At 41.4% G+C, this 72089-nt stretch overlaps 1 protein-coding gene and 1 pseudogene across 1 annotated transcript; one reads left to right on the top strand and one right to left on the bottom strand.

The window, feature by feature from the left end:
* The window catches only part of LOC117703593 (uncharacterized), an 8151-nt pseudogene extending 1031 nt beyond the window's left edge, over positions 1-7120 (bottom strand).
* A 25606-nt stretch (positions 7121-32726) lies between these two features.
* On the top strand, positions 32727-44419 carry LOC143441115 (disks large homolog 5-like). Its single transcript, XM_076928210.1, has 4 exons — positions 32727-32982; positions 36735-36897; positions 38051-38182; positions 38869-44419. Exons 1-4 carry the CDS (start codon positions 32727-32729, stop codon positions 38981-38983), a joined length of 666 nt encoding a protein of 221 aa, XP_076784325.1. The 3' UTR covers positions 38984-44419.
* The last annotated feature ends 27670 nt before the right edge of the window (positions 44420-72089 follow it).

Below are 72089 nucleotides of genomic sequence, written 5' to 3'. Positions count from 1 at the left end.
TCCCATGAAATCCATGGGCACTGCTCTGGTCCTATAATCAGCAAGAGTGTGTTAAAGAAAATTACTCCACTGAACTATAAGGTGATGGTCATGATGAAACAGAACATACACCTGTATGTCTATGGGTTTTGTAGGGCACACTCTCAAACACACAAAATATACGTGTTCACACAATAAGAGCATGGTATATTGCAGTGATCAGTTTAGTTTCCCAGTTACGGCTAATATAAAAATTGCCCAGTATATTTTTCAGGTATAAAAATATCAAATCTTGAATGGGATAGGTACATAGTGGCATAGCATATGGACAATGCAGTCAATGATATGCTTTCCTCTCTTAAACCTAACTTGGAATCAGGCTTCTTGGCTTATTATTTAATCCGCCTTAGCAAGTTTCCAAGGCTGTGTAGAGTAGGCTTGTTTCCCAGCTAAGGATCATATGTTGGTGGTATATTAGCTTCTTGTTCTTCTTCACTGTTTCAGACTTGTCCCCAAGTAAACAACTTCTTCCAATAGGAGCTCCCTTTACCATAGCCTGACTGACTTGGTGTTCAAAGCTATGAGCCCAGAATAATAAGAATTCCCCATAACTAGGAAAAAATGTAAAACTTTTCCCCATCATTTGACTGTGTCAAGGATATTTTGAGTAAGATAAGGCTGACTAGTTGAAATGCCAAATGCTTGTTTGGATTATCTCACACTGAGCAATAGTCCATGGAAGGGCTGCACCAAATGGTGCATTTTCACTCTTTAGCTAATGGACATCTGGATAGTTTCTCCTTCAGGGCTGCTCTGCAGACCACTACAACTCTGATGTGCCCTATTTGCTCTGTGTACATCTACTACTTGTTCTAATTCGCTGGGTAAAAGGGGACTTCTTTTCCACTTTCTGAAAAAGGCTTCTCACAGACCTACCCGATTTTATACTACCAGACCTGTCTGAAGGTCCTCATTATTCTCAACCGCCATTGAGGCTGATTATAACTGAGAGGAAATTATTTTGAATACCAGTAGTTGCAGAATGCTACACAGATAACACACAGTGAGTGCTTTAGAGATCTTGAGCTTCAAGGGGCTCCTGAAACACCCCTGTTCTTGCACCACATCCCTGGGATTTCTGCTAGATGCAGATACAGCGCCAAGCAACTCAATCTCTCAAGGAATAAAATCCAAGACAGACTTGAAGGCAAACTTTTACTGAGCAGAAGTAGCTGGAAAGGAAATGGTAGCAAGCGATGAGGAAAACAACCTGGAATGCTAAGAAGACACAGTGAGCAACCTAACAATCCAGTGAGCCTTGACAATTCACCAAGAGCAGAAAAGAGACATAAACCCATGGATTTTATACAACAATCTTTCCCTTACCTCCATGTTCCATATTCCTTTGATTTGGTCAAAAGGACTTCAATGAGAATCAATAGTTTTGCCCCTAATCATTTGAAAATCTGACTTCACAAGAATATTTTGTGTCCTGTTTCTCTTGAGAGCTAGGTGGAGATGCAGAATAATTTGACTGCTGTATTTGATGTTTCATGGAAACAAACTGAAATCTCAGAGTGTTTTTCTCATTAAACTTGGCATCTCAAGACACACACAGCTGCATGTCTGAAGAAACACACTAACACCACACTAACACCACACACACACACACACACACACACACACACACACACACACAAACACCAAAAATCATAAGTGAGCAGAAAACAATGAGGAATCTGTCATGTTTGAAGAAAAGGTCATTTGTCTAGGCAAAGCAGATGTTTCAAGTGAGACCTACATCACTGCTATTCTTCCTAGAGAAATAAAAAGCCCCAAAGAAAAGTTTTCATGGTCAGAATGGGGGTGGGTATATATGCAGAAATTTTCTTTGAAGACTCAAATCTCTCAAAAGAAACCTCAGCTTGTGAGAATCTGTTCCCACATCCCTGCTCATCCAGCCAGCTTTAGACTGTGAGGCCAAACTGTGAGGCCCAGGAACAATGACATCTATAGCAGCACTCAGAGATAACAAGACTGACAAGCTGCTACTGAGGCCCTGTCACTGTGGATCAAGATCTATGAAGCCTGAAGAGACCAACCTGAGATAGAGGGAAAAGGGCAGAGGGAGAAGAAGAACAACATCTGCCAAAGGCAACAGTGAGATCCACTTACTTGTCATTTCCACTATGCTCTCATCCCTGAAAACTACCTCCTACCTGGAATCTCACATGATCCTTGTAAAGCAAATGAGATACAGGTCTTTTCTTCATCTTTCTAAGCCCTGTGATATGCTAAAGAAGGGCTCCACCTAGCACCCTTCAAACTTAGTGGCATGCAGTGGTGTGGTGTGTAGCCAACCCATCGCCCTTAAAAAATGCAGACTCAAGCAGAGCAAGAGCATTTGCTTTCCTTTTTTAATTTTTTAAATTTTTTATTTTATATTTTATTTACATTTCAGATGCCATCCCCTTTCCCCATTTCCTTTCCCTAGAAAACCCCTATCCCATGCCCCCTTTTGCTTTTGGCTTTTATAGGATTTTTTAAATGTTAATCAAAGGCTTAATAAGTTTTGTAATGTTCAATCAGAAGTGTAACCCAATACCCAATCTAGATATATGAACTATCTTTGACTGGTGGAGACACGTGAACATCTGACTCCATGCCCCCCATTCTCTCTCTTTCTCTCTCTCATCACCTAGCTTCTCCTCTCCTTCATCTTCTCCTCTCCTTACTCCATCTCTTCCTCTCGGTACTCCTTCCCCTTCTCCTCCTACATATTACCCTTCCTGCTAAAATAAAACTTTTCTCTCAAAATACAATTAGTGCATAATTATTCCTAATTGTACAGTGAGGTACAAGATAGTCCTAATACCCAGTCCATCATTTTGTTGAATAACCAGAACCTCTGTCATCTCTCCTAACTAAAACACTTAGTTTTGAATCTGGCTTTTTTCTTGGCTTTAGAATGAATGTCAGCTGAAAACCATCCACTCAGATCTTTTCTCTCAAAGTAAGAAGTTAAAGAAGAGCCAGTGTCCCTATTCCCTGGGCTTGGGGAATAAGGTGGTTGATATTGCTCTGCCTCTCTAGGGAAAAGTAGTGGTTTGGTTGGAACAGGGAGGATTAGCTACGACTGACTGCATAGCCATAACCTATTGGTAGCAATCTGTATAATTAATATCAAGATGAAGTTATAATTTCTTAAGTGGTACAAAACTTTGATTTCAAATTTAAGGATTTCATTGGCATGAGCTTCATAGTGATATAAAAGTGAGATGAATATTGATACTGTCATGGGCATTGTGCCTGTATAACACATTTAGGAATACAAGGCTTAGAACCAGTCCTTCTTTAACTTTTTAAACTGATTTGGGACGGTTAGCCTATGAGTTAAGGGACTATAGAAAATTCATGGTTTGAGTTTAATGTTAGGGTGTTTTCCATATTTTAGTTAGAAATAGCTGAGAGGAGTTAACAGACAACAGTCCAGGTTACCTTACATGGATAGTTTGTTTTCAAAACATCAGAAGTCCATAGAATTGACGTTACAAATATTTCTATATTAATGTTCATTTTGATTAGAGACATGTCTGCTCCTGACAGCTTCCTGTTGTGGATTCTAAGAAGAAATTGAGCATCCTTGGAGTTAATCTAGTTGTGCAGTGACAGCCACTAGGCAAGAATTGCCTCTTTACATCTACAGACAAATTACTGTCCAGAAAAGGACACACTTGCAGAAGTTGACTGATTATATCTGCCTAGACAGAGTAATCATCCCTTAATAATTCCGCATCACTAAGGTTTGTCAGATAACTCTGGGCCAGAAGGCTGAAGATTTGATGCTCTAAAGTTCGATAGTATAGGGGCTTTTCAGGTGTTCAGTGGTCTCTATAAATTGGCTAAGTTTTAGAAGCTATGCTTAGTCTTCCCATAATTTCAGTTAACTCAGTCATTCTGGACTTCTGACAGGGTTGAAGACCTATAGAGCATTTAGTTTCTAAACATGGAGTTTTTGAAAAAGGCTATGTCCACACAAAGCCTTGTAAATGATCACATAAATGATCACTTGGATGAGACATAGGTGAGGGCCTAGATAAGTTGGTGGACAGTGACACTGGTTTATCCATGTTTCTGGTTAGACATGAGGACACTCTGCCTCTGATGACTCATCCTACCTGCTGATGCTTGGCACCCGGGACATAGATGTTCTTGTTGGACTCCTCACAGAAACTCTTATCTTCTCCATAGGACACTTGTGGTTCACTCTGCTCCACCAGCAGATTTCTGTTCCCGCTCTGCAGCAATATCCTGACATTGTCTTTCAGTTGAGAACATTCTCTAAGGAGTTGGCAGTGCCTGGTGCTGAACCACAAACAAACAAAATGGTGATTCCCAGCCAGCTTCCATTTGCCTGTCACTCCTCCCAGTACCATCATCCCTGCAAGTGTCCTAGTCCCTAGACAGCCTCAGACTAGAGTCCCCAGTATACATATCAGCACCAAGTAGAGGCAGGTCTCATCCAGAGACCAGCAACATTCCCCCAGACTGAAATTACTTCTGTAAGGCCTGACAGCAAGTGGGTTTATGTCCATCAAGGAAGATGAAATGTTCCTCATGGGTGCTTATCTGTCCCTGGTACTAGAAAACCATCAGCAGGTAGAGGGCAATTCCCCTCTGACAGAGGAGAGAAGACCCAACAGGAATACACTCTTTCCATTTTTGTCATGGATCCCAGATCTTTAAATCTATTGTCAGAGCCATAGAAGTTCAGTGTTGCTTGATATTCCCATCGAGGTGAAAATATTTTCTATGTAGAGGATCCTGAATTTGGAAGAATAAAGACTGAAAGGTCTTACAAACTTATCCACTTCTACACTCTTCAGACTTAGGACACCTGAGTGCAAGAGGTACAAATCCATGACCCTTGCCTCAAGGCAGGGTTCCTTTTAAGAAACAGTTAGTATAGAACCAGAGCCCTTACTTTTGTTCAAAGTCCTAGAAGGACAGAAGCATTCCCTGTCTAGTGCTGGGGTCTCAGCTTTGTCAGTCACTCACCTGTAGGAATAGTTTTCTTCAATGAGGTCCTTGTATTTCTCCATGGCATCAATTACTGACTCTGTCATTTTCTGGATATTTATAATGGTCTTTTCGTGGTTTCTTTTAATGATGTTGAATTCAGTGTTCATCCTGTGTTAGGGCATGGCACACAGAGCAAATATTTCTGTAAGGGTCATGTGCAGAACAGCTGTATCCTGGACTACCCCAGCCAATAATATATGCCACATCCTTGCTCTTTGGACATGGGGCCTATTGGTGCTGATTAAACTTATAATCCTTGGCACAGGACAGCAGAGCCAGGGGACCAAATGGAGGGAGCAGACCTCCAAGAGCATCTCGTGTGAGCCTGAAGGAATACACTAGTTCTGTGAGAAGTTTCTCCTAGTCTCCGCCACAATCTTGGGCCCAATAGATTTTTCTGATGATTATTCTTTTATTTTTAAGGCAGGCCTCTCAATCCTTGGTTTCTATTGTTACATGAATTCTCAGAGGACAAGAAGAATATTTCCAGGGAGAGGCTTAATAACACTTCCTCCCCAGGAGATTCCTATGTGTCACCAGTGCAAACACAAAGAGCAAAGTACCCAGTTGAACAATTTGGTTGTCTACTGACTCAACACTATCCTGACCTGCAAACTGTGCATCTGACAAATCCTCAAACCCCATCAAAGGTCGCAGAGCCTCAGATCCTGAACAGCACAAACACAACTACATTCACACACATACACGCCAACCCACCCACAAACACAATTAGAATGCCAGCTAAATCCAGGGAGGTGCCATAGTCTCAGAGTATAAGGACCAAACTCAGAGGAAAGCAGTGATGACCTGCAGGCATTTCATTTACACACTGAGAGGCAGCAAATATGACCAAGTCCTTCCAGCTGTGGACAGAACCAATCAAACTCCAAGTACCTCAAGGTCAAGTATCCTACTTCACAACACCTGTCAGGGCTTTCTAACATGCATGATTAGAGGTGACACACTCCTTTGATGAGAGGAAATCTTGGGTTAATAGAGAGGGTACAATACAGTCAACAGGGGACTGAGCATAATTACTACCTGTAGTTCAAATCATTATAATTGTACAGGTTCAGCATTTGACTAATTTCTTCCTCCTCAAAGCTCATCTTCTTGATCTTCAATTTCAGTTCTTCCAATCTCGTCATCTTATTCCAGTTACTGATGGTGGAATTCTGGATTGATGTTTGCCTAGCAGAGTCTGGAGATGAATAAACACAAATGAATTTGCAGAGTGGATGGCCCAGGGGCAGCAGAGACAATTCTGAGTTTCAAAAAGAATGGTGAGGGAGAGGAAAAGCTAGAGACACGATGAATCCCAGAAGGAGCAGAAAAGCTATCTTTGAGCTGTTCTGCTCAGCTATATCCCTCTTCCCAACCACCATCATCATACATATGCCACACTCTCTATTACAGAGAGTATTATGCACTGAAATCCATAATATGCCTCAGACATACAGACTTAGGGATCATTGTCAGCTCATATCAGATGTGATGCAGGTAAATCCTGGAGTTCATATTGCTTAGCACCATCAAGGTCTAATCATGTGTGTTGAAACCCAAAGTGTCTGAGACCCCACACATGACCAGTGTAGCATCCTTCTCTGTTCTTGTCCTCAGAGACTCCTTTAACCTGTAGTAATCTAGACGATGAAGGGCTTCAACTCCTACCATGAACAGACACACTGTTAATCTCATAGTTCCTACTGATGGCATTCTTTGCCACTCAAAACGAAATTAAATAGCTCCCAGAAAAGTAGCTGCAGGCTTGTCAGTACCTGGCTCTCTGTCAAACTAATAATCAGAAATTCTTGACTCTTGTTCTACCATTGAGAAATCCCAAGGCTCCAGCTTGTAAGTCATACTCCTGGAAGGCCCAGGTCAAGCCTATTTCTTCCAGAAAGTTCCCCAACTCTACCCAGGACTCACTGTGCCTTCCCCAGAATGATTTCAGTCTTCCTTTGTTACAAGACAGGAGGCCAGTTTCTTTCTTACTGGGAGTGGTCTCTCCTTGATCACCATTCTCTTTCCGAAAAAGCCTAAGCAGCCTGGAAAACATGCCTGTTTGTGAACCCAAAAGGCACTGAAGAAATATCCCACAGGCAGTTGTTGTCACCACAACACAGTTGACATCACAGAATATTCTACTTCTTTCCTAGATACAAGAGAATGTCCAAGGAAGGCATTCCTGATGATGTCACTGGATACTGCCATGACCTACCTGCTAAATAGCTGTCCCCAGATTGTGCAGTTTCTGGGGTGCTCTTTCCTGGAGCCTCCCATATGACCCAGGGAATACCCTTTGGCAACTTCTCCATCCAAAGTTAGAGTTTTCTCTCTGCTTCATGACAAGTGAAGTGCTTCAGATGGAAAGAGTTGGTTAGGACCCTGACATGGGTACAGAAAAATTCTTTAGCACCCAAATCTCTAGAGACCATGAATGTGGGAAATTGTTCTCAATAATAAATATACCACCTGAGCCAATTCATGTGAAATACAGGCCACTTCCCCGGGTTTTCCCTGTTTCCCAGAGGCCAATATCTTTCTCCTATACCTTTAACTGTATAAAACATGGATAGTATTTTCTTAATGTCCATTCCTTCATAGTGGGCATTGTTTCCATATACACATGCATGTGTTTCACCAAATCTCTGGTTTACAATCCTATCTTTTGCAAGGAAAGCTCCCATTTCTTTGGAACATAGGGGCTCAACTACAGGGCAAATGTAAAACTGTAAACTTTTTCTTCTTCAAAGTATTAAGGTGCACATCCTTCCTTTCTCAAATACAAACAGACAATTGTATAAGTGGCCGTCAGTGAGAAAAGGTCAACCTGGACGGTGCACTACTACATTGTAGCCTCATAGCTGTCACTTCTCCAATAACTGTCTTCCTCAATTCCCAAGTCCAGGCATGAGGATGTTGGGGGTTGTAACATGACACTGTACTCATATCACACATAAGAATCAGGATGCTAGGCAGGGAGTGGGATGGCCTGAGGTCAGGTTGAACCTCAATTGTAATGGGCCCATAAGTTCAGGAGGGCATCCCTTTGGCATTGTGGCTTCTGCATTCTTATCCTGGATGTGCTGAATCTGTGCTATAATGCCACATAACTTCACAGATGTAACAGTGTAGTCATGTATGGCTTTTGCGGGGTGACATGTGCCTTTGACTACTACCTTGAGCCACATAATATCACCATGCAAAGCTCAACAGAAGAGGGGAAGATTGTTGATGCATTAGAAGTTTGAGGGCCTTTTCTTCCCATTAGGGCACATGTTTTCCCAATGTGATTTCTCTTTTGAAATTTCACTGATGGTGTCTTGGTAGTTTCCTGCCCTGAAGGTTCCTGGATGCCCCAACAATGGGCCAACTGGATTCAGACTCCTGTTTACCAAAAGAAGGGTTGCTGCAGAATTATGCCATGGCAGCAGGCAGGTCAACTAGGCTACTCTTATGTCCAGCACACCTGGTACAGGACTGGAGGCCTGAGCTATCTGGGGAAAGGAAGCAGCACACAATATCACACAGCAATCTCTGCTGCAACTGCTACAACTGCAATAGCAGTGTATGTCTGTTTGTTTTATATTATGAATACCTACAAAGCTGTTCATTGTTAATACATGCCTTTCATCCCAGCACTCAACAGTTTGTATTTAAAATTGTTGTGGTTAGTATTCCTGTTGTTTGGTTTGGTTTTTGTTTTTAATTCCTGCAGCTAATTGCACGGCACCTAGAATGTTAAACCCATTTATGTAAAGCTGTATTATTTATGTTAGTCAATGATTTTATTCTTAGCAACCACTCCACAGATGATCCATCCCAAAATTCAATTTCAAGTCAGGAAAACAGTCATAGAGATGTTAGTAAACTTGTATGGTCTACCCAACACATCACGACTATAGGATGACATCCCATTTTTGGATTACCTAAGAGATTGTTTTTGAGATGACAGGCCTCTGCATAAGTCTGCATTTGGATGGCAGAACGCCTGGAATGGCTGAAAGAATGTCTGCTCTCTGAAGGCCATGTCTGGCCCTTTAGTGCCTCTGCAGCCTGAGGCAGACATCTGCCAGGAACCCAGGAAAACTTGGCCAGGGCTTGTTCTGGACTGCATTTTGGATGAGCCCTGAGACCTGGGTGAACAGAGGCCTCAAGAGTTCTGGAAAAGGTGAGCAGAGTCCATTGGGCTGCAAGTCCTCCATTTTATTTATCTTTGCTGTGTACACAGTATATGTAAATGACAAAGGTATCCTGCTGTACAACATCTAGTCACTCTAGATGTTAAAGTGTTTGCCAGTGTATCCACCCTAGAATTAGTAGAGCAATACATTTTCCCATTCTGTTAAAGAATGTAATATAATTTCTGTATTAATATATTTTTACTTATTCACTTTACATGCTGCTCAATACACCCCTGTCACCCACATTTTCCCAATACACCTGGCACCTTCTCTGAGCAGATGAGGGCCAGAACTCTCAGGACCTCCCTTCTTCTACCTAACCAAGTTACCCTGTCCTGAGGAAAGGTGCTGAAGGAGATGGAAATGGATGCCTTCTACTTGACTTTCTTCTTGCTACACTCCACTGTCTTTGGGAAGTTCATGCAGAACTAATCTTGAACTTGGTACTTCATTCAGATGCTCCACAAGAAGCATTGACTCTGTGAATATTCTTGAGAGGATATTTCCATCAAACCTACTCCCACTAGTATCCTGACAATGACAAAGGTAATGGGATGCTGGACCTCTATTGCAGGAATTTCCAACTTGGAAGGTCAGTATGAAGTGAATCTGGTTTATTTTTTTAATTCTTTCTAAAAATTGGATATTTTGTTTGCATTTCAAATGTTTTCTATTTCTAGGCCTCCCCTTAGCAACCCCCCTATCCCATCCCACTCTCTCTGCCTCTATGAGGGTGCTCCATGAACCATCCACTCCTCCCGTCTTCCCCCCAGCCATGGTATACCCCTACACTGGACACTGAACACCCCCCTGAGTTACATTCCAGGCCTGTAACTTCATTCATCTGTGACAACAGCTACAAGACAAAGGGCAAATGAGAGTCAGTAGTCAGTTTGGCTGCTACAAGGTTGGTCCTTGAGAATGGCTTACAGAATGCTTTCAAGACTAGGGATGTCTATCTGAAAGAGAAAGAAAAAAGGCCTTAGTCCACACTGCATACTCAGGAAAGTTTAGTAGATGAAAGAAGATGTCCAGCTGTTTTTCGCCTACACAAATGGCAGTAGTGAGAGCCAGGTTAATCTGCCTGGCTGGTAGCATTCATCAAGAGTCAAGCACTGTGCTGAGGACCTACAAGTAAGTAAGCCCCAGGCTCCTTGCACAGAATGGACAGATGGATAAAAGACTTATATCATGTGATGGTGACTGTTTTTCTGTGTGTTTACAGGTGTCCCCTCTGTGTCAGCATGAGCTTAGAAAGAGTTGACCAACAGTGAGTAATTGAACCCCTTCCCTCAATACTTCTCAAGTTGCTGATTAAAAGCCATGGTTTGACAGCATCAGGTTGGGGAGGCAGGGGATTGTTTTCTTTACACATCAAGTTTCTGACTCACTGTTAGTCTCAGAAATCAGATCTGTTCCAGCGGAACTTCTCAAGACTGAAGCATCCACTGGAAGAAATACTTCCTCAATACACTCTGAAGTCTACTGTGGTTAAAGATCAACATCAACCATCGCTCGATCCCCCTTCCGAGCTTTGCACAGGTATGCCCTCCACTAGAGGCATGTGACCTCTGCTTCAGGCTCCATCCTGGCACAATAGTTTGAAGCTTCATCCCAACACTGTTCAGCTGACTTTTAAATGGTGTTTCCTTCCTCCACCTCTGCCCCTAAGAGGACCTACTTAATTGGGCATTTCATTATTAGGCATTCCATGCCTAATCTGCATGGTTATCTGGCATGAGAGGTGACAGATCTCCTCCAAACCTGACAATCTGTGATTCTAGGGCATAATATTGAACCCAGCAAGAGTACTGCATGGTTGCCTTGTGACCTAAGAAAACTAGCATGCCATCTTCAGGCACCTGTACCTAAATAAAGGTCTCCAGTAACTTCTATCTCTGGTTTGGGGTAATCTCTTTCAATGAGAAACCACACAAGTCTGGAAGGACAAAGATCGAATGTAGGGACTGGAGAGAAGTCTCTTCATTAAGAGCATTTGTCCATCCACAATAGTACCCAGAGGGCAGTTAACAATCCTATTACTCTGGCTCTAGGTGGAAGGAAATGCCCTCTTCTGGCCTTGGGAGGAATTGCATGTGTGTGGTGCACAGACATCCAGCAGAGAAAGCTACATATAAATAAAAGAAAATAAACAACAACCCTCCAAAACCAAGCAAAACCCTAAAAGCTCTGAATGTGTAGCCACACTAATATTAGATAAGAATAAAGCCAAGTCTCCACATGTCTGGGTTTTCTCAACATGGAATATTGGGACGTCTCAATCTGGGAAATCATTTCAAGTTTACAATTATTACGGAGGCTGTATTTCAAGGAAATGAGAGGCAGATAGCTCTGGATTTCCTGGTTTCTTGTATATACCCAGAATGAATACTCCTTTCCTAAGAGGCTTTAGAACAATACAGTTGTGACTCTCATTAATTTGGTCTGCATGACTAGTTCAGAAACATGTGAATGTGTGCACCATATTTTAGGGGTTTCTAAGTATATGACCTAAAGGATACAGTATGGATACATTTTTCATTATTAAGTGGGTATCCACAGAGTAGGTCATGACATCCATGCCCCCTAAAAAGTACTGTGTAGAACTGGCTGGCTGGGAATTCACCATGTAGCCCATGGTGCCTGGAGCTCATAGAGATCCATCTCTGTCTGTGAATTCTGGGCCTACAGGAGTGTGACAACACACAGCGGTCAAAAAGTGAAGACTTGGAAACTGATTTTTTAATTCACAAAAATGCAGCCATTTCACTTAATAGGGGCTTAAAGGAATCTCTAATCAGCTAGATCAGTATAGTCAGTGTATATTGCCACAGCAAAATACCAAAATAATGACCAGAACAAAAGAAAGAAAAATAAATATCAAAACCACAAACCAATGGAACAAAAAGCCTAAACCCCAAACCAAACCAAACAAACCCAAACCAAAATCAATCAATCAAACAAACAAACAAACAATCAAGATGAGCAGAGTTCTCTTGCTGCAGTTGCGCAGCACTGAACTAAACCATGTGGACAGCCCTGAAGACAGGGTGTAAAGGCAGTTTTAGAGGTAATAGCCTATCAGGACAATGCTTCTTAGGCTTTTTGGGGGCTTTTTAGGTGCAGCCTTCCCAAAGCTAAGGATTAAAGGTATTATAGGCTTTTGAGCAAAGACTTTTAACTTTAGTTAACTCATCTCCTCTAAAGATTATCAGATGGCAGATCAAAACAAGTATTAATTTTAACTCTTGAACTTTTTCTCCTGAATTCTGAGCCACTATGGATGTGCTTCTGCCTTCTCTGAAGTCCTGCCTGGTGCAAGCTCAGCAAGAGGGGTATCCAGCATACCTCTGTGTACAAACAGAATTCTCTTGCCTATCTGGACCCTCATGTTACCTCTGCGCAAGTAATTCTACTCCTAAGAAGATGAACTTCTTGATGTACACCAATAATTTTGTAATGTAATATATAATATAATGTACACAATATAATATAGACTATAATTTCTACCATCCTAAGGGTTCTTGATGCTTTGTTGTGGATACTCATAGCTATCCTCCTGCTTTTTCTGACACATCCAGCACACAGCAGCACTGACCTGGATATGCTATTGCTTCCTTGGCTGTGGAATGGCTGTTGAGCCTAATTCTTTTAAAGCTTTGTTCATTCCCAAGTAGGCACTTTTTACATTAATTGCAAATAGTGAGTTTCTTAAGTTCTTAGCTTGAACTATGATACAAGTTCTTACTGTTCCCACACAGGTATGTCTAATAATGACCTGGTCCAGACCTATAACATTGAGAAATGAATAGTGGCAGTTAGCCAGTAGCAGCAGAATTCTCTGAAATGCTATTTCACAGTAAGTTTTACAATAACACTTTTGAGATGATTCCTCTGAAACTCTAATATGTCATCATTTACCAAGGGCATTTTAAGAGTGGAGCAGGAATCCTAAGTTCTGTCTGTGACACTGGGTTTAACTTAATTGTGGATGATGCACTTCATATCCTGGACACATTCTTCATGACACACACAATGGACAGCATGTATCTAGAAGAGTCCACAGTACCTCATGCTCCATAAGTTTAGGAGTACCCATCTTGAAAGAGAGCATTACCTCCTCTGTTATACACTGTTAGCACACCACATCACCCCCAACTTAGACCATTTGTAGACATCCTTGTGGTTCAGATTAACCACATACTATCTATCATTATTCTCTCCAGTGGGATTCATGACTGCATGGTAAATAATTTGTAGTGTCCTTAGGTTCTGTTTTAAAACAAGATTCAGCAATATTGATTAATCTGAGAAGTTGAATTTGTCTTTCACATTGATATTTTGGCCATCTGAGGCTCATGTATGAATCTCATCAGCTGCAGGTACAACACTGGTTGAAAGCTCAGGTCGTTCTCCCTGAAGGTCATGTTTGTTGTTGTTGTCCAGTTGTACTGTCACCTGAGTCATAAGTGAATCCCATATATGATTCCTTTATTCTTAGCTGGATCTCATCAGAATTTCTGGGTCTGGGAGGCACCATCTTTGCCCTGAATGTAGTTCATCATGCTGCTTCTGGATACTTTTGAAATGGCGCCTTCTGTGCACATGCCTTTAAGCTGGCTTCACATTTTCTAACAATACTCAACATAGTTCTTGAGTGTCAGGGAGTTACCTGAAAATTTCCAAACATGTAATTGTTACTTCCCACAGGGTTTAACATTGTGTGGTATTTCATAAAATACACTTTATTGACCTAAGGGATGCTTTTTGATAATTTATTGCTCTCTTCTGGCATAATATATAAAGCATTTGATATCTGCTCTGTGAAGAAGAATTAAGTCTAGAGCAGGCTATTCCTGTAATATGTTGACCACTGTGTGATTCTTTCAGCCAACTCTTTCATGCCTGTGTGCTAATTCAAGATGCAACAAATCCATGGGGATTATCTTCTGTCCAAAGAGGTCAAATGTACTCAAAAGTACATAGATACACACACACACACACATACACACACACACATGTATTCAGACCTACAGATAGACATATCCATATTCACACAGTAAATGGTTACAGCAAAGCTCCAACATGCAGGCTCTAAGTATTCCACACATATATACATACATAAGTAACACAATTGGTAAAGAGTAGAAACAATGTTCTAACCCGCTCTAACACAACCTTCACATGTACACACATGGTCGATGGATGGAAGAGACAATTCTCCAGCCACACCACACCATGCTTTATTCTTTCCTCCATTGTTTATATGTCCCAGCAAATTCTTTCAAGCAGTATACAATTACAATATGATTGTGTTTTGTTTCCTACCAGTAAATGATTATGATAAAAAAATGTGTTAATACATCATTAGCATTAAAGGAAATAACATTATGTATTAAGGTAAAAAAACAAATTATTTTTAAAAACCTACTTACATTCATAACCAAGCAACTTATTATAGATTAACAAAGTGTAAGCAAAGAAGGCAAATTTCTCAGCTAGTTTCTCTTACTGAAAGGCAGCAATTTGTTGTAATAAAAAAAGAAGTAATTATTTTATTATTTATTTTAAAGTAATCTTGTAAAATTCTTAAAAGTATCACAAATGTAAACATTTATATAAAAATCAGTCATATCTACCTTAAATCCTCAAAATGTGTATGTACTCCTTAGCAATTCTTCATAAGTCCTATCAGGAAGCTGAAGGCAAAATAAGGGTATACAAAATCAATTAGCCCCCTTCCACCCTCAGTGAGAGTCCTGTAAGCCAGTGCTACCATGGTTTTGTTCTCTGAACAAAAAAGGTCCATATCTTTAAGTATGCCTTTGATCTTCATGGTGTTCTCTAAAGTTTTCATATCAGAGTCAGTAGTACCAAACATGGCTACAGACCTTCACTAAAATCTTTATTCTCCCAAAGCTTTTCTAAGGGATTTTCTAAGTCAACAATCTACATATTTTTCAGGGTGGTGACTGAATCAGGATGTGCTCCACCAGCAATGCCTGAAAGAAATCAAGCATTAATATTGTGAATGCCAGAGACACTGTCAGGTGGGGGACAGGAAGCACCCATAATGTTTTCAAATAACTCATAGATTCAGAGGGTTGTGAGGGCAAGAAGCAGAGCAGTACTTCATAACAGCACAATGTCCAATGTCATCTTAATGGCCATGCCACACCAAAGCATACCCCTGTGGCTGTGGTAACCCATGGGCTGCATTCCATAAGTTTTAAGTTATTTGTCATTTCTCCTGCATGGCTCTTGGCCAGTCACTTCACTCAAGCTGTGAAACTGGGGAATCTCCAGTTGTTTGCCTTTGGAAGAGCAAACCACTAATACAACAGAGAGAGGAACTGTCCTCATCTCTAAACTACATTATCTTCAGCAACACTTGTGAATAATATGGGGTCTACTTCAACACAGATTGGAAGAGGTAGTATGATGCTATTGGTGTTTACTCTGTCAGGGTAGCATCATGATAGCATCACAGTATACCATGCTGGATTATCCACAACATATGGAGAGCTGAGAACCGGGCAAATGTTAAGAAACTCTAAAAGGACAAAGATATAGGGGACCCACTTGGTTTTACCCTTCCTCCCAGCCTGAGCTCTTAAGTTCTTTTGGAGGACACACAAGTAATGCTGAAGTTTTACTGCCAATAGGTGACCAACTCCTTCTGCTTCAGCAGGTACTGCACTCTTTCCTCCAGTCTGTTATGCTCTTGTTCAGTAGATAATTGTGACTTGATGGAGGATTATAAGCACATGTGTGTGTGTTACAGTGTGATTGCACAGATACCTGTACACTTGTGAACATACACAACTACATGTATGAACACAGAAAAGTACAGTGCATTACAATCATGTGTTCAGTTTCCCATTAATGCTAATGCAAGTGGCTATAACCTGCACTACTGTAGAAAAGAAAGTTAACTTTTGTCAGATGGAGAAAGATCACAATGGGAGGAAGAGATAGAAAACTCTGACAAAGTGCACAGTCAAGTGAACTCATGGGAGTCCTTTCCTTGCAACAAGGCACACTTAGCAAGTTCTCCAGGCTGTATAGGAAAGGCTTAGTTCCCCAGCAAGGACCAGCCCCTTGCTCTCACACACTGCTTCCCTCTTGCTTTAAGAGAAACAGTTTGCTCCAAAAGGAGCTCTCTTAACCACAGAGCAATGAGGTCAGGAAACTAGAAAATCTTCACAAACAGGAGGCAAAGTAAAATTTTAATCCCTGTAAGGTGATTTTATCAGGGATTTGATTGGCTAACAGAAGGCAGATGATCTCATGGCCAAATGATGTACAATTTCATACCAAAATATATTTCATGGAAGGGCTGGACCACATTGTACATTTTAATTCTTTGATTGAAGAACATTGAGATAATCTCAATTTGGGGCTGCTCTAAGGAATGCTGCTAAAATCCAAATATCCCCTAGTTTCTCTGTGGACACCCACTTCTCAATCTGGAATCACTGGGTCACCTGGAAACTGCAGTTCAACTTTCTGAAGAATGGTACATGACTTCTGGCAGGGCTCTACCATGCACTGCCAACAGCAATATCTGAAGGGTCCTCATCTCCCCCAAATTTCCATGAAGTCAATTTTAACACAGTGTGAACAGGTTTGGGATAAAAGAAGGTACTGAGTGCTGCTGACACAGAGCTTTAGTGTATCAGGAGCCTAAGTGGGCTGCACTTCACTGAGACAGACCTGTTCTCACACCTCACCATGGCTATGTGAATTCCGCTTGTGTTGGAAGCACCTGCGAACACACAGCTACTCTAATCTTTCAAAGAACAAAATCCAGGCCAAGTTCTAAAGACAAGGATAACTGATTCAGTGTTAGGCAAAGGTGGAAAGAAAATGCTAGCTGGCATTGAGGATGAGAAGAAAACAGGCTGTAGGGGAGAAACAGTGAACCTCTGACCATCCAGTGAGCTGTTACCATTTACCCAGGACAGAGAAGGGACACAACTTCCCAGCTACCCTTTCTGCCTCCCCAGGACCTTTATTTGCCACAGCAGCCTCCTCCTAACCTTTGTGTACCCCATTGCTTTGGTTTCCTCCAAATGATTGTATTGTAAATGAACATATTTTGCCTCTACAAACTCCTGAGAACTTTTATATTTAAAATTACAGGTTTTGTTTGTTCCAGGGTGGACATGTAAAAAGTTGGGTGGCTTCATGCAATGTTTGATACAGAGTGGTAAAAACTTGAGTGGCCATAGTACTTTCTCACCTAAGGTGGGTACAATCATTGTTAAAGATGTTCCTTCCATGAGCAAGTGAACATAAACATGTGCAGAAAACCACAAACATGTGTATGAGAAAATACATAGAAACACAGACAGACAGACAGACAGACAGACAGACACATACACACACATTCAAACATACAGAAGCAACCACAGCCACAAAAGCTCATACAGGCATCCACACCTACACATATACTCAACATGAGGACACAGATGCTCACCCATACCTGGGAAAGAACATATATGTGAATGCATGTGTGCTCATACACACATACAATATTGTACGAAGACCTTCACACATGGCCATATGTGCACACACAGATACACACATTCACAAAAACACATAGAGAGGGGCTCCCATCTGTACTCATATACCCACATGAACACCACTGGTAATGCACTAAGATCAAGAATTGAAAAATGAGACCTCATAAAATTGCAAAACTTTTGTAAGCCAAAGGAGACTGTTAATAGGGAAAAAAATTGCAACCAACAGATTGGGAAAACATCTTTACTAACTCTGCATTTGAAAGAGGGCTAATAATACAATATATACAAAGAACTCAAGAAGATGGAATTGAGAATCAAATAAGCACATTAATAAATGGGATACAGAGTTAAAGAATTCTCAACTGAGGAATACCAGATGGCTGAGAAGCACCTAAAGAAATGTTCAACATCCACTACTGGGCATATACACAAAAGATGCTCCAACATATAAGAAAGACACAGGCTCTACTATGTTCATAGTAGCCTTATTTATAAAAGCCAGAATCTGGAAAGAACCCAGATTCCTTTCAATAGATGAATGGATACAGAAAATGTGGTACATTTACACAATGGAGTACTACTCAGCTATTAAAAACAATGACTTCATGAAATTCTTAGGCAAATGGATGGAACTAGAAAATGTCATCCTGAGAGATGTAACCCAATCACAAAGAATCACATGTGGTATTCACTCACTGATCAATGGATATTATCCCCAAAGCTGGAAATACCCAAGATTTAATTTGCATACAACATGAAGTTCAAGAAGAAGGAAGACCAAAATGTGGATACTTTGGTCCTTCTTAGAAAAGGGGACAAAATACCCATGGGAGGAGATACAGAGAAAAACTGTGGAACAGAGACTGAAGAAAAGGTCATCCAGAGACTGCCCCACCTGGAGATTCATCCCACATACAGTTACCCAACCTAGACACTATTATTGATGCTAAGATAGGGGATATAACTGTGAACAACACACTGCCTCCTGCAGACTTTCTCTGCTGAACTAACTCTATGCTTAGCTACAAAAGGAAGGTCTTAGGTCTCCACCACATCTGGCTGGACTGTAGCTTCCCCTCCAGTTTAATGGAGCAGGGACCTTGAATGAGTCCTATTGTTTCTGACCATCCACTTAAGTGGAACTTAGGTCCTTTCTGATTATGGGCAGTGTGCTCTTTTCTGCATGGCTGATGGTCAATGTGATCTTGCTGGTGCTGCAGGTTCACTAAGGGTCTTGGTCCTATGGTCCTTCACCCCTGCATCACTCATATTTGTGCTCTAAGTGTGACTGTGTGGCATGGCAGTAAACAAGATGCTGGGCAAGTGTCAGTCAGTCCAGAGGTGCTGGCTGCCTAGCAGCAAACCCAAAGTCTACAGGAACTGCTGCCTGACCCAGGCAATCATTTATGTGAAGCCTCTTCCTTCATGCTCTTTTTTGTGCTGGTCTAGACATGGTAGGTGCTGGCTATGGTACTGGAGTGGCAGCTGTCTTGAACACATCTCTTCTTCCACTCAAGCCACATTACCCTGTGTTTGTGGAAGTGCTGGCAGTGCTGGTTATGGATGCCTTCTGCTTGGATTTCTTCTGGCTCCAGTTTGCTGGCTTTGGGAAGTTCATGCAGAACTACCCGGGAACTTGGTGCTTCATCCAGATGGTCCACAAGAATTAATGGGATGCTTACTTGGATTAAGACTATATTTTCATCAAATCTACCGTCATTAGTATCCTGAAAGAGAAAAAGAGAATGGGACCCTAGGGATCTATTCCAGGACTTACCAGCTGGGCTCATAGCACCACTACAGAAGCCCACAAACATGACAAAGGTGATGACACACAGGGGTCATAAGAGCATCCTGCTCCTTTTGTAGAGTACTTCCTAGGGTCTTATACCCACACACCCACAGGATTGTTATAACCAGAGTCACAGGCAAGAAATAAAGAAAGACTTTCTATAATTCAATGAAAACAAAGATGCAGCATACCCAAACTTTTGGGACACAAGAAAAGCAGTATTAAGGGGGAAAATCACAGTACTGAGTGCTTTCATAAGGAATCTGAGGTTATCTTAGCAACTTAACAACTCACCTGAGGTCTCTAGGACAAAAAGAGGCAAACCTATCTAAGAGGAGTAGATAGCAGGGAATACTCAAACTCTGGGCTGAAAACAACCAAATAGAAACAAAGAGCTAGATACAAAGTATCAACAAGAGCAAGAGCTGGTTCTTTGAGAAAATCAACAGGATAGATTAACCCTTAGCCAAACTAAGTAAAGGGCACTAAAACAATACCCAAATTAACAAAATCTGACATGAAAATGAAAACATAACAACAAAAACAGGAAATCTAAAATTCATCATGTCTTACTAGAAAAGCTTATACTCAACAAATCTGGAAAATCTAGATGAAATGGATGTTTTGATACACAGATACCACATACCCAAATCAAATCAAGATAAGGTAAACTATCTAAACAATCCCATATCCCCTATAGGAGTAGAAAGAATCATTAAAAAACCCCCAATGAAAAATTCCCAGCACAAATAAGGCCATTGGTTCTCTAATCTGGAATGAGTCTGCACAAATCATCTTTGAGACTTTGAAGACAGGTGATTTTGGTTCTAACCATAGCACTTTAGGATACTTCCAAACCTTTTCATCTATAGGCCCATGAAACAAAAGTTACTGCAAAGGGTGTGGAACCACACATTGTAGGCCCATGGAATCACAGTGTACTAGACTTGTCCAAGCTATTGAACCCTGTATAGTCAGGCTGGTCTACTTGTTTAAGAGCTGTGGTGGCTACAAGGATTCTAGTGAAAGAAGCAGAGAAGTTAACTCTGGGTTAGCATCTTATACTTACATTCACCCCATGCAGTTGAGACTCTCCTCAAAGGAACACCAAAACTCCAGCTGTTTAATGCACTTGTGAAACAATATCAGGTCCTATTTCTGAACCATCCTGGAGTCTGGTTTGAAAACCCCGCTGGCATCAATCTTGCCAGATGATGACCCACAGATGCTCATCAGTAACTGTAAGAGGAAACAAACATGATGAAAGAGATCGGTTTAGAACTCATGGCAACCCCCAGATTTCATGTAAGAGTCTGATGCATCACTCAGGATGGGTGGGAAATCTTCATTAAACATGGAACCAGGTACACAGGGGCTTCAGCATTTATTACAACAGAAACAATTTGGACCTAAGACTTATAGCCCAAATATATGGTGAAAAAGAAGACCTGTTATCAAGTATCAGGACGCCACTATGCTTTAGTTACTGCATATGTGGATGTTATGATCTATAGGAAAGAGGGCTTATCACAGCTGGTGGGAAGGACATTAATAACAAAGAGGGATTCTTGGCTCTCCTCCAAACTATTTGCCTTCCTTTATGAGTTTCTTGCTTTCAATGCTGAGGACATAGACTTAATGACTCCTTCAGAGCCAGAGGTAACATGGAAGGGTGCTGTGTGAAGATCTATGACCTATGTACCAAGCAGCAATAGGTACGATGCATGAAGCATCAGGGGCAGGTTGCCCTCATTAATAATAAACAAAGTGAAGCCCATGGAACCATCCTCCACCTTATCTAGGCACTCTCCTATGTCTTATCCAGTTGTTCTGTGATAATTTACAAGATTTTAAGGAGTTAGCCTCTTTCAAGAAACTGCATGATTTGCAAGCAACCCCTCCTACTCAATTACAAACTGCAGTTCATTAAGACAGATAAGCTAAACACACATTACACACCTACAGGACATTATGCTAGAGGGGTTTTATTTGGGTGCCTACTTGGCAGGAGCACAGAGCTTTGAGTTATATAGTCAGAGACTGTAGGTCATTTGCTTTTTAAGGTTCATATGATGTCACAGGTAGGAAGCAATTTGCAAGTTTTAGTGCCCACTGGAATTGCAAAATGAGTGGTTCTCATTATCTTTTTTTTTTTTTTTCCGGGGTGGGCACAGGACAAGGGATTTGTATGTTTTCTTTCCCTTTTCCCTGCATTGGAAAATGGTCTCTTAACTCAGTCTAGACCTTGGTTCACAGTGACAGAGCCTGAGAAGCAGCTTGTCAGTCCTGTTTCATGTCAGTGTTGCTAGGGTTCTTTCCTGGAGCTTCTATTCAAGAGCCTACTGGATGAACAGGGATGTGTGAAGAAAGGCTTCTCTCTGGCTGAGGGTTAGGGTGAAAGATGTTAGGCTTCAAGAAAACAATTTCTCCAACTATCTCAACCTAGTCTGCAGAAGAAGCTGCTCACTAAGCATTTTTAGTCCCTAAGGGATGGATAACACAGTCCTGGGGCTCACTTGAAACTTTAGCTATTGTACATTCAATGGATCCTACAGCACTGAGGTCTCCTTATTGTTTCCTGCTCACTTATGATTTCTGGTGTGTCTTGGGGAGGGGGATATACATGTCTGTGCCAATATGTATATTGGTAGTGTGCTGAGAGGCCAGTTAATTACATGTGGTTTTGCAGTCTTTCTGCAAAATAAGGCCAGGTCTCTGACTGAATCTGAAACTTTCTGCTTTGGTTAAGCTATCTGACAAGCATCTTTGAATCATCTGTCACCTCCCAGCAGAGCTCCTGGTATTATTTGGTCTCAAGTCACTGCTACAAGGGTAAGCTACTCATAGAGAGGAAGAACATGGTAGCTCTTTCCACATTTTTACAGATTTTATTGTGTTCGGTTTGTTGTTATTGTTGTAAAAAACCACTTTATTAACTTGAACGAAGCCAATTCTGTCTGTTCCAGGTTCAGACACACAACTTGGGCCACTGTGCTTTCTCATGAATTTCTTGTCATTAGGCTTAAATCCCTAGGGAGAGGGAGGAGGGTGTTGGTGACCCAGGATGAGTCTTATCCTACAAACCTAGGCTCCACGTAAAGCACAGGTGAGTTTTCCAACCCACTAATACTTATTAAACAAACAGAACCCATATTGCCAAAACTTAAAAGTGAATAATTTTATTTTTAGCCCAGCCCACCCTTCCCAAATCTTACCATGTGACCTCAGATTCCCCTTTCCAGCCCTTCCCTCATTCATTACAACTTCCTATTCCTGGGTGGGTTGGCTCACCCATTTGCAGAACAACCAGGAAGCAAACATGGTACTCTTGGAACCAGAGCAGGATATGGGGCACAAAGGGGTGCTCAACAACAGCTGCACATATGAGACAAAAGTTGTTTCCAAGGTTTTGGTAGTCCTGTTTAAATGAAACTTTGGAACCTGAACACCAGCCTCTCATTCTCAAAAGGGAGTATGAAGCTCTTAGAGGGAAGAGGGCAAGAGTCCAGGAACCCCAGCTTCACATAGGATGGTTCCCTAGTCTCGTGGGAAAGCAGTGGGTTTGGTTGACTGACCACTGAGGCCATCTCACCTGGGTTCTTATAACTGGCCATCTGTTGGTCTTCAGAATCCAGTGGCCCCAGATACCAAGCTTATTCCAGAATCTCCAAGTCTGGGTCCCTCCATGACCCAGGGACATTCACACAGCACTCTTCCTCTCAATGATTACCATATGGTGGCAGCAAGAGGAGCATCTGTATCTCCAACACTCAGGTCATGGGGACAGGCGCCCAGACTGGAAGTGACCTTCCTGGCTGTTTCTGCAAGGGCCTCTCCCTCTGCTCTACCTCCCAGGCTGCCAATGCTATTCTATCACTCTAGGCAGAGGAGCTCCTGCTCCTGTGACCACCATCCCTTCCAGCTTTATGGAATGAAGAGGTGTCTAAGGATGGCACTTCCGGAATTATCTAGGACCCAGATCATCCCTCCTGCTCTATGGTGCCTCACTCAGAGAGGCTCTGGTCCAGGCTTCTCCCAGGACAGAAAGAAAGGCACCCCATTTATTGTTTTGTCATTAGAGTCTTTTATAATAAAAAGTTTTAAAATATACTTATTATAAAAATACAAAGTTAGACTTCTTTGCCTATCCTGTACTGAGATAACACCCTGGAAATTCATGGTGTGTCTTATTGGCTTCACCATGAGGATTCATGAAATCCTACAGTGCATCCCTCTGCTGACATTGTTTTGCTGAGTATTTCATGGACATGACTTGCTTCAGGACACTTCCCCCTCACAGTTTTGTAGAGTGCTGCATTTCAGAGAAATCATTGCATGCTAATTCCCTAGCTTGCTTTGAACGTCTTTAGGGATGTTTTAATATCACATGAACTGTAATGTGTTGTAAAGTTCATGGATAATAAACATGACTAACTGTCTTTTTAATGGTGCTACCAGGGTCTTCTGAGAGGGAGCCAAGGTAGGTTTAGAGAGCAGAATATGTTTCTACTTAAAGCTTCCTGGAGGATATTCTTAAAACCCTCTTTCTTAGGATCTTGAATTGTGTGGACCAGCCTATCTGTATAGAGCTTATTAATTCTTGTAAGATCAGCAAGTATCTGCATGGGAAAAGTTCCTGAAACAGAAATAAGTATAGGCCTGACCAGCAGAGTCTGGGTTTGTCTAAGAGCCTACTACACAGCTTAGGTCCAACTCCCTTCTCAAGGATCAGGAAATGTGCTGAAACATAGCAATCTTTGGATTGATGTGTGTGTCTCTGTGTGTTTCTTTGTGTGTCTATGTGTGTGTGTGTCTGTGTGCTTTTGTCCATGTGTGTGTTAGCAGTTTTATGTTGTGTATTTCTGTATTGGTAGGTGCTTGTTTTAGGTGTTTGTAGTATAGTTTCTTGTACATACAAGTGTGTATTTAGGTATGTCTCTGTGTGTGCATGTGTGTGTGTGTGCATGTACGAAGGCATGAACTGGTTTGTTTCTGAACATATATGTACATATTCATATGTATCTATACATATATACACTTGGTCAGCAAACATCTTAAATGATAATACAGTCCAGCTTTAATGAGAAAGTACTCTATCAGTTGACTTTGCATTACAGAAACATCAAATACAGTAGCAGGTCATCATGCCTCTCCACCTAACTCAATAGAACAAAAGGAGACAGATAATGGTAAAGTCAGATATTCAACAGTTGGTAGAGAAAAACTATTCATCACTGTTGAAACTGGTTGTAGAGCAAATCTATTTATCTATATTGAAATCATTTGTAGGAAAATAAAAGACTGTGGTACATGGAGGTGAGTAGGAGGCTGCCGTGTCAAATCCATGAGCCTGAGAGACAACAAGGCTGGCTAAGGGTCCGTGTCCCATCTCTGCTCTTCTCTATTAGCAGTGGTACCACGTCTTTCTTCATTAATATCCCTTTTACAGTTCAATGCTTTCCCTTGGGAAGATTTGTATACCGCACATTCTTGCTGATTATAGTGTCTCTTCAGTGAGCATGGATTCTGGGAGATGGATTCTCTGGGGATTCGCAGATGGAGGGGTTCACAAGAGGAACCCAGGCAGGTTCCTGCACTCTAGATATAATAACAGCCTTCACTTGAATGGTTGCTAGGCTCCCTAGAAGACCTCTGTACAGTGCTCTATTCAGACATTGTTATGCAGTTATTTTTCAATATAATATATATGGACTATTGGAGAAATGTGATGTTTTATTTTAGCTCCAGCACAGTGTGTAATTCACAATTAACTTGTAAGCTGTTTATTAAATCTGAGAAAAAATTTTAGGCCCAGATGCTCTGTGGCACTGCTTCTTTGGGGATACAAGGAAAGACCTTAGCTCAAAGGTCATACTGGATTGTCCTGCTGAATAAGCCTGGTGTTTGCTGGATAGCTGACATGACAGGTCCTCACCAGGCCTTTATGTCTTGCTCCCCTATGTCTGAAATACTCCAACAGAAACTCAAACAGGGCACAGAATAGGTCAAGGTATCCCGCAGACACAATTCTTCACCAGAAGCACTGATTGTGCAAAGCAAGTGAACCACCATTGCATCTCATCCCTATAACCATGAAAATCATGGGCTGAATTTTCTTCCTTTCTTTGGGTAACTATATATCATAAAGGCCTTTATTTTGTCTAGCCTCTGGTTCAGCAAGAGTGCATGTTTGGAAGGCTTCAGGATGTGCTGAGGGTCATTAAGATCTGCTGGTCATCCGGGAGGGGCCTGAGAATGCAAATTTTGCTTGTCCTCATGGGTCATCCTGAATAATTTCATGGAGATAAGTCAAGCGAAGTTTAAAGACTTTGAGGTATTGTCTGTAACATGACTCCTGCTTTGCCTTGCAAGGACTTGTCCAACAGCACCCCACCCCAATTGGGGCATAGCTACATTCATCTTGAAGACATTATTACCACTAGTCACAGCCTTTGCACTATATTTCTAAGGCCATCAACAGACTGTAGGTCTCTGTTGCAAAATCTACAGCAAGAGAGTGCTGCTTAGCTTAAGAACTGTGTTTTGGTTTTGGTTACTTTTGATTTCCTTGAGTATATGATTTTCTTTCTTTTCATTTGAAGTTTTGTCATTTATTTGTTTTTGTTACTATAATTAATTTGCTGTTTTGTTAATGCTATGTACTACATACTTTGACTCTCCTACTTTAAGCTTGTGTTGATTAAAATTAATGTATTCTTATGAATAAAAACATAATCTCTAATTTTTATCTCATAAGAACCTTCTGTATTCATGTGTGGTTCACAGTCTTGTAACACAAGAAGTATGAGGTAGGAATGGACCTCTTCAAGTGTAATGTGGCTTAGTCTTCATTATTCGTTCCCAAACAGTCACAGCTACACAGAGAATTGTGCTTTTGGTGTGGAAAGTGTGTCAAAATCTGTGGACCTAACTTCATGATGAAAAACATATCCATGCTGTATCTTTGTGGTCATAAATTCAGCTATGTTAAAATGCACTATTCCATGGATGCTCATGATGAACAAACAGAGGAGAAACACAAGAGTGTTTCTCTAATACATCCCAAGAAATAAAATTCACTAAGGGAATATCAAAGAAATTAGTAACCACAGAGCTGTATGCCTTTTATTTCCTTGAATGTTAGTATCACTTATAACTGCAAAGCAGAGATCATGAATTCCAAAATCATTTGGCAGATGTTAGGATTTTTGTTTGTTTGTTTGTTTGTTTTGTTTTGGTGGCGATGTTGTTCTACTGATGATGAATTTTGTTCTCTTGGCCTGGACAATATATATGATGATATTTTTTAATTTGGTTAGGGCGTTGTTTCTGTTTTTGCATTATTTCATTTATGTGTATGAGTGTTTTTCCTGCTGTATGTCTGTACACTACATGCATGCAATTCTCCCGAGGCCAGAAGAGGTCAATGGATTACACCTGGAGCAGAAGTGATGGAGGATTTTTTTAAATTTTTATCTTATGTGCATTGGTGTTTTGCCTGCATGTATGTCTGTGAAAGTGCCAGATCATGTAGTTATAGATGGTTGTAAGTTGACATGTGGATGCTGGGAATTGAACCTGGGTCCTCTGGAAGAACAGTCAGTGCTCTTACCTGCTGAGCTATCTCTCCAGCACCCGAGATGGAGGATTCTTAATGCCACTCTTAAGATCTTCTAAGAAACAAAGTCTCAAATGGATAAGCCATCTATCCATCACCTGCCTGGACTTTTGTCTTTCCTTGTGTGGTGTATCAGCTGCACTGGATCACACCCAACCAAAGACAGAAGGTTCTTGAGACCTCTAGGGTCACATACTTGGGGTAGGCATGCTCAGTGTTTAAACTCTGAGGCCTGCATGTAGGGCAATAGAGTGGGTTCCTGATCATGCCTCAGGATCTCTTTTTGTCAGGGTTGGAGCAGACCTCTCCTGTCTCATCCTGCATGACAATGCAGATTAGGCTTTATTAGATGAATTGCAGAATTGAAAACTCTCCTAAAGGTGGAGGTGGTAAATAAATCATGTTGAAGTACAATCAAAACAGTGTTTAGATTAAGCTTCAGACAAGCCCAGGGGGATGGAACCTGCAGCAGAGGATACAAGTCTGTGATGGTAAATATTTCTGTTCAAGGCTAGCAGGGAGAGGGATGGTAGATGTTGCCTGTATCTTTGCTCTACCTACTGCCTTTACTCTGGGTAGTGACTGTGTTACCAGGCCCCTCCTAGCTTCCCTTAAATCTGAGGCTAACACAAACACAAACACACACCTACACAATTTTACAAAAATACTTTATCTCAAAAAGATTAGGGCATCACATACCCACCATGACCTTCTATTCTTGAGAGTATATTGATGTGTAAGTACAACCAGAAGTTAGAAATGTATAAGGCATTCAGTGATTAGTGACAGGCTTTGGTCCTGGCTGAACCCCAAGGCTGTACAAAGCATTCCTGATCTGCTTGCCATGCTATTTTCTTTCCCAGCAGCCACATCTGCTGCTCAGTGTCATCATGATTTTCTCCAATGCTGCACAGCAATTGTCCTGTCATCTCCTTAAAGTTGGAAGTCCTACTGAGATTTGTTGAAGATTTCCTCTTATTTTGTATCAATAATCAAAGGAAGGTAGTCTAGAATAAAACCTGCAATGGGGTCATCTCCAGTTAGATCTCTTTTATGCCAGCTAGCAAAAGACAAAGTGTCTTGCCCTTGATCTCCACTTATTGCCAACCCTGGTTATGCATGCTGACCTCTGCATTTGTCTTTATACTAAAGGCTGACCCCTATATTCTACATTCATTCACTCAAAACTTCAAGAATGTGACTGAGGCATAGTCACAGGTGTCTTCAACAAAACTCTAATGGTCATTCTAATGCTCAGGCATTGCTGCAAGCCACAGTATCCCCTTCTCCCTCATTAGAGCAGTATTCTCTAATACCAAGAAATACAGTTTTGGTGCAAAATAATAAGAGATCATCAGGACTTTGAGACAGTTGGTCTAGGGAGGAAAGGGCAGGATTAGAAATTTTGCATCTGGCCCTCTTCAGGGGTGTTCATCTTTTCAAAAAAGTTTAAAAGCCCTTATACAAAGAGCAAAGACACAAGGCTGGTGTATTTTAGAGGAAAAAAACCCAGATCCTCTGTCAGTGGAAGCTGACATCACTGGTAGTACGGTCAGTGAGCACCTCACCATCAGATCCCATGGTCAAGGGGGTGAGTCCTGGGTCTCCTTTGCAGGCAACTTGCTCCTCTCATCCGCAGGCCTTGGGAATCTGCTCCAGGCTGAGGAGGGGAGAGGCAGGTCTCTGGAGTAGGCAATCGGGCAGTGGTACTCCAAGCATCCCAGGTCTGATCGCCCCTTCAACCCCTCCCGGCTCTAGGCAAGCCCCTCAGGGAGCAGGTCTCTTGGTCCTGGTGCTAGAGCATAGGGTGCTGGTCAACTTTGCAGTCAAACTGGGTTCCACCACTAAAGTTTGCCAACTCTGCAGTTTCCAAAATTTGCCTACATGGATGAATGACTGGTACCTCATTGTGCCATTTGGGCTGGTTTCCTAAATTGTGGATTTTCTTTCATTTTAAGTCCTTGGAACACCGGTCCTACTCTTTCAGGATCTGGGTAGGATTCAGGGTTTCTCCAAAATAGTCAATACTTTTAAAGAAGGCACTCTGGTGAGAGCATCAAGCAGGCATTTAAGTCCACTTCAAATTTGGTTATGCTGTTCTCTTGGGGTGGGGCATGCATCCCATCTACATCTCGATATTAAATCAAGGCAATGTATTTAATATTAACATCAAGCACATGGGGAAGTAACGCTTTAAGAAACAGCACTTCTTTGAACAGCTTCCCATCATCCAATACTTAATTATGACAAAGCAAAAATACATTTGAAACACTCATGAGACATGTGCTGCAAACCACTATGTATTCCAGTCATTGAGTTTCTTAGAATCTAAACTCCTGGCCATACACAAGAGTCTGTGGGGCTGTGTCAACATTTAGTAGCAACAGCAAGCCAGCCATCCTATTCCAGCAAAGCAGAATTCACTGTTTAACTTAGAAGGAGGCTGGTACGTGTTGGTTCAACTCTGGGAATTCTTGACATCTCTGCACTATGATGTTTCCTGCTGGGTTTGCTGTGCAGACTGATGAAACCTTCTCTCCTGTAGAAGTTCAATTATAGGTTTAGCTAATGTCTGGTGAAAGAAGGCATGTTTCATTTAACTGGTACTTTGGTTTCTCAGTTGGGGGCACACAGTCAACAATCACCCTTACTGACATGGGTTCTTTTCCTTAGTGATGTCCCTCAGCATGGTACCATGCACACATATGGCTGGGCATATCTTCTGGGCCACTCTAGCCTTCCACCCACAATCTCTAGACAGTGGCTGTCTGCCAGCAAGCACCAACAACTCGCTGCAGGTCACCACCTGTCTATAAAGTGTCATCCTTTAAGATGCATGGCATTACCACACAGTTCTTGCTGGACTGTTTGCCTGTCCTGCACCAAAAGGTTTTTGAGAACAGACATAGCATTTGACTTTGTATTTGCTGTGTCTCCCATCATTGTTCAGTTTGGTTAAGAAATTAACAGTGAACACCTATATATTTATGCATCACTGTCTGCCAGCTTGAACCACCAGACTTAACATACACTCTAAACTTAGAGTAAACTGTTTCTTATACTTTAGTACAATGCTTGCTACTCTATTCTTAGGTACCTCATGCCAAACCACCCACTTTATAATATTGGTTAAAGTCAGCAATTGGCATGGAGTAATATATCCTGAAGCCAGGCTGAAAGCGTCTCACAGGCAGGCTTGAACTCTCATTTTCTTTCTCCTCTTTAATGCCTATGTAATAATCAGCCTTCTAAGAACTTGTTGAATGGCATAGATTTTACCCAGAACTCTTTCAATGGCAATGGTCAATACACAACTCAACACAAGCAGTCAAATAAAAAAGAGGAAGGTATTAACTATGTAACTGAGTGAGAAGTAACCTGTCTTCCAGTGCTTAAACTATTGCCAGCAGGATTTCTCACTGCCCTTCTTTATTTCTTGTTTGGCTTTTCTGTGTTTGCTTTCTTGTGTTCACATGAAGACATCTTTTGTCTTACATGGGTAGCGTTCTAACTTAGCAAACATGTTAAGGGTATCACTTTATTCTCTTCCACTAGAGATGATATCAGAAGAGGACTGTAACTTATCAACTAGATTTGGCTGCCATCCCTAAGCAACTCAGTGTGATCACAGGAATTAACTCTTGATGGCCAGGCCTGTGTCAGTTGCTTGTTTCTATAACCAGAGGATGGTTGTTATATGGGACAATCAAAACAGATTTCTATACTTTACATTACAAATCAGCACTTAGAACCACAAATATTTTGTGTGGTAGGGCTTTTTAAAATCCACATATGTAACATACAAATGTATAATCAAAATAAGAGACCTTGCAGATAAGATAAAAGTTTAAACAGGAAGCTCATACAAGCTTTGCTTACACTTTATATAAATATGCTTAGCCTGAAGATAATTTAATATACATATTATGACTTACTGTCAGATGTGGTGGTACACGCTTTTAATCCCAGCACTTGGGAGGCAGAGACAAGTGGATCTCTGAGTTGGAGGTCTGCTATCCATAGCAAGTTCCAAGTCAGCAAGGACTATATACTGAGAAGCTACTATAGAAATGTACAATTAGAATATATTTACTATGCCTGAAATTTCTGTGCAAATCCTCATGTGAGGTCCACTTGTGTTTCCATGAAGAGACTCCAGTTTTGCACTTTGGAGCATTTCAACACTGTGAGTTTTCACGTGAGGGATGCTCAACCTATAGTCTCCTCCAGAATGTTCCAAGATAGGGAACTCTGGAATTCCCAGAGCAGCTTAATAAGAAAATACACAATACTGCTGTCAGGGAAAAAGCTGCCCTTTAGAACTTGGAAACATTCTAAGTATTATAATCTACTCCTGAAAATAACTGTCCACTCAATAAGGCCTCACAGGTGGTCCAAAATCCCAAAGTAATTGGAATATTTTCCAACAACCTACCTGTTGTGTGCCTAACTTGTTTTTCTTTCATTTGCCAAGGTACAGATTGGAGGTATAACCTTCTAGAAGTGAATTAAAACTCATTAAAAATGATGGAGACTATGATGTCCTGTTTGTCATGCATAAGATGTGCAAAGCCAAGACTGGATCAGGCTCCATGAAGCTCTTAAGGAATAATTTTCTTGGTTTGGGAAAATTTTTAACAAGCTCCTCTCCACAGGATTGACTGAGAAAGTGGGCTTGTCAGTGACTGAACACAACTTAATACCCATCAGAAATAGATGAGCAGCCACTTTTACCAACAGGGCTTGTCCAAAGGACACTCTGGCAGTGCAGCCTTTTATGCCTTGAAGTAACTATTGGGATTCAGCTTCATGACTGTATCTTTTCTCTTTCCTACCTTCAGGAATGTTTCAGCATACAAAGCAGATCATTTTTGCTACAGATTCCACAATTAACCTGGAAGCCTAGGAAACATTATCTTCCTGAAGTTCTCTATTAACTTCTTCAAGCCTTGATGATAGAATCAATGCCAAAACTGAAAAATGCATTCCTAATTCCATTTATCTTTAAGGGGAACAGGCTTTTGTCTAATTGAGAACTTGGAGTAAAATCTTCCTGTAGAAAAGAGAAACAGGCAATCCTATATGTTTCCTATAAGTAACAGGTCACTCATTGAATGAATAATTGACATTAGTGAACTGGTTGAAGGCTAGTTAAATGTGTAGCTTATTTACTATTTGAATTTTAATTGTGTTTTTCTATTCTAGTTCTCAACTGAGTAAGTACTTTACATTGTTCCATCAAACAAAAGTATTGTTTTTGGACAATGGTGGTGTATGCCTTTAGTCCTAGCACTTAAGAGAGAGACACAGACATATCTCTGAGGCTGAAGCCAGCCTGGTCTACAGAGCAAGGTCCCTGACAGCCAGGGATACACAGAGAAGAGAAGCCCTGTCTCAAATACAAACCAACAACAAAACAATAGTATCATAAAGAAAACAGACTTCCATTTTCTTTCTTTATGTGGCTGAGGCCACACTATTTTATAGCATTCATGGGGGTCAGTAAAGATATTACAAACCCAGAACAACTGTGGAAAATGAAACCTCCTGTGGGACGAGGTGAGTGGCCAGTGGCGGTGCCTTGGGGCTACAAGCGCGCAAAGGATGACACTAAGGAATGGCTCATCAAGGTGCCTGGGAGCGCCAACCCCATGGAAGACCAGTTCACCAAGAGGATTCAGGCCAAGAAAGAATGCATGGCCAAGAAAGAGATGAACTTTCTGTGGAACCTGTCCCGCGAGCACAAGATGCAGATGCCTAGCTCAGCTGGGCTGCACCCTAAGGGACACCAGAGTAAGGAGGAGCTTCAGTGGGAAGCTTCCAGGAGCACCTCCCCAAGGAGAAAGCACCCCGAACCTCTGGCAAGAAGAGGAAGTTTCAGCCCCCCTTTGGGTACTTCCCAGCCAAGAAAAAGAACCAGTGGGAGCTACTTCAAATCATGAACAGTAATAAACCTCAGCTGGACGTGACAAGGGCCACCAACAAGCAGATGAGGGAAGAGGTCCAAGAGTAACCTGCCAAGAGGAGGAAGATGAGCCAGAAAGGCAAGAGAAAAGGGGGCCAGCCAGGACCTTCCTGCAAGAGAAAGGGCAGCCTGCCTGCTGGGTCAGGGAGAGAAAAGGAAAGGAGGCCTGGGAGGCAAGAAGCATTCCAGGCCACCTGAGTCAGGGGGCAAGAAGACAGGAGTGCCGCGCCAAGGTGGGAAGAGGAGGAAGTATCTCCCCTCTGGACCTGTTCTGAAAAGCTAGGACTGTACTAAAGGTTAAGTTGTGCATGCTGCAGGCTGGCTCAGGAGGTGGCTGCTGTCCTCAATGAGATTGACATTGAAGTGACACGTTTGCCTCCCCAAGAGAGTCAGTGCCGGACTACGAACTAATGGAGACGCTGACTTTAAGTTAGTGTATTTTGGAACATGTGAGTTATAGAAATGATATGGTCAGAACCAGGAGTAAGTTAAGGCCTGCCTTTTTTATCTTGACTTTGGATACTGGGTAAGAGTTGATCAGATTTCTGAGTTATAGTAGATTGGTTTGAACATTTTTGCGTTATTTTTGCAACAAACCTTATATATTTATCAAAGCAAAGGAGGATGGGGGAAAATTATGTCCACCTGTGATTTACAAGTATTGTAAAGGTATGCTTTAACCTGATGTTGCTTTTAACTTTTACTGTTGGTAGGGGTTGTATGTGAAGTCAGTAACCTGGGTACCAATACGGAGTGTGCTTGAGAAAAACAAAGTAGTTACAATGGTTATAAAAAGACCCCTCCCTGGGCGGTGGTAGCCCATGCCTTTAATCCCAGCACTGGGAGGCAGAGGCAGGCTGATTTCTGAGTTCGAGGCCAGCCTGGAATACAGAGTGAGTTCCAGGACAGCCAGGGCTACACAGAGGAACCCTTTCTCAGAAAAAAACCAATAAATAAATAAATAAGTAAATAAACAAATAAATGTCACTAACTATTAATATTAAAAGTATAGTGCTTTTTGGTGTTGGTTCAGGTTTTGCATTTGGCCAGTGAATTGCTTTAAGTGATATATTGGAATCACACTAAGTAATGGTAATTAACCTTGTAATGGTAATTAACTCCAGAAAATGGCTGTCATTTTGTTTGTAACTGATGGCTTTTGTTTAATTGGCTTGAGTTTAGCAAGTGCTGGTCTGGAATTCAGTATGGAGCCAAGGCTGAGGTTAGAGAGGAGCAGCCACACCCAGCAGAAGACTTCATGTTTATTTCTGTCTTGGATATATTTCCCCGTTTCATTGTTTTATTTTTGGTCTTAATAAACTTATCTTTGCAAAATTAAAATATATATATATATATATATATATATATATATATATATATGCAAAGAGTAAGACTATACAATGAAATTCATACTTTCATTGATTGAAATCACCCTGCTATTCCTGCTGTTCTCATAAAACCACAAGCACATAATGAAATTCATTTCTATACTAGGATTGACTATTATTCCAAATCCTTTTCATTTTACCTAATAAATCCCCTGCTGTTTCTATGCAGAATTGCCACCTTTGATCATTGTCATAGTGATACTACCTGGCTGAAGGAAGTAGCCCAGGACAACACAAACAATTTGGAAAGGACTTACATGATTTTTTCACTCTTACACCTGAGAGGTTAGGTCACATTGTACCATAGATTCAGAAGGCAGAAGCCACAGATGACAGTGCCAAACACAGTCCTTCCTGAACTACTGGACACATTTAAATGGAGGTTTCACTGGATCTCAGTGAACTCTTGAGTTCTCACTGGAACTCAGAAAGGTAGATATTGGAGAAGTGATGGCTAATGGAACTACAGAGCAGCAATCCAATGTCCCTGTTGACCTTTGCTCAAGATGCCTACTATGTCTGGTTGTAATGGAGAAAGGGAGAAAGTGGGGTTTTATCTTCTGAAGAAGAGACATAAACTTTACAAATGGATATTCCCTTGGACCTGAACTCCTTCCTATATTGCCATGAACAAGGGAGTTTACATTGCAAAAATGGGATTGTGGAAACACATGTCTGAATATATTGAAACAATATCTCCCCTCAAGGCATGTGCACAATAAGAAGATATAATCCAACTTGCATGAGATTAAAGGTGCAGGAGAACCATTGTTGCCTCTGGGAAACAGGACACCCTGGGGAAGTGGACTGTGGTACATGAATGGTGCCTAAGGGTAGATTTCTCATGGAGAAGAATCTCCCTCAAGCAAGGACCCTAGACCTTAAGGTACTAACAAAGATGAGCTGCCCATGCCAAGGCCCTAACCAACTCTCCCATCCAAAGTGCTTGCCTTGTAATGAAGCAGAGAGAAATCTCTAGCTTTGAAGGGAAAGTTGCCAAGGTGTATCCCCTGAGTCAAAAGAGAGACTCCAAGATAGGGCACCTCAGAAACTGGTCAATGTGGGGCAAGCTGGTCAGCAGGTAGGCCATGGCAGTTTACAGTGACATCATCAGTAGTCACTTCCCTGGACAATCTCTTGTATCCAGGAGAACCCTAGAATCTTCTGTGATGTCACCAGTGTTGTGGTGACACCAACTGCCTGTGGGGTATTCTGTCAGAGCCTCTGGGTTCACAAGCAGTCATGTTGTCCATGCTGCTCAGGCTGTTTCGTAGGGCCAATACAATACAACCAGAGACCAGACCTAGGCAGAAGGCATTCTGTAAAGCAGGAAGAAGGAGATGGCCCTGGGGAAGACACAGTGAGTCTTGGGCAGTGCATGGGGAAGCTTCCTGGAGGAGGGGCGATTGAGCAGGTCCTTACAAGAGAAGGGCTTAACATCTGGAGCCTCAACATTTCTCAATGGCAGACCCAGAGTCCAGAATTTCTGATGATTACTTTGGCAGAGATCCAGGAATTGACAAGCCTTCAGTTGCTTTGCTGAGAGATCTAAATTTTCTGCTGAGTGGCAAAGGATGCCAGGAGAGAGATCTCTGAGAATAACAAAGCCTTGCTCTCAGGAGAGAGTGCTGAAGCATTTCATCCTCAATAGATTCCTGTAGGTTACATGAATATGTGATGCCAAGAACAGAAAGGGATAATCCCCTTGTCAAGTATCAAGGTCTCAGAGACTTTGGTCTGGAACACACATGATGTGGGCTGAATTACAGTCTGGGATAAGTGTAGTAGTGTGTGGTTTCTCATCACACATTTAAGAAGCAAGGATAGGTGTTGGCTTGTGGGAGATGTTTGGTGCTGGTGTTTATGGTCAATTTTTTTGTGTGATAAGCAGTACAGACTACATCTTCAGATATAAACTGATAATGCCCTCAATTTCTTCTTGACTGGGAAAGCTTAAGCACTTCAGGGTTAGTGGGACTGCAGTAGGGACTGAGCCATATGTTTAGTGATGGTGGTTAGGAGCAGGGACATAGGTGTGGATTCCAGCTTGAAGATAGCTTTCCTGCTCTTTCAGGAATTCACTGTGTCTCTAGAATTCCCTCTTCCTCAGGCTTCTCTGTGGGAGTAAGTATGGTTTCTCCTTTTCCTGTCGTATTTTCCCTACAAGTTTCCTTGTGTTTCTCTACCTGAAGGGTCTGTTGGGAAAGAGTCCTCCCAAGCCTACACCATCAGTGAGCAGGAGCAGAGAATGAAGAGGTTGGAGAAGCTCAAAAGGGACCTCGAAAGAATGAGTAATGAGAGAGATGAACTCCGGGGAATCCTGGCACATTATATTAACAAGGATTTGAACAACAGGTAATCATTATGCCCAGTTCTCGGTTGACTATCTTGGGCCCTCTCTGTTGACCCTAGATTTCAACATATCACAGGAGGCTACAACTCCAGGCTGTCCTCATGTCAAAATGCATTTTGCTATTGGATATTCAACACAGAACTTGAAGTTCAGACAGGAGTGAGATGGGGTCACAAGCTCTTTTGATTCCTCTAAAAGAACACTATAGCCTGTGGCATGAATCATTCAGGAAATAGCAGTATTAGTGTGTGAGCTCTTATCATGCATTTTAAGATGCCTGGACTGGTATTGCTTTGTGGGCGATGGTAGCTGCTGTGTGTTTATGGTGAATCATTTTTGTAATTTTCTGGAGCTGCTTTGGTTCCATTTAGTCCTGTTAACAACTGGGAGGACCTGGTTCTATATGCTTCCCCTCAGTGTGACTGGATTTCTGGCAAGTCATCACTGCTTTTTTCATATTCAGTTCAGTTTACACTGAGACAATGTCACATCACTGTATGTACTTGACATTTGATAGTGTATGTGTGTATGTGTGTGTGTGTGTGTGTGTGTCTGTATGTGTGTTTATGTAGGTCTGTGTGTGTGTATTCCACTTAAGATCCAGGGAGTCTGTGTAGTGCGATGGGGCTGCAGACTTTACCTGACTGACTTTTTAGGTAATGATAGTGATGAGGCCATGGAGGGTCACTTGTAGCATCACAGCACATGATCTCTGTGCGCACCTCTGATGGGCATTAGAAAATCCGGATATAGGCAGTAAATCCTTTTCCCTGTAAATACTGAAGTGTAGAATTTGTGTAGTGATAGAACAAAGGATTGAGAAAACCTTGTCTACAAGGTGAAGAAGTGTCATCACAGGTTTAATTTGGACTCAGGACTGTGGCACAGGCTCCTGGAAAGTTCTTGGAGACCTAATCTATTCCTTCAAGACCACTCATGGATCCAAAGCAGGTCAGCTCCCATTTTTTAGTTCCCTAGCTCTACTGTGCCCAGATCAAGTGTAACAAGTTTAATAAGCACCAAGAGGACCCAGTACAATGGCATTAGGTTGTGGCATATATGGGCTGGGGTAGTTCACGATTCAACTTGAATTGATGTAATCCTTGAATCCTTAGTTCAGGGATTATTTGCTCCTTGGGCCACACCCTTCCACAGGTTCAACTTTGAGACGAACATGCTGGAGATGCAACACGACCAGGTGATGAGCAAGCTCAAAAACATTCCGCAGCAGATCAGTGAGGCCTTGTATAAGTGCCAGGAGTTGACTAAAAATAATCAACTTTACAGGTGAGTGACTAACACTGTTGTTTCCCCAGCACTAGGAACAGAATGTGTCTGCCCATCATTTTCTTTAAAACAAAGTGAGGACTCTGGTTCTATACTGTTTGCCTCTCAACAGGAAGCTTCCTCCCTCAAAGAAAGGCTCTAGGATTGTGATCTCTTGAAATCATTTTGATCAAGTGTGATGAGTCTGTGAGCCCCTCTAATCATTGTCCTTCCCAAGTCAGTATCCTCTAAATAGAAAAGGTGTGCACCTTGATGGAGACATCAATCAACCTTGAGTCTCTGGGGAACTGAAAACACATTTACAGATCTGGTTTGCATGAGACACATAGAATGATGTGTACCTGTTGGGTCTTCTCTCTTCTCCTAGAGAAGCTTTGCCTTGTCTCTACCTAGATGTGGTTCTCTAATACCAAAGACATATATGCAGTCATGTGTCCCATGTCCTCTTCTGGGAGATACATGAGTCCCTGTTGGTGTCAGGGATTTCAGAAGTACCTTGAGTCTTTTGGAATGTTGCTTTCTTCTGGATTTGACTTTCCTATATGTGAGGTCCCATGGCTACTCTGGTCTGTAGTCTGGGGCTATCTGGGGATCAGGGCCCATGATGAGAAGGGATGGTACTTGGAGAAGTGGGAGGAAGATGGATGGTGCCTGGGAATAATCACCATTTCTTCTTTGTGGTTCAGCATCAGGAACTGTCACCTCCTGACAGAATCTCTTCATATGAAGAGTGAAGTAAAAATGCTCTGGAATGAAAACAGGCAGCTGCTTAAGGAGCAGATTACACTGGATGTGTTCTAAGGAAACAAGGAGGCTATGTGTGGAGGCCAGCATGAAGATCTATGACAAATTTTCCAAGCATATCCAACAGGTAAGATGCATGGAGGATGCTTAGGAGCAGGTTGCCCTTATGTCTAACCATAAACAATGTCAAGCCCAGATAACCATCCTCCACCTTGTCCAGGCACTCTCCTAATTCTTATCCAGTTGTTCTGTGATCATTTACAAGACTTTCTCTGGAGTTAGGCTCTCTCAAAAACTGGATGATTGGCAAGCACACACTCCTGATCAACTACAAGCTGAATTTCATTAAGACAGATGGGGTGAACACACATTACACACCTACATGCCATTGTACTAGAGGGATTCTATGTGGCTGCCTCCTTTGCAGTAGCACAGAACATTGAGTGATGAAGTCAGGGCCTGTAGCTCGTTTGCTTTGGACCCATGGCTCCAGCTGCATATGTAGGGGAGGATGGCCTTTTCAGACATAGGTGGGAGAGGAGGTCCTTGGTCCCATGAAGGCTAGATGCCCCAGTGTAGGGGGGAATTCAAGGGCATGTAGGTGTATGGTGGGGTCAGTGGTGGTACATCCTCACTGAAGGAGGAGGAGGTGAATGGGATAGTGGGTTTCTGGGTGGGGAAGATGAAGAATGGGGATAACATCTGAAATGTAATAAATTTTCTAACAAATATTAATTAAGAAAAAAAGGTGGGGGTAGAGGTCTTGTGTCTTTTCTCTTCCTCAACCCTGCATTGCAACATGTCTCCTAACTGAGCCTAGACCTTGGTTCATACTGACAGAGCCTGACAGATAGCTCATCCATCAGTCCTGGTTTCTGTCATTGTTGCTAGAGTTCTTTCCTGTAGCTTGTATTCAGGAGCTGACTGGATGAACAGGGATGTTTGAAAGACTTCTCTCAGGCTGAGGGTTGGGGTGAGAGATGTGAGGCTTCAAGAAAAAGATTTCTCAAACTCTCTCAACCTAGTCTTCAGAAGTTACTAAGTTTTATTTAGTCCCAACGGGATGGATTACAGAGTCCTGGGTCTCACATGAAACATCAGATATTCACAGTCTACATTCAGTTGTTCCTCCTGCATTTTGGTCTCCTTACTATTTCCTGCTAACTTATGATATCTGGTATGTGTGTGGGGGGAGGGGGGAGTCATATGTATGTCTGTGACAATATGTATATAGATGTGCCTGTTGAGAGGCCAGTTAATTACATGTGGTTTTGATCAGTCTTTCTGTTTTGGTTAAGCTTTCTGACCAGCATCTTTGAATCTTCTGTCACCTCCCAGGCAGAGCTCCTCGAATTGCTTTGTCTCAAGTAACTGCTACAAGGTTTCATAACTCACAGAGAGGAAGAACATGTTTATATGTTTCATTGTTTTGAGTTTTCTTGTTGCTGTTGTAAGAAAACAATTTCTTAACTTAGAAGAAGCTAATGCTGTCTGCTCCAAGTGTCAGATACAGAACTTGGCCCACTGTGCTTTCTTATGTGCTTTCTTGTCATTCAGTTGAAATCAGCAGGGAAAGGAGGAGGGCGTTTGTTTGCCAGGATGGGTCTTACCCAAGACACCTAGGCTCCACATAACCCACAGTTGAGTTATTCAACCCTTTATCAAACAAACAGAACCCATGTTGCGAACACTTAAAAGTCAATAATTTCACATTTAGCCCAGCCCACCCTTCTGAAATCTTACCATGTGACTTCAGTTTCTACTTCCCAGTCCTTCCTTCATTCATTACAATTTCCTAGCCTGGGGTTGGAGGCCCACCCATGTGAGGAACAACCACAAAGCAGACATGTAACTCCTGTAACCACAGCAGGATATGGGGCACAAAGGGCTGCTCAGCAACAGCTGGCTGCACACATGAGACAAAAGGTGGCCCCAAGGTGGTTCTATTCAAAGGAAACTTATGGACCTGAACACCAGCCTCTTGTTCTAAGATGGGAGTGTGGGGCTCACCACAGTGTCAGTGTCAGTTCACTTTGCATCAAGGAAACATGAAACAGAGCAGCAGGTCATCAAGCTGCTACACCTAGCTCAATAGAACAAAAGGAGACAAATAGTGGTGTAAAGTCAGATTGTCAATCATTGGTAGTGGGAAATCTATTTATCACTATTGAAACTGGTTATAGAGGGAAATCTATTTAGCCATATTGAAATCACTTGTAAGAAAAACAAACACTTTAGTATATGGAGGTGAGTAGGAGGCTGCTGTGTCAAATCCATGGGCCTGAGAGTCAACAAGGCTGGCTAAGGGTCTGTGTCCCCTCTCTGCTCTTGGTGGATAGTGACTGCCTGATGGAAGGTCAGGTGGCTCATTGCATCTTCTCAGCATCCTGGTTTGTTTTCCTCATTACCTCCTACCATTTTTTCCAACTTTGCCTAAGCTTGACTCAGTTATCTTTGGCCTTGGAGTTTGTCCTGGGTATAACTCTGTGAAACACTGAGTTGCTTGGTGTTGCATCTGCAGCAAGCAGAAGTCCCATACCTATGGTGAGGTGCTAGAACAGGGCTGCCTCAGACAGCCCCTTAGGCTCCTGGTAGTCTAAAGCACTCACCCTGTGTTCTGTCTGTAGCACTCTGTAAAGGCTGTCATTCAAAAGTGATTTGGTTTGAGTTAAAATCATCCTCAAGGAGGGCTGGAAGAAAAGAGTAACTTCAGACATGGCTGATGATATAAAATGGGGCAGTCCTGTGAGAAGCCATGTCCAACTCTTCAGAAACTGTATAGTTTCTCTAGTCCCCATTGTCCCAGCCACTCCAGAACAAGAAGTAGGTGTCCACAGAGGAAATTATTGCAAATCATGGTTGTAGTGGTACTTCACAGAGTTGCCCTGAAGTAGAAACTATCCAGATGTTCTTCAGTCAAGGAGTGAACAAGTATACTGTAGTCCATCCCTTCTATGGACTATTGCCTAGGGTGATCATACAAACCACCATTTGGTCTTGAACTAGTCAGACTTATTTTCCACAAAATATCCCAGACAGAATCTTCTTATGTGAAGAAAAGTCTCACTTTGCATCCTAGTTACAGTGATTTCCTAGTTGTCCAGGCTCATACCTATGGTTACAAAGCCACACAGGCTGTGGAAAATGGAGGGCCTATTGGAAGATGCTGCTAACTTTAGAGTCCCTGGGAAACAGTGAGCAAGATGCAGGAAATGGCTTGTCCACCCTGATCCCATGTGCCTTTGATGGGAACCAAGCCGACTGTGCACACCCTTGGGAACTTCCTAAGCAGGCTTGCATACCAGGCCAAAACTCCATATTTCCATCCTTTGTTTATTAGGGATAAACATTTATTTTATTGAGCTGTCTATACGCTATGACTACCATGTTCATGTTCCATTCAAGGTTTTCTTTTCTTTTTTCTTTTCTTTTTTAAATTTACTCAGATTATGTTTGTGAGTACACTGTCTCTCTCATTAGACACACCAGAAGAGGGCATCTGATTTTCATAAGATGGTTTGTAGGCTACCTTGCGGTTTTGGGGAATTGAACTGAAGACTTCCAAAAGACAAATCAGTGCTCTTAATTGCTGAGATCTCTCTACAGGATTTTTCAATTCAATGGTTTATTTCTTATGGCTTTATAGTGTCCTGGATGATCTCTTATATTAACATGAATAAGGAAAGTCAAAATGTTTCTGCAACTGTATGTATGAACATGTGCTTCTGTGTGTTCAGGAATGTGTGTGTCTGTCTTTGGGTGTGATTGTGTGTGTCTATGTATGTGTTAGTGTGTGTGTGTGTGTGTGTGTGTGTGTGTGTGTGTGTGTGTGTCCATTGCTGGGCTCAAACAATGCAGGATCATTTTTCTGTCTCTGAGATATGAGGTACTAGGATGGGATAGCAGGAGCCAAGAAGATTTCCTATACCTGTATAACTGTATTTTTGGGTCTCAGGCCTTCCACATGATTCTCTGCCTCAGTCACCTAGGAGCAGCTCAGAATATTGTTCTGATCTAGTTTAAAAGAAATCCTGTCCATGATCATTCTTGTGATCCACAGAGTTTGTGTCGATTGTGTACTCTTTCTTCACTTCTGAGCTCTCTGGTATGACCTGAGCCTATTGTCCCTTAAGTCACCCCACAAATAATACTACAGTAAATATAAACATAGCAGGGGTATCTTTTTTCCTTCATGAATATTTGTTTTAAAGTTCAAGGCTTTCCCTTGGGAAGATTTGCATGCAGCACACTCTTGCTGATTATAGTATCTCTTCAGTGAGCATGGATTTCCTGTGAGATGGTTTCTCTGGGGATTCACAGTTGCAGGGGTTCACAAGTAGAACCAGGCAGGTTCCTGCACTCCAGATATAATAAGAGCCTTCACTTCAATGGTGGCTAGGTTCCCTAGAAGGCCTCTGTATAGTGTTTGATTCAGACATTGCTACACAGTTATTTTTCAGTATAATATATATGGACCATTGGAGAAATGTGGTGTTTTATTTTAATTCCAGCACAGTGTGTAGTTTACTGTTCACTTTCAAGCCATTTTTTAAATCTGAGAAAAATCCCAGGCCCAGGTGCTCTGTGGCTCTACTCCTTTGGGGATACAGGGAATCATCTTAGGCTGAAAGGTCATACTGGATTGTCCTGTTCAATAAAGCTGGTGTTTGCTGGATAGCTGACATGGCAGGTCCTCAACAGGCCTTCGTCTCTTCCTCCCCTAAGTCTGAAATACTCTTCCTGAAGCTTAAACAGGCAGACCAGGTCAAGATTTCCCTCAGACACAACTCTTCACAAGGAGTGCACATGTTGAAGTGATTATTACCATCGTAGGCAGACTTTGGACAATATTTCCAAGGCCAGTAACAGGCTGTAGGTCTGTGCTGTAAAATCTGCAGCTAAAGAATGGTTCTTAGTTTAATTATAATTTTTTTTGATTGGGTTAGAATTTTGATTGCTTTGAGTATATGGTTTCTTTGTTTTGTTTTGAAGTTTTGTGGTTTTTTCATTTTTTGTTATGTTATTAATTTGTTGTTTTACTAATTTTATATACTATATATACTGACTCCCCCACTTTAAGTTGGTATTGAATAAATTTAATGTGTTTTCATGGATAAAAACATAATCACCAATTTTTCCCTCATGAGACCTTCTGTATGCAGATGAGTTTCACTGTCCTATAACACTGGAAGTATCAGGTAGGAATGGACATCTTCAAGTAGCATGTGGCTTAGGCCTCATTATTAGTTCCCAGCTAGTCACAGCTACACAGAAAATTGTGCTTTTGATATGGATAGTGTGTCAAAATCTGTGGATATCAACTTCATGATGAAAAATGTATCCATGCTGTATCTTTGTTGTTATAAATTTCACTATTTAAAAATGTACTACTATGTGGATGATTAAGTTAAATAAATTAGAAACACAAGTGTATTTCTCTAATACATCCCAAGAAATAAAAATATTCAATAAAGGAGTATAAAAGAAATCAGTAATCATGGAGCTGTATGCCTCTTGTTTTCTTGAAATATAGCATCACTTATGAATTCCCAACAGAGATAATGAATTTCAAGACCCTTTTGGAGATGTTGGTTATTTTTTTCCCGGTTTGATATTTTTTATCCTTTGTTTCTTTTATTGTTGTTCAAATGATAATGATGGGTTCTTTTCCTTTTTGCTCTTGGTCTGGACAATGTATTTGATGCTTTTATAAAAATCTGTTTTTTATAAAAAAAATTTAGAGGCATTGTTTCTGTTTTTGAGTTATTTCTTTTATATGTATGTGTGTTTTTCCTGCTGTATTTTTTTGCACTACATGCTTGCAAGTCCCCAGAGGCCAGGCCAGAAGAGGTCAGTGGATTCCACCTGGAACTGAAGTGACAGAGGATTGTTAATCATTGCTCTTTAGGTCCTCTGAGAAACAAATTCTCAAGTGGATAAGCCATCTGTCAAACCACTGCCTGGACTTTTGTCCTTCCTTGAGTGGTGTATTAGCTGCACTGGATCACACCCAACCAAAGAGAGAAGATTCTTGAGACCTGTAGGGTCACATTCCTGGGGTAGGCATGCTCAGTGTTTAAACTTTGAGGCCTCCATGTAGGGCATTAGAGTGGCTTCCTGATCATGCCTCTGGATATCTTATTGTTAGGGTTGGAGTTGATCTCTCATGTCTCACTTCCTGCGTGACAATGCAGATTGGGTTTATCAGATGAACTGCAGAATTGAGAACTCTCCTAAAGGTGGTAAATAAATAATGTTGAAGTACCATCAAAACAGTGTTTAGAGTAAGCTTCATACAAACCCAGGGGATGGAGCCTGCAGCAGAGGACACAGGACTGTGGTGGTGAGTATTTCAGTTCAAGACTAGCAAGGGAGAAGGATGGTAGATGTTGCCAGTATATTTTTCATGTGGTCTGGAAATTACATCTGCCATCTTTTAGTTTTGAATTTAGCTTTATTTATAACTTAAAACTGAAAGTAGAATGCAGACATATTTTTCTTTCTTTTTCTACGTTTTTTTATTGAAAATGTTTTTTAATACAATACATTCAGATTATGGTTTCCTCTCCTGCAACTCTTTTAAGATCCTCTCTCCAACTCCTTTTATCAGAATTCACACATTTTCGAATCTCTCCTAGACAACAAATAGCCATTCAGATAATATTGATCACCCAGCCTGCCTCCATCTTAGTCTTGAAAACCATTTTATAGTGAAGGAAAATTATTTTCATTGCTGGTTAGGATTAAATATATCTCAAAGATTGGGCTATGCTCAACCAATAACCTTAACACAAATGGTTCTGTACTAGCTGTTTCAGAATGGCAAAAATGCCTTTGTTTATTCTAAAGAAAATCACCAACACCTGTGTTGATGACCACCTGTTATGACCACTTTGTCATGATGCTCACCTTGCAACCATGTTTTGTTTCAGGTGGTTTTCATGATCCACTTGTTATGTTTAGGTTCTGCTTCTGTAACAACACTCATTTGCCTGGAAGTCACTAGGAAGACTATGGTCTAAACATAGGCAGAAATGTGGAGGCAGAAACTGAAATAGAACCCGTGGAGAAACATTGCTCACTGGCTTACTCCTTATGGAACCTACTTTCTTATAATATTCAGAACCAGGCCTTAAGTAGGCAACACCCACAGTGGGCTGGACCCACTCCTAAAAATAATTAATCAGAAAATTGTCCAATAAAGTTGCATACAGGCCACCTTTATGGAGGTGTTTTCTCAGTTGAGGGTCTCTCTTTTTCTGATTGATTCTAGCTAATGTCAAGTTTATCATAAACTAGCCAGCATATTTAACAATGATAAATATACCCTGAGAAAGAAAGCAAGGAAACAATTGGATTCACAACAGCCTACAAAAGCAAATGATATTTTGGTGTAAACCTAACCAAGTACATAAAAGACATCTAAAGTATAAAACACTGAAGACATTGAAGATGACACTAGAGGGTAGAAAGATCTCACAGAACCACAGACTGGTAAGATTAATATTGTGAAAATGACCAAGCCTAATTGTCGCAGTGCATGTAGATCCATGCCCTCACATTTGCCCACCATAGGATATCATATAGCTAAATAGCCAGGGTAAACTTCCTTTTACCTTATAAGGTCATGTCTAGCATCACCTGGAATTCCTCCTTGTGCTAATGAGGCATCTTCAGCACATTGGCCCCAGCCAATGATATACACTCAACCTGAAAGCTTTTACTCACCCTCCAAAGGTTTAAATAGCCTTTGATCTCCCCTTAAATGCGCTGTCTCACTGAAGCTGCCCCCTAGAGTCTGTTTTTACACTCTCAATGCAGCCTGATATCTCTTTTGTTCTTGCCATACACCTTGCTTCTCATCTCTAGATCGACTAATTATGATCAGTTGTAGGCTGATCAGGACACTATGGGTAGGTAGTCAGAAATCTGAATAGCAGATGTTGTCTTTGGTTGCCTCCCAGGATCTGAAGGTAAGTCCCCATTGCTGAAGATACTACAGATTTTAACATAAGACTTAAAGAATTCAAGCAAGTTCTGACCCAGAGCTTCCACTCTGAGTAGTTTTCACACAACCACTGGGTGAAATGCAAGCTGTAAAGACAGGAAAGCACTCAATACTTCTACCTACAAAGCCAGTGAACCACAACATGGCAAGTTCTCTTGTAAGTTGTAAAAGTGGTACTTATATCTTGGGGGTAACCAACAACTGTCTAATTGGACTCAAGGAGTGCTCAACAGGAGGGAAATGACAACTGGCAACATAGCCAACTGTTTGTGAGTAGTCAGGACATGGGTCTTGGGGAACATGCTACTGCCGCTTTCCTAAACCAGCACAAATCCCAACTGTATTCTGAGTACTTATCCTTCTATCCATGGATAAGTAAGGCTCTCAACCTTTATTAAAGAAGCTTCTTATTGCAGCAGACAAGGACCATACTCATCAAAATGCAGGTAACCACTGACTGTAGACTGCCCAGCACCATTTGATACATGTACAACACAATCCCTATACATTAGGCTGTGGGGCCATCTCAGAAGTGGGGGCAGAAAGGTTGTAAATGTCTGAGGACTAGCAAGTCTGCTGTGAGACTTTGTCTTCTTGATATCACAGGGAAGCCACATCCATGGTAACTCAACAATATGGCTGCTCAAATGAGACCTGGACAATGATAACATCTGCTGACATGCCAACATGGATGGAGTAGTCTCACATGGCTCCAGATCTAAATAAAGAGCTGTGGGCAATTTACAGCAGCTGAGAGAGGTAGAATTAGTGTTCTCCAGGATGAGCCCTCATACTGGTTATTTATTACACAATAGACATCTCTAATAGAATAACAAAACATCAACAAGTAGACAACAATACATGGACTTATCAGGCTATACTTATATATTTATTCTAGTGTGTATAACAAGCGTAATTTTTAAAAAGTGTGTAGTTGATAGTGAGTAGGACACACAGGTGTAGTTGAAGTGAAGAGGAGGGAATGTTATAGATATATTTTAATCAAAAACACAATTCAGAAGGAGACAGGGAGAAAGCTAGAAAGTTAGCTGTGTGCTGGAATTCCATTTACCCCTTCTCCTAATTGGCTAAGAAATGAGCAAGCAGCTTTACATGCCTGTCATCACATCTTCCACTCCATGATGACCCAATAGTGAACCAAAATAAGACTTGTCCTAACTTGCTTTTTGTCAGGAATTTTTTTTCAAAAATGAAAATAGTGACTAAGGCACAGATCCATCTGACCCTTGTAAGACCCCATCTTACATTGTTATGTCTCTAATTTGTCTGTCCTAGATAATATTCGAGTGCTGTGCATAGCCAAGGTAACTCTTGTGAAAGAAAGCATTTCATCGAGGGCTCAATTACAGTTTCAGGAGTTTAGCACATTATCCTCTTGGTGGATAGTATGTCAATATGCTGTCAGACACTGGAGCACTTGTAGAGAGCTACATTCTGAGTTGTAGGCATAGAGGTAGGTATAGAACTGGGCCTAGCATGAGCTTTTGAAACCTCAAAGTCCATCTTCTAGAAGGCCACACCTCCTAATCCTTTTCAAATACTGCCACTCTCCAGTGACTAATCATTCAAGCATATGAGCCTATGGTGTTCATTCTTATTCAAACCACCATACAGTCTATTACTAAACAAGGTCACAGATTTAGGAGACCAAGGCTTCAATTTTTGAATCAATCAAATCAATCTATTAGAGGGTCATAGTGTTTTCTAAGGGTACTTTTACAGGTTTGACCTTGGGATGAAGAGGAAGAGGAAGAACTGGATTTATCTGGGAAGAATAGATTGCTGTGTAGTGTTGGGAATTAGCATGATTGCTTCATGCATTGGAGTTCTTTTCCCTTGAGGTGCAATCTAAATAAAAATTTTTTAAATGCTCCCAGAAATCTTGTGTTTTTCAACACTGGTAAAAGTAATTCACTGTGTTCTTCAGACCCATTATCTAATGTCAGAGTAGGACAAATGTATCATGACTAATGACAGGATAATTTCTCTATTTAATGAGTTAATAAAAAGTACTTACAGAAGCTAAGGTAAGATGAAGTACAATAAGGGTCATCAAAGATAAATTGTGACCATATGTGTATTTTCATTAAGTGTTTGCCTTCCATGGCAATTATAGAATGGGATCATTCTTTGCGTGTTATGATCTACACCCTTGATTGTAAACCACAGGATTTCCAGGCTCTGAGAGACCCTTTCTAGGAAAGTAGCAGCTGAGGTTGGTCCAGTGGAAGCTTCATGTGCAGGGTAGGGAAATGCTAGGGTGCTGAGTCAGGAATTGGTTGGTGGGTGAGGCAGCACCTCCATAAAGTCATGGGGAGGTGGAATAAAAGTGTGTTATGGAGAAGAACCTGTGGAGGGGGATAACATTTGAAATGTAAAGAAATAAAAAATACAAGAAAACACAAGAGCAAAAGAACCTTAGACAAATCACAGATGTAGGCAACCCTGAAGATGGACAACCTACAACAGAGATCAGGAGCTAAAGATGCAAACAACACCAACAGAATACAAGAGATAGAAACAAGAATCTCAGGCATAGGAGATACCACAGATGATATTGACAAGTCAGTCAAAGAAAATACAAAGTGTAAAATACCTGTAACCCAAAAGATTCAGAAAATTCAGGACACAATGAAAAGATCAAAAATATTAGAATAACAGAAATAGAAGAGGGTGAAGAATACCAGTTTAATGGCACAGAAAACATATTCAACAATAATCATGGACTTTTGAGCTTCTGCTCAACGACCATCTGTTGGACTCTAAAGATGCAAAACCAGGGAACACGCTCCCCCAGAGACACTCAAGGACAGGAATCATTGCAATAATATGAGGTTTATTTATTAATGATAAGATGACCAGATGACAACCAGGATACTAGGGTTCTCTTGCATGCAGGCAAGAAGAACCCCAAATTAAAGCTAAGGACAGCTTACATACTATTTTGCAAAATTTATGAGGGTAGTTATACAATTATTCTTAAACAATAACCATAAAGGCCAAACTCCAACAGCCATTCCCAGGCATGGTTTCTGTTCCCAGGCCTGGTTTCTAAGTAACTCAAAATTTCACCTTATCTTTTTACAATAAAAAAGGTCAGTTTAAGTAGCTTCTGTTTATCCAGGTTTACTGTGTTATGGGCCCATAAACTCCTATCTTGGGTCTTTTATCCTGGAATGTTTGTTTGAGTCTTTGGAATGTGCTCTTCCTGGGATGTGCCTCTGGGGCAGCTAATATTTGACTCAAACTTAAGAATCTTTTTAATTTTAAGTTCAAGCTGAGATCTGAAATTACATTCTTACACATCCTTGTGCAAGGCTTTACCATACCTTTCTTCACTGCCTGCCTTGCTTGTTCACTTTTCCTTCCATCTTGAATGCCTCTCTCATTGTGTTCCCATCCTTGAGTCTGTTAGTCCACTGTTTCCCCAACTACCTCCTTTCTCTTTCCCAAACTATTTTAGATTACTGGAAGACCATGGTGACAACTCCCTCTGCCCTTTGCCCAGTTCTTCCTCAGTGCACAGCCTCAGTTGGGCTTTGCATCAAGGTAAGGGAAGAGAAGATGGAGAAGCAGATTTGTCTCCATTTCCTCTTCTCTTTAACAAAAGTCTGTCATGTGTTTAACCATAGCTCTGAGTCATGCAGTCATTTCTCCATATGTTTATAGACACTTACAGACAAACAGTCATTGGCTACTATCTCTAAGGGATGCGGAAGGATTTGCATCAGTATGCTGAATATATACCCACATTTCAAACGCTTTCAAAGCAGCAAAATGAAGCTGATAGAAAGTTCAAACTTGGAGTGAAATTAAACATAGCTTCCCCATTTCCTGTTTTCTGTTTTCTTGCACTTTGATTATAGATATTTGTCTTCCAAGTACAATGTCTTTGCAGGACTCTAAGTAACGAGGTTGAATTTACGGGTTTTAACAAAACACTGCATGTAACACAGTGTTCTTTTACTATTTGTTCTCTCATATATTATTACATCCTGGCCAGAGTTGCCCTTGTTTCCTCTCCTTCCTGATCCTCCCCTTATCTCTGCTTCTGGCGCACCTACTCCTCCTTCTTTTCCCTTTAGAAAAAGGGAAGCCTCTCAGCATATCAAACAAACATGGCACATCAAGTTGCACCAAGATTAGGCTCCTCCTCTCATATCAAGGCTGGAACTACACAACCCAGTAGGAGTCAAATTATCCTTAAAAAAGGCAAAAGAAAGAGATAGAGACATCCTGCTCTCCTGCTCTTAGGATTACCACAAGAAGACCAAAGTAAACACAACCATAACATATGCAGAATTGCCTAGGGCAGATCCATGCTGGCTCCCTGGTTGTCAGTTCAGTCTCTGTGAGCCTCTATGACCCCACATTGGCTGATTCTGTAGGTTTTCTTGTAACACAGTGTTCTTAGTAAGTACTTATTAATATACTGTAGGAATATATAGGGGGTTGATCCGGTACTGCTATGTATTCAAATGGTAAATACTGACCCCCAAGATCTGGCTACTACCCCACTGTATTCCCCAAATACTTGTTGTTGAAAATTTTCTGGGTTCTTGATGCTGCAGCAGTCTGGCATCCTGGAGAGGCATCACAGTCTGACACCTGCTGCTGGTCCATCAGGACTAAAGGAGACCTCCTGTTTTCTTTGCCTCCTTCTCCTTCTCCTGCTCTTCCTCCCCTGCCTTTTTTCTATCTGTATCTTTATACTATCTCCTCCAATCTCAATTCTCTCTTCTCCTTGTGGTCCCTACCTGTGACCCACACCCCACCCCCACAGCCTGGTAACTCACACTTTACCTCACTTTTTCCCCCCAGTAATTGGCTTTTGCCAGTTTCATTTAACCAATAGTTTTAAATTGGGGAGCAAGGTTTACACAACAAAGTCTGGTGTACATGAAGATCCTTTTATCTTGGAGCAACCAGGTCTTGGGGTTCAGAACTTAGCATTTCAATTGCATCTGAGCAAACGCTTAAAAATATGCATATTAGCACTTAGGTAGTTTTGTGTTTAAAATAAAACACGAAATAGGGAGCTAAGGTGCTATGAGAACTCAGAAAAGCTGCTGAGAAGTGGTCTGTGTTGCTGTGTGTAAGCGATTGATCCTCTCTTAGGAATGTGAAGGCCCTGAGCAAGCAGAAATGCATGGAAATGAACAGATGCTACCCAAAGTAGAATGAAGGACAAACATGACTATTGCCAGGACGTCATCAGCAATGAGAGAAAGCAGATCCTGATCAGATTCCTTAGTGCCTGCATGTTCTGGATCAGTAGTTCCACATGAAGTCTTGATCTCACATCCCAAGAAAAAAGAACAGAAAGAAAGGAAAGGAGGGGAAAGAAGGAGGGGGAGAGATGAAAGAAGGGGAGATGGGGCAGGAAGAGATGTGTTATTACAGCTAGGGTGGTTTTTCAGTTATGGTAAAGCATTTAACTACTTCTTTGTGATTAAAAACAAAATCAGATTGTGTCAGGGTTTGGAGACCTGTGTTGGAGCTAAGCAGTACCCCAACTAGCTATTTTTAATTTTAATTCTTTAGCCACACTAACATATCTCAATGGGCTCCATGTGATATTCAGCCCGTGATACAAAATGTAACAATCACGTACAGCCTCTCTTTTCTGGGCCCTCCCATTATAATCAGTCTCAGTAGTGTCTTCTCTCCTTTTTCTTTCATACCATGTTTCTCCATTCACCTCTAAAATGGCATTTCACACTCTATAGGAGTCCAGAAATTATTCTTCAAATGCACATAGATTCATCAAGTTGGGAAGCCCTTGACCTAGAACCACATAGAAAACAATACTCGGGTTCGAGACCCAGCTTAGATGGTGAATTGTAAATGTTTCCTACCACCTTGGGAGTTACAGTTTCTGGAGTCTGAGTTGAATCTGCAGAACTTCCTGGTGAGAGGAAAGAAGTCTCTGGAGTTGGAGCTACAGGTTTATTTTGAGGTCCTCTCAATCCTTGCTTCTTGTGACCACCACACCGAGTAATCATCAGACCTCCACATGAGTACAGTGACATTCATCCACATGCCTACAATAAATAAATAAATGTGATAAAATATTTGAGTGCAGTTTGGGTGTACAGACTTATTTGTAGGAGCTAATTTATTTAACCTTCTGGTGTATCAACTTTATTATAAAGATTCTAGCCAGCGACGGGGACACTGAAGGACAAGCTGGGTGCTCAGAACTGGACCGTTTTCCCTGTTGTTGTGGGGCCTATCCCACTCACTAGCAGTTTCTCTAACCCTCCTTTTAATGATGTTTCTTCCATCCTTAGAAATAGAAGCTGCAAGAGTCGATTTTACCACAAGGTGTCAGGCCAGGGTAACATAATCTTCAAAGGTCTTTTACACTCTGATGAAAGTCAGGGAATTAAAAAATTATATAAGAAGCATTAAAATATGCAGAACAGTGGAGTGCAGAAAATCTGTTTGATCCCAGCACTCAGGAGGCAGAAGCAGACTGATATCAGAAAGAGGGGCAGTTTGGGAACCAGGGTCACATTAAAAACAAGACCCAGACTTACCTTGGGAGTTACAGTGTTGAATCTGAGTTGAATCTTCAGAACTCTGTAAAAGGGTCCTTGAAGTCAGAGCTACAGGTTTATTTTGAAATCCTCTCCACCCTTGCTTCTTGTGACCGCCACACTGAGTTATCATCTGACCCCCACATGGGTATCATAATATTCTTTCTTGTACCTACAATAAATAAATAAATAAATAAATAAATAAATAAATAGCGAGATCTAAGCTAATCAAAGCTCATGATGACCCTTTCTCAAAAAAAAATGATATAAAATTAAATAGTTAAAAAAACACCATTTGGCACTGTGTGGAAAAACAAGGATAATCATGGAAAATGTTGACAGGCATTTATTTTACTTTACATTTCCTAATCAGCCTAGTCTGGGAATGCTGTGCATGAAATTCCTGAGATGCTGTTATTGAGATCTCAGTCAGTAATTTCTGAGGACGGCTTCATTTCAGAGGAGTAGATTACCCACTGACACTTTCTCTACTTCCTCCTTCTGAAATTTTCACGTTATTGACAGAAACATTTTTTTTTTTTTTGGTTCGTAATACTTGAGTGCTTCCGGAAGCTGTCCTTAATAGAAGAGATTGGAAGGTGAGATGGGAAGGAGTAAATCTGGTGTAAAAGTCACTCACTAACTCAGATTCATTCTTTGACTGTGCTAACAGTTCTCTGGGAAACTGCTACATGTCTGGACACCAAGCACATGTTACCTGCAGAGCAGTTGGTCTCCAAGTGTGACCTAGGATTAGTACAGTATCACCTGGCGATCTGTGAAATGCACAATTGCAGATTTCTTCCAGAACTGATCCTGGAATGGAACATGTCCCAGGAGTCAGTAGGTTTCCAGGGATCCCTCCAGTTAATTCTGGGTCGCCCTGCCTTGAGATGGATCACTCCTGGGGACCCCTGCTGGCAGTTGCCAGCAGTTGGCACTGTGCACATGGAGGCTAAGGGCTGTGGTCTGCGGAGCAGGCTATGCTCTGCAGTGAGAATCAGGCTCCACATGAGACTGTTAGTCAGGACACCAAGTGCCTTGCCTTGGGATCCCACGGAGAAGTGGATGAGTCCCAAGTCTCTTTCGCAGGCCCCATTCAACCTGCCTTTATACGCCTTGGGAATCTGCTTCGGGAGAAGGAGTGGTGAGGCTGGTCTCAGGAGTGGGTAAGCATGCAGAGGTACTCAAGGCAGCCCAGCTCTGAACGCCCCTTCAGCCCCTACAGGTCTCGGGAGGAATTGCATGCATGTGGTGCACAGACATCCAGCAGGGAAAGATACATATAAATAAAAGAAAACAAACAACAATCCTCCAAAACCAAGCAACACCACAAAAGCTCCAAATGTGTCGCCACACTAATATTACCTAAAAACAAAGCCACATCTCTACATGTGTGGGAATTCTCAACATGGAAATTTGGGAAGTCTTTATCTGGGAAGTCATTATTTCAACTTTATAGTTATCCCCGAGGATGTATTTCAAGGAAATGAGAGGCAAATAGCTCTGGATTTCTTTTAAAAAAAAAAAACTCTGAATGAATACTCTTTTACTAAGAGGCTTTAGAACAATACAGTGGTGGCTCTCATTAATTTTGTTTGCATGACTATTTCAGGACAATGTGAATACCTGCACCATATTTTAGGGGTATCTAAACATATGACCTAAAGGGTATGGTATGGATACATTTTTCATCATTAAGTGGGTATTTACATAGTTTCCATGCCCCCTAAAACTACTGTGTAGAACTGTCTAGCTGGCTGGGAATTCACAATGTAGCTTGAAACTCATAGAGATCCATCTCTGTCTGAATTCTGGGGATACAGCAGTGTGATAACACACATGGTGACAAGAGCTGTCAAAGTGTGAAGGCTTTGAAAATGATTTTTCCTAATTCACAAAAATGCAGCCATTTCTCTAATCAGCTAGATCAGTATAGCCAATGCATATAACCACAGCAAAATACCAAAATAATGACCAGAACAAAAAAAAAAAAAAGAAAAAGAAAAATAAACTTCAAAACCCCAAACCAGTGGAACAAAAAGCCTAAACCTCAAACCAAACAAAACCCAAACCAAAATCAAACAAACAAGCAAATAAACACAAATCACTATGAGCAGTGTTCTCTTGCTGCAGTTTAACAGTGGTGAACTAAACCATGTGGCCATCCTTGAAGTCAGGGTATAAAGGCAGTTTCAGAGGTAATAGGCTATGGAGATATTCATTGCTATGTCTCTTTAGGGACTTTCTGGTGAAGCCTTCCCAAGGCTAAGGATGAAACGTATTATAGGCTTTTGCTCAAAGACTTTAACCTTAGTTAACTCATCTCCTGTAAAGATTATCGCAGACAGATCAAAACTAGTATTAATTTTTACTCTTGAACGTTTTCTCCTGAATTCTGAGCAGCTATGGATGTGCTTCTGCTCTGTCTGAAGCCCTGCCTGCTGCAAGCACAACAAGAGGGGCATCCTGCACACCTCTGTGTAGAAACACACTTGCCCTGCCAATCTGGAACCTCTGCTCAAATATTTCTACTCCTAAGAAGATGAACATCTTGATGTACAGCAATAATTTTGTAGCACATTGTATAATATAATATACACCATATAACATAGACTAAAATTTCTAGCATCCTAAGTATTCTTCATGCTTTGTCCTGCTTACCCGTAGCTCCCCTCCTGTTTTTCTGACACATACTGCACACAGCAGCACTGACTTGGATATGATATTTCTTCCTTGGCTGTGAAATGGCTGCTGAACCTAATGAATTACAGCTTTGTTCATTCCCAAGTAGGCACTTTTTACATTAGTTAGAAATATTGAATTTTCTTAGGTTCTCGGCTTGAAGTATGACAGCAGCTATTACTGTCCCCAAACAGGTATGTCTAATAATATCTTGGTCCTGACCTATAACACTGAGAAATGAATAATGGCAGTTAAACAGTTGCAGCAGTAGAATTCACTGAAATGCTATTTCACAGAAAGTTTTACAGTTACACTTTTCAGATGATCCCTCTGAAACTCTAATATGTCATCATTTATCAAAGGTGTTTTAAGAGTGGAGCAGGAATCCTAAGTTCTGTCTGTGACACTGGGTTTAACTTAATTGTGGATGATGCACTTCATATCCTGGACACATCCTTCATGCCACACACAATGGACAGCATGTATCTAGAAGAGTCCACAGTATGTCATGCTCCATAAGTTTAGGAGCACCCATCTTGAAAGAGAGCATAACCTCCTCTGTTATACACTTTGTTAGCACACCACATCACCCCCAACTTAGACCATTTGCACACATCCTTGTGGTTCAGATTAACCACATACTACTGATCATTATTCTCTCCAGTGGGATTCATGACTGCATGGTCAATAATTTGTAGTGTCCTTAGGTTCTGTTTTCCACCAAGATTCAGCAATATTGATTAATCTGAGAAGTTGAATTTGTCTTTCACATTGATATTTTGGCCATCTGAGGCTCATGTATGAATCTTATCAGCTGCAGGTACAACACTGGTTGAAAGCTCAGGTTGTTCTCCCTGAAGGTCATGTTTGTTGTTGTTGTCCAGTTGTACTGTCACGAGATTCACAAGTGAATCCAATATATGATTCCTTTATTCTTAGCTGGATCTCATCAGAATTTCTGGGTCTGGGAGGCACCATCTTTGCCCTGAATGTAGTTCATCATGCTGGTTCTGGATACTTTTGGAATGGTGCCTGCTGTGCACATGCCTTTAAGCTGATTTCACATTATCTCACAATACTCAACATAGTCCTTGAGTGTCAGGGAGTTACCTGAAATTTCCCAGCCAAATAATTGTTTGTTCCTACAGGGTTTATCATTGAATATACTTTATTGACCTAAGGGATGCTTTTTGATAATTTATTGATAATATATTTCTTCTGGCATAATATATAAAGCATTTGCTAGCTGCTCTGTGAGGAAAGATTATATCTTCAGCAGGGTATTCCTGTAAATATGTTGACCACTGTGTGATTTTTCAGCCAATACTTTCATGCCTGTGTGCTAATTCAAGATCCAAAATTTCCATGGGATTACCTTCTGTCCAAAGAGGTCAAATGTGACTCTGAAGTACTCTCTAAATACTTTCCAGGACCAGTCAATGCCAATGACTCTAGCTTTAGCATCCTAGTAACGGGTAAATAGAAACAGGCAGCCATTAGCTGTAAATAATAGAGCTGCTGACTGGGGTAGCTTCAGATACTAATGGGGTCTATTGCCAAAGGCAACCAGTGATTAAACATGTTACTCAACAGACCTTTTTCCTGAGGTCAGAAAATCTAATTTACTGGTAATAACACCCTGTGGCCAGTGCATAATCTATGATGTTTTTTAACTCCTTGGGGCAAGTGAAAAAAGAAATAGAGAAAATTCACATATACACACAAATATACACGCACGCACACACACACTGAATGAATGAATGAATGAATGAATAAAGCAAAGGGCAGAATCTAATAAGTTTATACATGCAATTATACATGCATGGATACACATGCACACACACACACACACATGTATACAGACCTACAGATAGACATGTCTATATTCACACACTGAAACATTAGAGCAAAGCTCCAAAAGCAGGTTCCAAGTATTCCACACATATATACATATACCAGTAAACACAATTGGTGGAGAGTAGGAACAATGTTCTAATCCCCTTTAACACAACCTTTACATGGACACACATAGTCCATGGATGGAAGACACAGTTCTCCAGCCACACCACACCATGCTTTATTCTTTCATCCATCATTTATATATCCCAGCAAACTGTTTCAAGCAGTATACAATTAAATGTGAATATGTTTCAGTTTCCTTCCAATAAATGATTATGATAAAAAACAATGTGTTAATACATCATTAGCATTAAAGGAAATAACATTATGTATTAAGGTTAAAAAAACAAAGCTATTCTTATAAACCCACGTACATCCATAACCAAGCAACTTATTATAGATTAACAAAATGTAAGCAAGAACAGTGAGTTTCTCAGCTCGTTTCCCTTGCTGGAAGGTAGGAATTGGCATTTATAAAAAAGAAGTAATTGTTTTATTATTTATCTTTAAAGTAATCTTGTAAAATTCTTAAAAGAATCACAAATCTAAACATTTATAAAATAATCAATCATATCTACCTTAAATCCTCAAAATGCATATCTACTCATTAGCAATTCTTAGTAAACCATATCAGGAAGCTGAAGTCAAAATAAGGGTATAAGTAATCAATTAACCCCCTTCCACCCTCAGTGAGGGTCCTGTAAGCCAGTGCTACCATGGCTTTGTTCTCTGAACACAGAAAGGTCCAGAGCTTTAACTAATAACAGTATGGCTTTGTGATCTTCATAGTGTTCCCTAAGGTTTTTTACATTAGAGCCAGTAGTAAAAAACATGGCTACAGACCTTCACTAAAAACTTTACTGTTCCAAAGGTTTTTTAAGTGTGGTGGTCATTGTTGACAATCTACATTTTCTTTAGGGTGGGGACTGAATCATGATGTGCTCCACCAGCAAAGTCTGATAGAAATCAAACATTACTATTGTGAATGCCAGAGACACTGTCAGGTGGGGGACAGGAAGCACTCCTAATGTTTTCAAATAATTCATAGATTAAGAGGGAATGTAAGGGCAGGAAGCAGAGCAGTACTTCATAACAGCATACTGTCCTCAGGACACAGAGTCTTCATGGCCATGCCACACCAAGGCCTACCCCTGTGGCTGTGGTAACCCATGGGCTGCATTCCATAAGTTTTAAGTCTTTTGTCCTTCCTCCTTCATGGTTCTTGGCAAGTCACTACACACAAGCTGTGAAACTGGAGAATCTCCAGTTGTTTGCCTTTGGAAGAGCAAACGACTAATACAACGAGAGAGGAACTGTCCTCACCTCTAACCTACATTATCTTCAGCAACACTTGTGAATAATATGGGAACCACTTCAACACAGATCAGAAGAGATAATATGATGCTATTGGTATGTACTCTGTCAGGGTAGCATCATGATAGCATCACAGTATACCATGCTGGATTATCCACAACATATGGACAGCTGAGAACCATGCAAATGATAAGAAACCACAAAAGTTCAAAAAATACAGGGGACCTAATTGGTTTTACCCCCTCCTTCCAGCCTGAGCTCTTAAGTTCATTTGGAGGACATTGAAGGGATGCTGCAGTTCTACTGCCAAGTCTTTTGAGTAGGTGACCAACTCCTTCAGCTTCAGCAAGAACTACAGGCATTCCTCAAGTCTTTCCTGCTCTTGTTCAATAGATAATTGTGATTTGGTGGAGGGTTATAAGCATCTGCGTGTTTTTGTGTGCACATACACACATGTGCACAGATACATACACACTCATGAACATACACACACAAGTACATGTGTGAACACATGCAAGCACACTGTCACCTGTTTAGTTTGCCAATTAATGCAAATGCAAATGGCAATAACCTGTACTACTGTAGAAAAGAAAGTTAACTTCTGTTGCATGGAGAAAGAACACAGTGTGCAGAGGAGATAAAGAACTCTGGCAAAGTGCACAGACAAGGTGACGCTTGGAAGTCCTTGTCCTTGTAGCAAAGCCCACTTAGTAAGTTCTCCAGGCTGTATAGTAAAGGCTTGGTTCCCCAGAAAGACCCAGCCCCTTGCTCTTACCCACTGCTTCCCTGTTGCTTCAAGATAAACATTTTTTTTTTCTCCAAAACGAGCTCTCATAACCATGGAATGCCTTACTTCATGCACAAAGCAATGATGTCAGGAAACTAGAAAATCTTCATACAAAAACTTTAATTCCTATAAGGTGATTGTATGAGGGATTTGATTGGCTAACAGAAGGCTGATGATCTCATGGCCAAATGATGTATGATTTCATAGCACAATATATTCCATGGAAGGGCTGGACCACACTCTACGTTTTCATTCTTTGACTGATGAACATTTAGATAGTCTCAGTTTGGGGCTGCTCTAAGGAATACTGCTAAAACCCAAATGTCCCCTAGTTTTTCTGTGGACAGCCAATTCTCATTCTGGAATCACTGGGTAACCTGGAGACTGCAGTTCAACTTTCTGAAGAATTGTACATGACTTCTGGCAGGGCTCTATCATGCACTGCCAACAGCAATATCTGAAGGGTCCTCATCTCCCCCAAATTTCCAGGAAGTCAATTTTAACACAGTATGAACAAGTTTGGGATAAAAGGAACTACTGAGTGCTGCAGAAACAGAGCTGTAGTGTATCATGAGCATAAGTGGGCTGCACTGCACTGAGACAGACCTGTTCTCACACCTCACCATGGCTGTGGGAATTCCGCTTCTGTTGGAAGCAGCTGCAAGCACACTGCTTTTCAGAATGTTTCAAAGGACAAAATCCAGGCCAAATTCCACAACCAAGGATAACTGAGCCAGTGTTAGGCAAAGGTGGAAAGAAAACAGGCTGTAGGGGAGAAACAGTAAAGCCCTGACCTTCCAGTGAGCTGTTATCATTCACCTAGGACAGAGAAGGGACACAACTGCCCAGCCAGCCTTTCTGTCTCCCTGGCACCTTGATTTGCCACAGCAGCCTACTAACTTTCATGTACCCCATTCCTTTGGTTTCCACCAAATGATTTTATTGTGGATGAATAGATTTTTGCCTCTATAAACTCCTGAGAACTTTTATATTTACAACTACAGACTTTTTGCTCCTTTGTTTCAAGGTGGACATGCAAAAAGTTGGGAGGCTTCATGCAATGTTCGATGGATACAGAGTGGTAAGAACCTGAGCGACCATAGCACTTTCTCATCTAAGTTGGGTGCAATCTTTGTTAAAGATGTTCCTTAAATGAGCAAGTGACCATACACTCATATGCAGAAAAACACAAACATGTTTATGAGAACACAGATACAAACACAGACAAACAGACAAGCAGCCAGCCAGCCAGACACACATACACACACATTCATACATACAAGCAACCACACGCACAAAAGCCCATACAGGCAACCACCCCTTCACATATGCTCAGCATGACTACACAGATGTTCAACCATACCTGGGTAAGCACATATATATGAATGTATGTGTGCTCATAAACACAGACAATATTGTACAAAGTTCTACACACATGGCCATATGTGCATATGCAGATATACACATAAATTTACAAACATACAGACACACATACTGAGAGGCTCACATCCATACTCATATACCCACATGAATACATAAAATCACACCACAAATACAAGCACAAACAGCACACACATCCAAAAACCACTTACACGCACACACATAAACACAGAAACACACACACAAACACACACACACAAATGCACACACACACACACACACACACACACACACACACATCCCTTCATTACCCAGAGAGGCAAAAGAGAAGACTCATTTGTTTCAGCAATCTTTCAGCTCCAGGAAGAGTTATTGGGTTTTCCATGCTGTCTACAAGGTTCTTAGATTCAGCCAGGCTCTCCTGCCCTGGCTTACACATTATTTCCCCTTTCAAAACTTTTTGATTCTGAGATATGTAATTCTAAATGGAAGTTACAATCTCTGCACAGCAAAGCTGGACCATGCAACAGCAATCATTCATGAACGTCTCTTAACAAAACCTCTAGATAACTTCAAGTTGATCCATCATGGTCTGCTCACAAAACCTGCCACAGATGAGTTTGATTTGAACAGAAAAAAAGAAATGTGACCCACAGTCATTATCCAGCAACTTTGAATGGATTGCATTGTAAAAAATATGAAAAGAGCACCCAGGTCAGTCAGTAGGTGGCTAGGAAGTCTGAAAACAGTGATCAAGTTCTACTACAAAATCCTGTAATCAACAACACTGGAAAATATGGATGTGATGGACCTGAACCACACAAAGACCCAACCAAGAAAGAGAACTTCAGACCAATTTCACTTATGAATATCCATGCAAACATATTCAATAAAGTTCTTGCAAGCCAAATCCAAAAACACATCAAAACAACCTGATACATCAAAATCAAGTAGGCTTCATACCAGAGATGCAGGGATGGTTCAATATATGGAAATCCATCAATTTAATCCTCTTTAAACAAACTCAAAGAATAAAAAACACATGATCATTTCATTAGATGCTGAGAAAGCATGTGACAAAGCCAAAACTCCTTTATGACAAAAGTCTTGGAAAAATCAGGAATCAAGGCCCATACCTAAACAGACTAAAAGCACTATACAGCAAACCAGTAGCCAACATTAAACTACATGAAGAGAACCCTGAAGCAATCCCACTAAAATCAGAGACTTGACAAAGCTGCCCTTTCTCCCTACCTATTCAATATAATACACAAGTCCTGAACAGAACACCACTGGTAATCCACTAAGATCAAGAATTGAAAAATGAGACCTCATAAAATTGCAAAACTTCTGTAAGCCAAAGGACACTGTTAATAGGAAAAAAAATGCAACCAACTGATGGGGAAAAGATCTTTGCTAACTCAACATTTGAAAAGACGGCTAATATTCAATAAATACAAGGAACTCAAGAAGCTAGAATCAAGAACCAAATAACCATATTAATAAATGGGGTACAGAGTTAAACAAAGAATTCTCAACTGAGGAATACCAGCTGACTGAGAATCACAAAAGAATGTCAAATGTCCTTAGACCTCAGGGAATTGCTAATCGAAACAACCCTCAGATTCCACCTCAAACCAGTCAAAATTGCTAAGATCATAAAAATATGTGATAGAAGATCCTGGCAAGGATGTAGAGAAAGAGGAACACGCCTCCATTTTTGGTGAGTTTATAAGCTGCTACAACAACCCTGGAAATCAGTGTGGCAGTTCCTCCAAAAATTGGACATAGTAGTACCTGAGGATCCATCTTTACCACTCCTGGGCATATACCAAAAAGATGCTCCAACACAGAAGAAGGACACAGGCTCCACTGTGTTCATAGCAGCCTTATTTATAAAATCCAGAATCTGGAAAGAACCCAGATGCCCTTCAAAGAGGAATGGATAATGAATATGTGGTACATTGATAGAATGAAGTACTACTCAGCTATTAAAAACAATGACTTCATGAAATTCTTAGGCAAATGGATGGAACTAGAAAATACCATGCTGAGCAAGGTGACCCAGTCACAAAGGAACACACATGGTATTCACACACTGATCAATGGATATTATCACCAAAGCTGAGAACACCCAAGATATAATTCGAATACCAGATGAAGCTCAAGAAGAAGGAAAACCAAAAATGTGGATATTTTGGTCCTTCTTAGAAGGGGGAACAAAATAGTCATGAAGGAGAGACAGAGAAATATTGTGGAGCGGAGACTGAAGAAAAGGCCATCCAGGAACTGCCCCACCTGAGGATTCACCCCACATACAGTTCCCCACCCAAATACTATTGTTGATGCCAAGAACACTTTCTGACAGGAGTCTGGTATAGCTGTCTCCTGAGAGGATCTGCCAGAGCCTGACAAATACAGAGGAGGATACTTGCAGCCAACCACTGCACTGAGAATGGGGTCACAAATGGAGGTGTTAGGGAAAGCACTCAGGCAGCTGAAGGGGTTCGTAGCCCCATTGGAGAGGTAAAAATATGAACCAACCAGAAGCCATAGCTCCCAGACACTAAACAACAAACCTGTGTACACATGGAGGTAGCCATGACTCCAGCTGCATATGTAGCAGAGGATGGCCTTGTGGAACACCAATGGGAGCAGAGGCCCTTGGTCCTGTGAAAGCTCAATGCCCCAGTGTAGGGGAATCACAGGATGGTAAGTAGAAATGGGTGGGTGGGTGGGTGGAGGGGACACACACTTAAAAGCAAAGGGTTGGGAAAATGGTATAGGGGGTATTCAGAGGGGAATCCAGGAAAAAAGGATAGCATGTGAAATGTAAATAAAGTATCAAATTAAAAAAAAAAAAACAGAAGAGAAGACATCATTGATGTCTGTTATAGAAACTTGTAGCACAGACTCATGGAAACTTCTTAAAGAACTATTCTGTTCTGTGAGGTCCACTGTGAGATCACTTGAATGTCAGCTACCTCCATCTGTTCCCCATCTGTTCTCTGCTGTTCCTGGCCCAGCATTATAAGATTAATATGGAGCAAGAGAACCCAGTTCAAAGTAGCAAGGGTATGCCATACACCAGGCTGGGGTAGTCCATGATACAGCCTGAATTCATGTAATTCTTGAATCCTTAGTTCATAGAGATATTTTCACATTGGTCCAAACCCTATGACAGGCTGAATATTAAATTCAGGATGCTTCATTTACAACATGAGAAGACAACGATGAACATGCAGAAAATGACCAGCAGGATGTGTGATGCCATGGAGAATTGCAAGAAGCTGATTGAAGAGAACAATTCCTACAGGTGAGTCACTGACACAGTTGAGACCACACCACTAGGCAGGGGATGTTCTACCCTTCTAAGACTTTAAACAAATGTCAGGGCTCTGATTCTATACTGTCTGCCTTTAACAGGAGGCCTGCCTCTAGGCAAGGGTCTTGGATTTGTACCCTTTGAACTCAGTTGTCCTAGGTTTGAACAGTGTCTCAGACAATCCAATCATTATTCTTCCCAACTCAGGATTCTGTAGATAGAAGTGATTTGCACCATGATGGGAATATTAATCAAACCTCAGCCTCTAGAGCTCAGACAGGAAATGTATAATTCTGGGATCCATGAGACCCATGGAAAGTTTGCATATATTTGAAACTCCTATCCACTCTCAGAGGGGATTTGTCTTCTAACTGCTGATGGTTTTCTAATACCACAGACATATAAGCACCCATGTGGACGATGGTCTCTTCCTTGAAGTACATGAAACCCTCTTGGTTTCAGGGTTTTCAGAAGTACTTTGAGCCTTGTGGAATGTGGCTGGTCTCTGGATTTGACAGGCTTCTATTTGGTGTCGACAAGTAAACTGTGGCCCCTAGTCTGCAGCTGTCTGTGGATCCGGGTCCTTGCAGGGAGGATGGTACTTGGAGGAGTGTTGGGCAAATTGAAGTTGGCAGGAAATCATGGTTTTGGGTTGTTTGTTCACCAGCAGGCACTGCCGTCTGCTGAGTGAGTGTACTCAGGTGAAGCACAAAGTAAAGATGTAGTGGAACAAGAACAGAAAGCTACTGGGGGAGCAGACTGAACTGAAAGTGCGCTGTGAGGAAACAATGTAGCTCTGTGCGGAGGCCAACAAGAAAATCTATGATCTTCTGCCAATCAGCAGCAGGTAGGATGTGGCATCAGGGTCTGATTGCCCTCATGTCTAACCATAAACATGGACAAACCCATGTATCTGTCCACAGACTTATCCTGCTACTCACCTATGTCTCATTTAATTCTTCATTTAATCATTTACATTCTATGCAAGTAGTCTCTTTCATGAGGTTTGGTAAGCAAATGCTACTGCTCTGCATGAATCTGCAGTTCATGAGGGAGATAGACTGATCACACTTCAAGCACCTACATGCCACTAAGTTACAGGAATGCCACGCGGTATATTCTCTTTACAGTAGCATGGATCTTACAAGGAGGAAATAAAGGGCCATGGCTCACTTGCTTTATGGGAATCTCAGGCAGGAAGCAATTTTCAAGGTTGAGAGACAAGGGAAAATGCCAAATGAATAGTTCTAATTATTGTCTTTGGGAGTCTTTGGTTCTTTTTCCTTTTCCTTGCATCCCAAGATGGTCTCTTCACACTATGTAGGTCTAGGGACACAATGACAGAGCCTGAATAGCACCTTGTCAGTCATGTTTTCGTGAGTGCTGCTGGAGAGTTCATTCCTGGCTCTTGAATTCTGAAGCTGGCTGCATGAATTGGAGTTTACTGCTGTGAGCTGAAACCATGACCAAGGTAATTCTTTCAAGGACATTTAATTGGGGCTAGCATAAAGGTTAGAGTCTTAGTATTTTATCATCAAGGCTGGGACATGGAAGCATCAAGGGAGGCATGATGTGGGAGTAGCTGACAGTTCTACATCTGCTTCTGAAAGCTGCAACTCGAATATTGACTTTCAGGTAGCTAAGAGGAGGGTCTTAAAGCCCACAACCACAGTGACACACCAACTCCATCAGGGCCACACCTTGTAATAGTGCAACTCCCTAGGAATAGCATACAAGAGCCATCACACTGGGATATGGGAAAGGGTTTTCACAAGCTGAGGGTTACTGTGAGAGATTTGATGCTTCAAGAGAAAAAAATTACTCCAATCATATCAACCAAATCTGAACAAGAATTGTGCTTCCTAATTCTTCCTAAGTCACCAGGAAGGATGACTGAGAGGGTGGTGGTCTCACTTGGCACATTTGCATTGGATAGCCTAAATTCAATTGCTCCCCCTGCATGATGAATTCCACATTGCTTTCTGAAGGATTGTTATAACCAGCATCACTGCGAAGAAATAAAGAAAATCTTTCTTTAATTCAACGAAAACAAAGACGCAGCATACCCAAAATTTTGAAACACAAGTAAAGCAGTGTTAAGGGGGAATTCACAGCACTGAGTGCTTTCATAATCAATCTGGGGTCATCTTCTCCCAGCAACTTAACAGAACACCTGAGGTCTTTAGGACAAAAAGAGGCAAACCTATCTAAGAGGAGTAGATAGCAGGAAATACTCAAACTCAGTGCTGAAATCAACCACATAGAAACAAAGAGCTAGATACAAAGTGTCAACAAGAGCAAGAGCTGGTTCTTGGAGAAAATCAACAGGATAGATTAACCCTTAGCCACACTAAGTAAAGGGCACTGAGACAGTACCCAAATTAACAAAATCTGAAATGAAAATGGAGACATAACAACAAAAACAAAAAATTAAAAATTCATCATGTCTTACTAGAAAAGCTTATACTCAACACATCTGGAAAATCTAGATGAAATGGATGGTTTTATACACAGATACCACATACCCAATTAAATCAAGATAAGGTAAACTATCTAAACAGTCCAATAACCCCTATAGAAATAGAAGGAACCATAAATGACCTCCTAACAAAAACTTCCCAGCACAAATGAGGCCATTGGTTCTCTAATCTGGAATGAGTCTGCAGAAATCATCTTTAAGGCTTTGAAGACAGGTGATTTTGGTTCCAACACTAGCACTTCCAGAAACCTCCAAACCTTTTCATCTACAGGCCCATGAAACAAAAGCTACTGCAAAGGGTGTGGAACCACACATTTTACGCCATGGAATCACAGTGTACTACACCTGTCCAAGCTATTGGACCATGTACTATGTGGCTTGTCCACTTGTCTAAGAGCTGTGGTGGCTACCAGTATTCTAGTGAAAGAAGCAGAGAAGTTAACTCTGGGTTACCATCTTATACTTACATTCAGCCCATGCAGTTGAGGCTCTTCACAAAGGAACACGGGAACACCGGCTGTTTAATGCACATGTGAAAAAGTAGCAGGTAGCAATTATGATTGGCAGTTCATTAAGATAGACAGGCTGAACACACATTACACACCCACATGCCATTATGCTACAGGGGTTCCTTTTGTGTGCTTCCTTGTCTGGAGCACAGAGCTTTGAGTGATGTAGTCAGGGACTGCAGCTCATTTGCTTTGTAGGGGTCATGTGAGGTCACAGGTAGGAAGCATTTGTAATTCTTGGAGCCCAGTGAAATTGCAAAATGAGTGGTTCTCATTGTCTTTTGGGGGTGCGTTTTGTACATTTTCTCTCCCTTTTCCCTGCATTGCAAAATCGTCTCTTAACCCAGCCTAGACCTTGGTTCACAGTGACAGAGCCTGAGAAGCAGCTTGTTAGTCCTGTTTCATGTCAGTGTTGCTAGGGTTCTTTCCTGAAGCTTCTATCCAGGAGCTGACTGGATGAAAAGGGATGTGTGAAGAAAGGCTTCTCTCTGGCTCACGGTTAGTGGGAGAGATGTGAGGCTTCAAGAGAAAAATTTCTCCACCTCTCTCAACCTAGTCTGCAGAAGAAGTTGCTCACTAAGCATTTTTAGTCCCCAAGGGATGGATAGCAGAGTCCTGGGTCTCACTTGAAACATCAGCTATTCTACATTCAATGGTTTCTCCAGTCTTGAGGTCTCCTTATTGTTTCCTGCTGACTTATGATTTCTGCTGTGTCTGGGAAAGGGGGATATGCATGTCTGTGCCAATATGTATATTGGTGGGTTGCTGAGATGCTAGTTAACTACATGTGGTTTTGCAGTCCTTCTGTGACAGTTTCTTTAGGCCAGGTCTCTCACTGATTCTGAAACTTCCTGTTTTGGTTAAGCTGTCTGACCAGCATTTTTGAATCTTTTGTCACCTCACAGCAGAGCTCATGGTATTGTCTGGTCTCAAGTCACTGCTACAAGGGTAAGTAACTCATAGAGAGGAAGAACATGGTGGCTGTCTCCACACTTTTACATATTTTATTGTTTTGGGTTTTGTTGCTGTTGTAAAAAAACAGTTTATTAACATGGACGAAGGCAATGCTGTCTGTTCCAGGTGTCAGACACACAACTTGGCCCACTGTGTTTTCTCATGAGCTTTTTTGTCATTAGCCTTAAATCCCTAGGGAGAGGGAGGAGGGTGTTGGTGGCCCAGGATGGGTCTTATCCTACAAACCTAGGCTCCATGTAACCCACAGGTGAGTTTTCCAACCCAATAAACATTTATTAAACAAACAGAACCCATGTTGCCAACACTTAAAAGTAAATAATTTCATATTTAGCCCAGCCCATCCTTACCAAATCTTTCCATGTGACCTCAGATTCCTCTTCCCAGTCCTTTCCTCGTTCATTACATCTTCCTATCCCTGGGTTTAGAGGCCCACCCATGTGCAGAACAACCAGGAAGCAGACATGGTACTCTTGGAACCAGAGTGAGATATGAGGCACAATGGGGTGCTCAACAACAGCTAGCTGCACACGTGAGACCAACGTTGTCTCCAAGGATCTTGTGTCCTATTTAAACGACCCTTAGGAAACTGAACACTAGCCTCTCATCCTCAAAAGAGTGTATGAGGCTCTTAGAGGGAAGAGGGCAACAGTCCAGACACCCCAGTATCAAATAGGATGGTTCCCTGGTCTGATGGGAAAGCAGTGGGTTTGGTTGACTGACCACTGAGGCCATCTCACCTGGGTTCTTATAACTGGCCATCTGCTGGTCTTCAGAATCTAGTGGCCTCAGAGAGCAAGCTTCTTCCAGAATCTCCAGGTCTGGGTCCCTCCGTGGCTCAGGGACTTTCACACAGCACTCTTCCTCTCAATGCCTACCATATAGTGGCAGCAGGAGGAGCAGCTGCATCTCAAACCCTCAGTTCAGGGGGAGAGGCACCCAGGCTGGAAGTGACCTTCCTGGCTGTTTATTCAAGGGCCTCTCCCTCTGCTCCACCTCCCATGCCATCAATGCTACCCTATCACTGTAGGCAGAGGAGCTCCTTTTCCTGGGACCACCACCCATTCCAGCTCTATGGTATGGAGAGGTGTCTAAGGATGTCACTTCTGAAATTATCTCGGACACAGGTCTCCCCCTCCTGCGCTATGGTGCCTTGCTCAGAGAGGCTAAGATCCAGCCCTCTCACAGGACAGAAAGCAAGGCTTCCATTTTATTGTTTTGTAATTAGAGTCTTTCATAATAAAGACTAGAGATTGACATCATTAATCTGTAGAAATCCCTCGTTTTGCTGTCTGAAGTGATCCTCCAAAAATGCAAAGGACATTATTGGACTTGATTTACTCTTTTACAATAGAAAAGACTGTGAAGTGGTCTTCTTTGGGTTGAGGGACTGTATTTGGTTTGGCTTCCTTCCCCCTTGGATTCTCTTGTCTCTAAAGTGTGATCCAAATTTTGAGGCCTACTGGATGACCTTGTAGAGGTCCCTCCCTGATCATCATCACTATCTAGAGAAATTATGTCTATCTCTTCCTTCGAAGAATCAACCTTTTCTTTCTTTCCTTTCTTTTTTTCTTTTCACTGTCTTTTAAAATTTTTTCACCATCTTCAATGACCACCACTATAGACCTATAGACAGACACTTTGTGAGATCATTTCATTTCTCAAGTTCCATTATAAAAAGGCAGTAACTGGGACCTTCTCAGTCCCAAATGAGCTCTAAAATTCTTTAAGTACATCTCCAACTCTATGCCATCTTTTGTCATCAATGGTTCTTTCCTGTGGAAATCAGGGAGATAAGGCTTTAATGAAATAAAAAATGACAACAAATGCTGAATTTCACCCTTTCTCCTTGGGTCTTTAAAGCATTTCTCATCTGTTCCACATATAGGTCATGCTGACTTATTTCTTGCCCCATTTTTCATACTATGACTTACCAGTGTCAGTGCAGCAGGTACAAGCAGAGACCACATTTGTTACACTTTTAAATTTCCAGTCGAAGACCCTTCTTTCAATAATGTCCCTCAAGGAGCCTCTTGTTCTCACTGCCCCACATTGGATGACAAGTGACCCGCCCTGAGGGTCAATCAATGGGGTCTGCAAGGGAGAGAGTGGGAATGCAGGGGCAAGAGACGCAAAGAATGGAAACAAGACAGTTTTCTGATCAAGTCTCTTTATTGAAACACAATCATTGGTATATAAGCACAAGCAGGGGAGTGCAGCTGGAGACACTTAACCACAAGTACCTAGCAGCTGGGGACACTAAACAACAAGTCCAGGATATGTCTGAGGAAAACAACATGATTCTCAGAGTGTGCTCAGTGGTTGTGGGCTGCTTGCAAAAATATCAGCCTAGAAAAACAAGTCTTTATTTAGGGTGGACAAGGATCAACCTACAAATGTATGGCCCAAGATGGCGGCAAAGAGGATAGCTGCTTTCTGCTAGGAGTGGGCTCCCAACACCTTTGTAGCTCAGTCTGGCTGGGAAGTTCTTGGGAGCTGACTCCTAGCAGAAAGTGGCTATCCTCTTTGCAGCCATCTGAGCAATATACCAACACAAGAGACTTGTTTTGCAAACAGCCTACAACAGCTGAGCACACTCTGATAAACATCTTGCTTTTCTAACATATCTTGTTTTGCTCTTTAGTGTCCCAAGCTGCAAGGCACACGTGGTACAGCAACTTCAGCTCTGTTCCCCTGCTTGTCCATGACTGCAAGCCACCTGGTAAAGCATATAAATACCCAGAATATCCTTTTGCTAAATGGGACTTGATCAGACTTTCTGTCTTGTCTTCATTCTTCTTGCCTCTTGCCCCTCCATCACTACTCTCTCTCTCTTGCTAGACCCTGTTCACTGACCCATATAGGCTAGATCAGGAATTAATTAAGAAACCCAAGCTCCATGAGAATTTAGACATCCATCTCTGTCTGATAGCTGTGGGATTTCAACTTGGTGACACCTCACCTGAATAAGGAAGGTTCTTATGAGAGAAGAGTTAGAGATCACTCTTTCATTCATAATAATACATTCAATTTACTCAAAAGTAACTGAAACGGGACAGTAAATATGTACAGTGTATAGCCTTATCAAAATATCAAATCAATTACAAGAACAAAACAACAACAAATCAATAACAAATTTCAAATGAAAATAAGGATAACCAAATAACCAAAGTTAGAAAAACTCAAACCAAAATCTAAACTCCAGAACTGTGGGAAGCAGCATTCTTTGGCTGTTAATTTTG

Source organism: Arvicanthis niloticus, chromosome 2, assembly GCF_011762505.2.
Source record: "Arvicanthis niloticus isolate mArvNil1 chromosome 2, mArvNil1.pat.X, whole genome shotgun sequence".
Lineage (NCBI taxonomy): Eukaryota > Metazoa > Chordata > Mammalia > Rodentia > Muridae > Arvicanthis > Arvicanthis niloticus.
The sequence above is the reverse complement of the archived record's forward strand: the minus strand, read 5'-3'. Positions and strand labels throughout refer to the sequence as shown.

What these genes read in the sequence shown, in the direction of transcription:
- LOC143441115 (XM_076928210.1), top strand. Translation starts at nt 32,727, where the DNA reads ATGAAACCTCCTGTGGGACGAGGTGAGTGGCCAGTGGCGGTGCCTTGG. An exon ending in AACAAGGATTTGAACAACAG is followed by an intron (nt 36,898 to 38,050) that starts GTAATCATTATG and finishes ACCCTTCCACAG; the next exon opens with GTTCAACTTTGAGACGAACA. An exon ending in AAAAATAATCAACTTTACAG is followed by an intron (nt 38,183 to 38,868) that starts GTGAGTGACTAA and finishes TTTGTGGTTCAG; the next exon opens with CATCAGGAACTGTCACCTCC.